This window comes from Amblyraja radiata, chromosome 12 (genome assembly GCF_010909765.2).
Source record: "Amblyraja radiata isolate CabotCenter1 chromosome 12, sAmbRad1.1.pri, whole genome shotgun sequence".
Taxonomy (NCBI): Eukaryota; Metazoa; Chordata; class Chondrichthyes; order Rajiformes; family Rajidae; genus Amblyraja; species Amblyraja radiata.
Window position 1 is genome coordinate 61265626 of NC_045967.1, and position 72089 is coordinate 61337714.

Below are 72089 nucleotides of genomic sequence, written 5' to 3' on the forward strand. Positions count from 1 at the left end.
GAAAGTGTCTTTAGTGCGTGTTGACACCTCTGCAGACAAGGGGTGATCCCAAAGTGGCCGCAGCTTCATGGGGAGACTTCGCTTTTTTTCAGAGCCGCTGTATGTAGATGAAAGTTTAATTAAGTGAACCAGCAAATGGATAAAGGGTAGTAGGTTAACTCCCTGGTCAACTCGTCCCTTCCCACCCAACCCGCCCCCTCCCCGGGTACTTTCCCCCGCAACAGCAGGAGATGCAACACCTGTCCCTTTACCTCCTGCAACGACTCCATCCAAGGACCCAAAGTCTTTCCAGGTGAGGCAGAGGTTCACTTGCACCACCTCCAACTTCATGTACAGTATCCGCTGTTCCAGGTGTCAACTTCTCTACATCAGCGAGACCAAGCGCAGGCTCGGCGATCGTTTCGCTGAACACCTCCACTCAGTCCGTCGTAACCTACTGATCTCCCGGTGGCTCAGCACTTCAACTCCCCCTCCCATTCCCAATCTGACCTTTCTGTCCTGGGCCTCCTCCATTGTCAGAGTGAGTCCCAGCGCAAATCGGAGGAACAGCACTTCACATTATTCTTGGGTAATTTACACCCCAGCGGTATGAACATTGACTTCTCTAACTTCAGATAGCCCTTGCTTTCCCCTTCTCTATTCCATTCCCCTTCCCAGTTCTCCCACCAGTCTTACTGTCTCCGCCAACATTCTATCTTTGCCTCCCCCCCCCCCCCACCCGCCCCTCCCCTGACATCAGTCTGAAGAAGGGTCTCGACCCATAACGTCGCCCATTCCTTTTCTCCAGAGACGCTGCCTCACCCGCTGAGTTACTCCAGCATTTTGTGTCTTCCCTCATTATGGACAATGACCCATGTGTCAGGAATTTAAACCTGCAAATATTATCATAATTTTATAATAACCAACTTGAGGCGGAGAGGAGAGCTCTTCAGCGCGTCGTCAACAGAGCGCAGCGGATCATCGGGACAGAGCTACCAGCCTTGGAGGGCATCTACCACACGCGGTGCCTCAGGAAGGCCCTCAGCATCCATAAGGACTCATCGCACCCCTGCCACGGTCTGTTTCAACTACTTCCGTCCGGCAGACGCTACAAGACCTTCTACGCCCGAACCTCCAGACTCAGGAACAGTTTTATCCCAAGAGCTATAGCGGCTCTCAACCGGCCCTAATGAGTGGCCCCCCACCCACCCCCTTTGGACAGTCTCCCTCAGATGGTCACGTCAATCAATTCAGCTTGCTTATTTATGTATTGTATTTATTTACCTTTCTTGTACATCAGTGGAGCTGCACACTAAATCTCGTTGCACTGACATGCAATGACAATAAAAGATATTATTATTATTATTATTATTATTATTATTGTGAATTTGCTTTGCTATAACACCGGTGTTAATTTCCTCTCCCGCTTCTGTGAATTACAAGGCAGAATGATTTTTGTGTGCCCGTATAACACGATATTAAATCCAAAGTGCGTTCTGAAAATAAAGTGCAAATGTGTTCTTAGTTAATCGCACTAAGTCATGTGAAACTTTCCAAGCGACCAACCAGCAAAACTGTGCAGCTCAAGTATTTTGTACATTAATCTAGAACATGCGCTCATATGTTTTTGGTAAGCGAGCATTCACATCATGAACTCTGCTCTTGAATGTAATTAGATTGTGATGGAATGGTGGGTGGAATCATTTCAAGCACAACTCAAGGTACTGGACAGGGAAGGGCACCAAGAAACACCGAGAGAAGCTAAATAAAAGGGGATTGAAGAGCGAAGCCGTGTCTATCATGTCTGAAGAAGGGCCACCCATTCCATCTCTCCGGAGATGCTGCCTGTCCCGCTGAGTTATTCCAACTTTTTGTGTCTATTTCCGTTCTTCGTGAAACTGGCTACCTGCCAGTCCCTATGTCGTAATTACTAGAAGACCAAGGAACCAAGAATATTGACATTTAATTGATTAAAAGACACAGCATGAAAACGGGTTCTTCGGCCTTCTAAGACCACCCCAACCATCGATAATCCGTTCACACGAGTTCTGTCATCCACTTTCGCGGACACTCCCCACACATTTTACAAGAGCCAAATTTCCTGCAACCCCTCAAGGCTTTGGGATGTCGGGGCATTCCACACAGACAGCATCCGTAGTCAGGATCGAACTCGGATCTCCGGCCCTGTGTGGCGGCGGCTCTACCAGCTGCGGCACTGTGTCGCCACAGTATAAATCTCCATTCGTGAAAAACAAAACAAATTACAGATGCTGACCAAGTTCGAATGAAGTGTCATCGAGCTGAACTCTTTATAATTTGTTTCTCCGCTAAACCATCCGTCTCTCTACTGACCACCCATCCACACTACTCCTGTGTAATCTCATCTTCACCAATGTTCTGTTGTGAAAATTACATTCTGCTGAACCGTTTAATTTGCAGGGACATTTGACAGACATTTGGGATCCTGCCGGCCTTTTTCATTATATTCAATATGTGAAAGTTTACCAGTCAAAACTAAATGAACCTTCACAATTACAAAAGTCTTGTGTTTCAGTGAAAATAACCTGCTTTAAAATTTGGTGACTTGGTAAATCCAAGTTTACTTTCGGGATCTTTGGCCACCAGAGTTAGTCCAACTATTTGCTAAATATTGATGTCAACAGCAATGAGAATTTTTAAAAAGAGGAATAGCTTCATATTTAGATAATATTAAATGCAATGCCTATACATATTACTCCCCGTTGGATTACAACCTTGTCGTGGTCGGGGAGCTTGTGTGACTCAGTGACCCCTAGAGCTAAGCCATCGGGAGATTCGTCTCCTGTTAGGGTCTCCCATGCTGGACAGGTCGAAGGGTCGAGGCGAGACGAAGAGAGATCCACTGGTCCTCCAGGTTGGAGGTTGAGCACAGGGCTAACAACCCTGTCTCGTAAAACAAATATGTTACAGAAACAGCAACTGAAGGAATCAACAAGGAGTTGCTTCGTTGCTGCCCTACATGCCATGAGGCATAATAGGCAGTAAGTAAGTAACTAAGTATATATATTGTATAGTGAATAGGAACTTTAACCCGATTTACTTCATGATAACATGTGCTGTGTAAACAGCGGTGTCAGCGATCAATATCAGAGACAGAAATATGTTCGCGCCTCAGCCGGCAGCAGATGCAACTTGAACTGAGGTTGCAGGTTCACACAGCCCATACCTTGCAGCCTCTGATACACTCGCTGCTACGCTCATTAAACACCCGACGTGTAAGGACCGAATTGAAAAGTCAACATTCCAGATTCTGGGGCAATTCCTTCCTTGCTGTTATCAGGCAACTGGGCCGTCGTCTCATGAGGGTGAATGCGGTCCTAACCTCCCATATATCTCGCTGGAGACGTTTGAACTATCTGTAAACGGACTGTATCGGACTTGCACGAAATGTTGTATCCTTTATCCTGTATCAGTATCAGTGGACGGCTTCATTGCAATCATGTATAGTCTTGTCTTTGTCTGGATAGCGCTCAACACAAGCTTTTCACTATAGCTCGGTACATATCTGTAACTCGGCACTAAACAGTTTGTTTTATTGTTTGCAGCTTCCACGGACAGAGAGGGTTCACCTATGATTACATGCTCGTCTTCGGATGGTTCTTTCCGAGTGAGAAGCTCAAGACAACGACAATGCTTCATCCTCCCGACTGCCCAATAATCTTCCGCACAGCGATAAAAAGCTGTTGATGTTGAGTTCGAGTAAAAATGGAGAAGGGATAAAGAGCGCCAACATTGAACAAAATCAATCATTTGAAGCCAGTGCAAGAATATTCTGGTGTCAAGATTTCATAAAAACTGGCAAAATTATGTGCGGGGAAGAGAAACGCCGTCTCGTCAAATGGAAAGGCGTCAGCAGCCGGCCCCTAATGCATGGAATGGGGCCGATTAACACATTTAAAACCATTATAACTGTAAAATATGTAATTTGTGAAATTGCTACAGGAAAATATAAATGACGATTCCTTTGAACGGGAGATTGGTCCGATATAGAAGAGAACTGAAGGGTATAAAGTAAGTCTAGTGATGGCCAGAACACATCTCATTCGGAAACGCCGCATTTGACAAGGAATCTAATGAACAATCTAATGTAATGAAAACTGCAAAGGCTCGGAAACTGGTCTATGTCATCCTTTAGGAAAAACACTGAAATGCGGATAAAGTAGACGATTGAGATGGGACTAATCTTACAAAAAGTATGCAAAATACATTAAACAGGATTGTATTTCTAATCTCAAAAAAATACTGTATTCTATATATTGCACGATTCATGGTAGAGAAAGTGTGGAAGGAATATTAAACATATCCCCGTGTCGATCATTAAATTCTATGTCTACATCCACAGATTGGGCTGCATCCCAGCATGGGGGAAGAGAGGAGGGGGTGGGGGGGGGGGGGGGTAATGTTTCATGAGGAGAAAAGATATTCAAGGAAATAATTGATGTAAAAGGTCATAAACTGATGGCAATTGTTACCAAAGCAAAATCCCTCTTCTGGCAAATTTAGTTATCATATGAATTGAGCGGCAGTACACAATATTATGTTCATTCTGCATAATTATTATATTTTTATACCATATTATTAAACAAAATACTGCAGCGAATAAGCCATTTAAACTGGGGCGGCACATCGGCGTAGCTTAGAGTTGCTGCCTCACAGCGCCATGACCCTGTTCCAATGCCGAAATAGTGTGGTGTTCGCACATTCTCCATTTGACAGTGTGGGTTTCCTCCGGTTATCTCCCACTTCCCAAAGACGTGCGGGTTGTAGGTTAATTGCCCCCCTAGAATCGCCCCTAGTGAATGGGGAGCAGGTGCGAGAGTGGAATAATAGAACTAGTGTGAACCAGCGATAGATGGGCCGAAGGACCTGATTCCATGCTGTATCTCTAAGAACTAAAAACTAATCCTAAAGTGAATCAGTTACTTGTGCCATGCAGTACACAAGCAGCGATGTTAGTGATATATGTCAGGCACCCACAGATCTGTGCCGCTCAGTAGGTGAACCTATGTCTGTGCGCCAGTCTGCCTGAGTCGCTTCGATTGAACGCATTCCAATAATGACGGTACTGTTCTCGAACAGGCTCGCTAATGATCCATTTGGAACTGCGGTGCAAGATCCTCAAGCGAAAACATCAATAATGCAGCTACTTCCACGTATTCGCTACTTCCAGGTATTCCAGCTATTTCCAATTGCAACTTAAATTCAAATAGACACAAAATGCTGGAGTAACTCAGCGGGGCAGGCAGCATCTCTGGAGAGAAGGAATGGGTGACGTTTCGGGTCGAGGCTCTTTTTCAGACCGTGCAGAAGACCGTCTGAAGAAGGGTCTCGACCGGAATCGTCACCCATTCCTTCTCTCCAGAGATGCTGCCTGTCCCGCTGAGTTACTCAAACATTTTGTGTCTATCTTCGGTTTAAACCAGCATCTGCAGTATTTTCCACTGCAAATTACATTTCGCTTCACCAAAATCTACAATGGGAATGTATCCGGTTCCAAACAATCGCAATCGGTTTTGCTGATAGTGAATATGAATATTAATAAACAAACAGCCAACATACTGAAACAATGCATGCGCGGAATAAAACTCTGATGTCCGTGTGTGCATTTTGAGATAGCTACCAACGTGAATATAATAAGCCCGTTCCTCCGCTTCATGTATCCACCACTGTCCTACGTCGCATTTCTAAAATGCAGGTTAGATTTTTCAATTAGTCTCACACCTCATTCTACTAATTCAGAGTGTGGGCCCAGCGATGACAGACAATATTTCATCGCCTCAATATGTCAATAAATTCTACAACACAACATTGACACTGATCAAAGGTACACAAAATTGCTGGGGAAATTCAGCGGGTGCAGCAGCATCTATGGAGCGAAGGAAATAGGCGACGTTTCGGGCCGAAACCCTTGACACTGGAGCGAAGGAAATAGGCGACGTTTCGGGCCGAAACCCTTGACACTGATCAACTTGGCGATCGATAACCGAGTAGGTTTAACGAGTAATAACTCACAGTTCCAATACAGTAGAAGCAACGCCAGCACCGGCAGCGGCATCTCCGGGCAAACAGTTGGGGCAATGACACCAGAACAGTCAAGGGACGCTGTTTGCAGGTTATTTCACACCTATCTCTCTGACATCTCCTCACGCACCAGTGATCTGTTTTGGCAGCTTTGACAACTTTCTTTTCCACTGGAATTATCCCTTCCGCCCAAACAACCAATAGATTGTCTCAAAGGTCAGATGTGAATTACAGACTTATTAAGTCAACCAATGGGCATGAACCTGCCCAAACATGGACATCTTGGGCCCATTTCCTTTCCTGCCAGTCTGGAAAGGTCATTCTGTGCCAATTCATCATCTCCCACTGCCCCCAATTATCACCTGATCACCAAATGTTTCCCTAAATTCTTCAAACTACGAATTCTCGAGTCAGCCCACCACACTATGTTTATAAAATGTAATAGCATAACAATGAATATTTGAAGATGTTTGATTAAATTGGGTCCTGACAGGTGAGGCGGATGAACTCAGGGCCCTGGTAGGTACCTGCGACTTCAACGTCCAGCTGTTGCAGCAACTTGGTTAAGGGAGGGACAGGTGTGGCAATGCAATGTTCCAAGCTACATGTGTTACAGGTCAGACTGAGGTGGGGACAAATGAGGAGCAGTGGTTGCTTAATTGAATAAGTAAAACATCACACCCATAGGCTGAGATGTTATTACTGGAGATTCATGTAGTGAGGCTATGTAGGTGGAGCTAGTAAATGGATCAGCTTGTGAAGGCAGTGGTGGCCTAGTCACTGGATGTTTTCAAGAGAGAGTTAGATATAGCTCTTGGGGCTAACGGAATCAAGGGGTATGGGGAGAAAGCAGGAACGGGGTACTGATTTTGGATGTTCAGCCGTGATGATATTGAATGGCAGTGCAGACTCGAAGGGCTGAATGGCCTACTTCTGCAACTATTTTCTCTGTTTCTATGTTAAGATTTTACTCTAGGCCTCCAAATAATAATAAACAAAAATAAGAATATCGGTCATGTCTGGAGGTTGCAGACAGATGTATGTGTAATAGAGTTGTCCTGGTTGGGGATTTTAACTCTCCTAATATTTACTGTGACTACCGTTGTACCCAGGGATAGATGGGTTGAAATTGTCTATGGAAGAGGAGGTAAATTGTGATTCTGGTCATGAACAAGCAGGAGACGTGGGTCAAGTAGAGGCTCTTGGGTTTAATTTAATCCCCAGAGGAGTATTGGGAATTGGGGAGCATAGTTCAGAATGAAACCAGAAGGGTGAAAAGGGGACATGAGACAGCTCTGGTAGAAAATATCAAGGATAATCTAGAGAGATTCCATGCATATCAAGGGGAAAATTAGCCTTTTCCAAACACAAACTAATCATCTATGTGTCGAGCCACAGGTCGTGGGCCAGGTTAATCATCAATGCTTATCCTCTGGTTTATTCTCAGATTGAGGTGGGACGACAAGAGGAGAAGTTGCTTTATTAACTAAGGAGACAGTAGTAACTCTCCCCTGTTTTCAGACAGGTAGCTGGAAAGATAATAGGCTGTTACTGTGGGGGAGTTTAACTCTCCCAATTTAGACTGGGACTACGATAGTGCCTAAGGCCGGGACGGGTGGGATTTGTCATATGTGTGTTAAGGGAAGCTACCTTTGGCAATATGTAGGGGGCCTACAGGATAGGGTCACAGTCATAGAGTCATAGAATGATACAGTCTGGAAACAAACCCTTCAGGCCAACATCCACACTGGCCAGCATGTCCCATCTACACTAGTTCCACCTGCCTGTACTTTGTCCATATCCATCCAAACCTATCCTATCTATGCACCTGTCTAACTGTTTCTTAAACTTTGGGATAGTCCCAGCCTCAACTACCTCATCTGGCAGCTTGTTCCATACACACACCACCCTTTGTGTAAAAAAGTTACTCCTCAGATTCGTATTAATTTTTTTCCCCTTCACCTTGAACCTATGTCATCTGGTCCTCAATTCCCCTACTCTGGGCAAGACTCTGTGCATCTACCCGATCTATACCTGTCATGCTTTTGTGCACCTCATTGAGATCACCCCTCATCCTCCCGCGTTCGAAGGAATAGAGACCCAGCCTACTGAACCTCTACCTATAGCTCACAACCTCTCATCCTGGCAACTCTTCTCTAAACCCTTTCAAGCTTAACAGCATCCTCCCTGTAACATGTTGCCCAGAACTGAACACAATATTCTAAATGAGGTCTCACCAACGTCTCATACAACTGCAACAAGTCCTCCCAACTTCTATTCTCTCTCTGACCGTTCCTCCACCCACCTGGCCAATCGATCTTGATCCTTCTGTAATATTTTACAACCATCTTCACTATCTGCAAAACCACCCATTTTTGTGTCATTAGCAAATATGCTAATCTTGCCCTGTATATTTTCATCCATATCATTGATGTAGATGACAAACAGTAACGGACCCAGCACCGAACCCTGAGGCACACCACTAGTCACAGGCCTCCAGTCTGAGAAGCACCGTCACCCTCTGCTTCCTTCCGTGGAGCTAATTTGCTATCCATTCAGCTATCTCTCCTTGGATCCCATACTATCGAACCCTTCAGAGCAGCCTAGCATGCGGAACCTTGTCAGATGCCGTACTGAAATCCATGTTCACAACATCTACAGCTCTGCCCTCGTCGACCTTTTTGGTCACGTCTTCAAAAAACACAATCAGATTTGTGAGACACGACCTTCAATGTACAAAACCATGCTGACTATCCCTAATCAGCGCTTGCCCGTCCAAATGCCTGTATAACCTATCCCTCAGAATAATCTCAAGTAACTTTGCAAGTACAGATGTTAAATTCGGGGCAAAGCCTCCCCCAGCGGGGAATAGCAAGTGACTGAAGAATCGGTGAGCGAGACGTTGTCAACCAGCCACCATGGTGATATTAGCTTTAAAATAGTTATGGATAAGGACATGGCGGGTCCAAGTCCAAGTTCGGTATCGGGCCGAGGCCAGCATTGGTGGTATTAGACAGGAACATGTTAGGACATGTGCAAATTCCTCAATGACAATTTATCCCGTCTTACCCCGGAGATAAAATGAAGGCTCGAGATCGGAGCAGTTAATGAAGAAATCTTGAGGATAGTTCATGTTACTGACCCAGCAACGCACGTGACAATAGTTATTTAGTTTAATTTACTTTAGTTTAGTCTAGTTTAGTTTAGTCTAGTCTAGTCTAGTTTAGTTTAGTTTAGTTTAGTTTAGTTTAGTTTAGTTTAGTTTAGTTTAGTCTAGTCTAGTCTAGTTTAGTTTAGTAATGCAGCATGGAGACATGTCCTTTGACCCACCGAATCCAGGCTGACCACTGATCAGATTAGTTTTATAGAATGACACGTTTGAATTGCATCTTGTGAGTAGGGGAAGGATGAGACAGTGAGATTATATAGACCAATGTGACCGGGTGATCAGTGGACTCGGTGGGACGAGGAGCCTGATTCTTTGTTTCATTGTTAACCTAAACTAAACTATTGTCAGTAGAAGGACCTCGATCGGAAACGTCACCTATCTGTGTTCTCCAGAGAAGTTGCCTGAGCCGCTGAGTACCTCGAGTGTACTGTGTCCATTAAACTTTGTCATGTAAGGTGCTGGGTCTGTCAAGTTCCTGTCAGTTATTAGACACAAAAATGCCGGAGTAACTCAGCTGGACAGGCAGCATCTCTGGAGTTTCGGGTCGAGACCCTTCTTCAGGCCCCACCCATGACACATAAACGTCACCCACTCCTTCTCTCCGGAGATGCTGCCTGTCCCACTGAGTTACTCCAGCTTTTTGTTTCTATCTTTGGTTTAAACCGGCATCTGCAGTTCCTTCTTACACATCCTGTGTGTTACTGACTGAAGTATTCAGTTTATATTTCCCTGCAGCGATGCTGCTTGTGTGGGCAATGCCGTGCAGAAATGATTCTCAGCAGCAGCAGCTCTGATATAATCTTTGCAACTCTGCCGTGGCAGCTAGCCAGGGGTTTCATGAAACATCCTGCGACCAGTGAAACGCTTGAAGAAATGGTAAATATTCAACTTTAATGACCCGCACCGGGTAAAACCGATCGATCCAGATACACGACCATGAAGATACTTTATAGATGTCGACATGGTGTATAATAATCTGTAATATCAGCGTGGAGTGTGCCTCTCACTGACTGAGGGGGGACAGGAATTGTGTTGCCAGTTTCATGTTGTTTTCTACTGACAGGAAGCACCTGTAATTGTGGTCTTTCCCCGGCGCATGTTACACTTGCCTGCACTCCTGAAACATTCTGACGTTGAGTAAACTCCACCCCGTGTTTTGTTTATTTCCGAGGCATTGACCTTAAACTTAAAGCCCATCCAGTAATAATGAGCAGAAGGATAAAACATACCCCCCACTGGAGAGCTGGGGTCACTTGCTACACAGTACCATCCCTTTACATCCAAAATCATTGCCAGTTATTATGGAGCATTTTGGTTCATATGGATCTGTAGCATGACCGGTTCTATCTTCCCATGCCTAGTTTTATCCAAATAACTTCCTATTTGTAAAAACAAAGAAGGATACACAGTGCTGGAGTAACTCAGCGGGTCAGGCAGCATCTGTGGAGAACATGGATAGGCGACGTTTCAGAGTGCTGGAGTAACTCAGCGGGTCAGGCAGCATCTGTGGAGAACATGGATAGGCGACGTTTCACAGAGTGCTGGAGTAACTCAGCGGGTCAGGCAGCATCTGTGGAGAACATGGATAGGTGACGTTTCGGGTCAAGGAATTAGAAGACTTCTACAGAAGAAGAGTCTCGACCCGAATCGTCACCCTTTCCTTCTCTCCAGAGATGCTGCCTGACCCGCTGACGAGTTACTCTAGCATTGTGTGTCTATCTTCTTCTGCTGTTTGCCCGGCTGTGTTGCTCCAGCACTTTCTGTCCATTTTTATTTGCTCGTATCGGTTTACGATGCCATTTAATTCGGATGTTTTAATACCTTCTGCTGAATCCCTTCCACTGCCTTGGTCCCAGGACAACTTCCTTCACAACTCACCAAATAGAAACGGCTTCTCCCGCCTTCTGCAGTCAGTTCCACAATGTGCATCGTCATTTTACTCGCTGGGCACAATTGTAAACATACTTGCGACATGTAAATAATAATAATAAATTTTATTTTTGGGCGCCTTTAAGAAATCTCAAGGACACCTTACAGAGATTAACAGGAATAAAAAACATATAATCAGAATAAAATAAATGATAAAGACATCACAGAAACACATATTAAGAACAGAATTTAGTCCAAAAATAAAAAATCAAATACACAGTGTGAAGAGAGAGCAGCAGCAGCTAAACCGATCCAGCGTCCACTCTCCCTTCACGACAGCCATCTTGGACAAAGACTAACAGGATTACTTACAGACAAAAAAAATCATCCCCCCACAATGGATACCACTGTGGGGGAAGGCACAATGTCCAGTCCCCACCCCAAGTTCACCCCAAAGTCAGACCTATTGAGGCCACCGCTATTGCCTCTACGGAGGCCCGATGTTCCTGGCCGTTCTCACCGGGTGGTCTTGCCCTGGTGTCGGGAGAGTCCACTCAGCGGCTGGGCCACCTGGAACGGCTGCTTCCTAGCTGGAGACCGCGGCTTCTGAAGCCGACAAGGCCGCGCCGGTTTGGAGCTCCCAGGCTCCCGATGTTGAAATTGGCGCCGCCCGCTCCGCTCTGCAGACCCGCAGCCCGGAGGTGTTGAACTCGGCGGTCACAGCTCACTGGAGCTCCAGCGCGTCGATCCAGCGCGGCGACCCAGGCAAGGCATTGCCCGCACCGCTCCACGATAGCGCTCCAGCGCTGTGCCGCCACAGAGGCCGAGGTGCTGGGCGGTCCCCGCCAGGAAACGGCGCTCCAAGCCCGCTGGTAGGCCACGAGGACGGGTCGACGGGCAGCCCAGAGAAAAAGCTGCCTCACCGACCAGGTAGGGGCCTAGAAGTAAAATTGCCCCCTACCCCCCACATTAAAAAGTCCATTTCTCCAACGGACGAAACACAGGACTTACTAAAAACTTTTTAAAAAGCTAATTAAACGGATGGCTGCTGGTTAGCAGCCGTTCCCCAAGATGGCTCCTCCTCCTGTAACACAACAGTGTCATCTGTCCCCACATCAACACATCGCAGTGATACGCAGAATGGAAAGAGACCTTGGTCCAGGATAACCACCGACCATCAGCCACCTGTTTTCATTCATCGTACACAGTTCCGTTTTTAAACATCCCGTATTTCTTCCCGCATATACAATTCCCCGTTTTCTCTCTCGCTCCTTTCTTGAAAAGTGGGATAACATTAGCTATCCTCCAATCCACAGGAACTGATCCTGAATCTATTGAACATTGGAAAATGATCACCAATGCGTTCACTATTTCTAGAGCCACCTCCCTGAGGACCCTGGGATGCAGACCATCAGTCCCAGGGGAATTATCATCCTTCAGTCCCATTAGCCTACCCAATACTATTTCTCACCTAATGAAAATTTCTTTCAGTTCCTCTATCCCCTTAGATCCTCTGTCCTCCAGTACATCTGGGAGATTGTTTGTGTCTTACTTCGTGAAGACAGATCTGAAGTGCCTATTCAACTCTTCTGCCATTTCCTTGTTGCCCATAATAATTTCACCCGTGTCTGCCTTCAAGGGACCCACATTTGACTTTGCTACTCTTTTCCCTTAACATCTCAGAGCAAACCCATGTGGCCTCATATCTAGTTCAATGCCCGAAAAACCCAGTTTCTTAAATAAAAATGCGGCACATGGTTTTTAACAGCTGACATCAGAAGTGGATGAAGATGCATCACACAAGTATTTCCCACAAAGACTTGGCTGTGTTGTGCTCTGGTTACATTCCTCCTTGTCCTTCCGTTCTCAAACATACACAAGGCGGAAGTTCAGTTAGTTTAGTTAACCATATAACAATTACAGCATGGAAACAGGCCATCTCGACACTTCTAGTCCATGCCGAACACGTATTCTCCCCTAGTCCCATATACCTGCGCTCGGACCATAACCCTCCATTCCTTTCCCGTCCATATAACTATCCAATTTATTTTTAAATGATAAAAACGAACCTGCCTCCACCACCTTCACTGGAAGCTCATTCCACACAGCCACCACTCTCTCAGTAAAGAGGTTCCCCCTCATGTTACCCCTAAACGTCTGTCCCTTAATTCTCAAGTCATGTCCCCTTGTTTGAATCTTCTCTACTCTCAGTGGGAAAAGCTTATCCACGTCAACTCTGTCTATCCCTCCCATCATTTTAAAGACCTCTATCAAGTCCCCCCTTAACCTTCTGCGCTCCAAAGAATAAAGCCCTAACTTGTTCAACCTTTCTCTGTAACTTAGTTGCTGAAACCCAGGCAACATTCTAGTAAATCTCCTCTGTACTCTCTCTATTTTGTTGACATCCTTCCTATAATTAGGCGACCAAAATTGTACACCATACTCCAGAATTGGCCTCACCAATGCCTTGTACAATTTTAACATTACATCCCAACTTCTATACTCAATGCTCTGATTTATAAAGTCCAGCACACCAAAAGCTTTCTTTACCACCCTATCTACATGAGATTCCACTTTCAGGGAACTGTGCACAGTTATTCCCAGATCCCTCTGTTCACCTGCATTCTTCAATTCCCTACCATTTACCATGTACGTCCTATTTTGATTTGTCCTGCCAAAATGTAGTACCTCACACTTATCAGCATTAAACTCCATCTGCCATCTTTCAGCCCAATCTTCCAACTGGCCTAAATCTCTCTCTAGACTTTGAAAATCTACTTCATTATCCACTACATCCACCATCAAGAATGCCTATCGTTCTATCCCTCGCCCTCACTTCGGTAAGTCTGACCATACCGCGTTGCTGCTTCTTCCTGCCTACAAGCAGCAATTAAAGAGCGCACCCCCAGAAGTGAGGACAGCACAGAGCTGGTCGGGGGGGGGGGGGGGGGGGGGGGGGGGGGGGGGGCAGAAGAACAACTCCAGGACTGTTTGGAGTCTGTAGACTGGGCAATGTTCAAGGACTCGGCAACGGACTTGAACGAATACGCCACAGTCGTTACAGACTTCATAAAGAAATGTGTGGAGGACTGCATCCCTACAAAAACCTTCCGAGTGTTTCCCAATCAGAAACCTTGGATGAACTTTGAGATCCGCACTCTCCTGAAGTCCAGACACAGGGCATTCACCTCCAATGATACAGTGGCCTGACAATCTGTAACAGCTGCGGTTCGCCTGCAGTCTGTCTGTTTTTACTTTTTATGTTGTTTTTTTTTTGTCTAGTTTAGTAAATTTTTTGGTTATTAGGTGGTGTTATGTGTGTGGGGGGAGGGTGAAACAGAGTTTTCTGTCTCTCCCTTCGGGGGAATGCGACTTTTTGTCGTATTCCCCTTCTCTTCCCCCGTCTGCGCTGAGGCCTAATGGCGGAGCTGGCGGCCTCCAACCTGCGACCGACCTCGAGGGTCCGGAGGTAGAGCCAGCCAGGACTCACCAACGCGAGGCTGGCCGTCTTCGAGCTGTGGCGACGTCCGGGTAGCGGCACGACTCGGCGCTCCGGTGGGGGCGGACGGTGCGGAGCTGAGACACTCCTGTGCGGCCGGCACGGCTACTGGCTGGAAGGCGCTCCCGTGTGAGCAGCCTGGTGCGGGGCTGAGACGCTGCCGTGTGGGCGGACCGGCTCCCGGCTGGAAGGTGCTTCCGTGTGAGCAGCCCGGTGCGGGGCTGAGACGCTGCCTTGTGGGCGGCCCGGTGCGGAGCGGAGACGGTGCTACGGCGGCTGAGGCGGCGGCGACCTGGATCCGGGGCTCGGCCGCGGGCAAATGGAGGACAATGTCGGTAGCTCGCAGGTCACAGGCTGGTGCCTGTTTTCCGGAGCACCCGTTGCAACAGCTGCGGGCAGCTTTGACCACCCCCGGGCCGCGGAGCTTGAACCGCGGACTGACTTACCATCGCCCGGTGGGGTATCGCCTCGGCGCAGAGGAAGAAGAGGAGGGAAGAGACAGTAACTCTAAGACTTTTGCCTCCATCACAGTGAGGAGGTGTTTGGTGAACTCACTGTGGTGGATGTTAATTTGTGTTTATTGTGTTTTGTTATTATTACATGTATGGCTGCAGGCAACAGCATTTCGTTCAGACCGAAAGGTCTTGTGTCTACTGTTTGTGGGTAAGTGTGTCTGTTTAGTGTTCAGCCATGAGCGAATGGCGGTGCGGGCTCGACGGACCTGGTGGTCTACTCTCGCACCTACTTTCTATGATTCTATGATTATATGGCCTACATGAAGACCAGATACGACCTTGGTAAGGCCATCAAAAAGGCCAAAAGGGACTACTGCTCCAAACTGGAGGACGAGACAGATGTTCGGCAGCTGTGGCAGGGTCTGAATGCAATTACCTCCTACAAGGCAAAACCAGGAGGCAGCTCGAATGCCGGTGTAACATCACTCCCTGACGAGCTCAATACGTTTTACGCACGCTTTGACAGGGAGAACACTGATGTGCCTTCCCGATCCCCCATTCGCTGTGATGGCATTTCAGTCTCAGTCACAGAGGCCGACGTCAGGAAATCCTTCAGAGGGGTGAACCCCCGAAAAGCACCTGGACCTGATGGTATACCCGGCCGTGTTCTAAAAACCTGTGCGGACCAACTGGCGGGAGTTTTTACGGACATTTTCAACCTCTCACTTCTGAGGTCTGAGGTCCCCACCTGCTTTAAAAGGGCATCAATTATACCGGTGCCCAAGAAGAGTAAGGTGACATGCCTCAATGACTATCGACCAGTGGCACTAACGCCGGTGGTGATGAAGTGCTTTGAGAGGTTGATCATGGAGCAAATCAACTCCTACATCGACAAAAACCTGGACCCACTGCAGTTCGCGTACCGCCACAACAGATCAACGGTGGATGCGATCTCGCTGGCCCTCCACTCTGCACTGGACCACTTGGACAACAAAAACTCATATGTCAGGCTGTTATTCATTGATTACAGCTCGGCATTTAACACAATCATCCCCTCCAAACTGGTTACCAAACTCGCAGAACTGGGTCTCTGCGCATCCCTCTGCAACTGGATCCTCGACTTCCTCGTCCACAGACCACAGTCTGTTCGTATTGGTGGAAATGTGTCAGCCTCAATAACAATCAGCACGGGAGCACCTCAAGGCTGCGTGCTCAGCCCCCTGCTGTACTCACTCTATACCCATGACTGCGTAGCCAACCACAGTGCGAACTCCATCATCAAGTTCGCTGACGACACCACTATTGTGGGGCGTATCACTGATGGGGATGAGTCAGAGTACAGAAGAGAGATCGAGCAACTGTCCATATGGTGCCAGCGCAATAACCTGGCCCTCAACACCAGCAAAACCAAGGAACTGATTGTGGACTTTGGAAGGAGTAGGAGGGGGACCCACAGCCCCATTTATATCAACGGGTCGATTGTTGAAAGGGTCAAGAACTTCAAATTCCTGGGGGTGCACATCTCTGAAGATCTTTCCTGGTCCGAGAACACTAACGCAATTATCAAAAAAGCTCATCAGCGCCTCTACTTCCTGAGAAGATTACGGAGAGTCGGTTTGTCAAGGAAGACTCTCTAACTTCTACAGGTGCACAGTCGAGAGCATGCTGACCGGTTGCATCGTGGCTTGGTTCGGCAATTTGAGCGCCCTGGAGAGGAAAAGACTACAAAAAGTAGTAAACACTGCCCAGTCCATCATCGGCTCTGACCTTCCTTCCATCGAGGGGATTTATCGCCGTCGCTGCCTCAAAAAGGCTGGCAGTATCATCAAAGACCCACACCACCCTGGCCACACATTCATCTCCCTGCTACCTTCAGGTAGAAGGTACAGGAGCCTGAAGACTGCAACAACCAGGTTCAGGAATAGCTACTTCCCCTCAGCAATCAGGCTATTAAACCTGGCTCAGACAAAACTCTGATTATTAGCAACCACTTTCTGTTATTTGCACTACCAGTTTATTTATTCATGTGTGTATATATTTATATCATGGACACATTTATGGACACATTTATCTGTTTTGTAGTAAATGCCTACTATTTTCTGTGTGCTTAAGCAAAGCAAGAATTTCATTGTCCTATACAGGGACACATGACAATAAACTCACTTGAACTTGAATTTGAACTTGACCACCTATCTTAGCATCATCTGCATACTTACTAATCCAATTTACCACACCATCATCCAGATCATTGATGTACATGACAAACAACAGTGGACCCAACACAGATCCCTGTGGCACCCCACTAGTCACTGGCCTCCAACCTGACAAACAACCATCCACCATTACTCTCTGGCATCTCCCATTCAGCCACTGTTGAATCCATCTTGCTACTCCACCATTAATACCCAACAATTGAACCTTCTTAACCAACCTTCCGTGAGAAACCTTGTCAAAGGCCTTACTGGAGTCCATATATACAACATCCACTTCTTTACCCTCATCAATTTCCCGAGTAACCTCTTCAAAAGTTAAGCTTAGTTTATTGTCACGTGTAGCGAGGTACAAGGAAAAGCTTTTTGATGCATGCTATCTCGTCAGTGGAGAGACTATACATGATTACAATCAGGCCGTCCACAGTGTACAGATACAGGGTTAAGGGAATCTGGGCCTTTCAGTATTGAGATGGTCTGAGCAGCACAGTGGACAGACCAGAGCCACAGGAGGGCGAGAGGGAGCTGGAGTTGGTGTGATCTCCGTGAGTGACACAGAGGCTCCAGCAGGGGGAGAGAGAAGATTAGAAATTACTGCCTATCTAAAGTTTAGATACAATACAATACGATAGAACTTTATTCATCCCAGGAGGGAAATCGAGGGGGAGATTCTGTCGGGGAGCAGGGAAGAGGGTGAGCAGATAGACACATAATGCTGGAGCAACTCAGCGGTTCAGGCAGTATCTCTGGTGAAAAGGTATAGGTGACATTTTGGGTCGAGACCCTTCTTCAGATGACATTTTCTTTACCTTCCTTCCACCCTTAACCCCTTCTACCTGAGGTATCCTGAGCAGTTGGTCCACAGCCTGCTATGGCAATTCTAATGCAGCAGAATGCAAGAAGCTGCAGAGAGTGGTGAACTCAGCCCGGTCTATCAGGGGTCCAGCCCACCCCACCTTCAGAAACATCAACACCAGGCGCCACCTCAAGAAGTTTCTATCTGGACCTGGATCTGGATGTAGTGCATTGAGAAGCTCTAGGTAGAGCCTCACTCAGCACTATAATGGTGGTGTCTTCCTAACCCGATATCCCATCCCTCGCTCCTACCCAAAGTTCACCCATCTCACTCTTCCCCCTTTCTCCAAATGTCCTCACGCCAATCATCCCTCCCTCCATACCTTCCCTCTCACCTCCTCCTCAGGGACCAGCTTTCTCCCTCCTTCCATCTGACCATCCCCCATTCCCTTCTCTCCCACTCCCGTTCAACTCCCTCCCCCACTTCCCCCCATCGATCATCAAGGACCCCCAGCATCCAGGCCCTGCCCTCTTCTCACCGCTACCATCGGGCAGGAGGTACAGAAGCCTGAAGTCCCACACCACCAGGTTGAGGAACAGTTATTTTTCTACAACCATCGGGTAATCCTACCTTTCCAACAGGTATTGCCTGACTACCCTAGCCATGCCTCTCATAATCTGATAGACTTCTAACAGGTCTTCCCTCAACCCCCACCAGTCTAGAGAAAATAATCCAAGTTAATCTGAAGAAGGGTCCCGACCCAAAACTTCACTTCGATTTTCTCCGAGAGATGTTGCCGGACCCACTGATTTTAGAAACATAGATAGAAACATAGAAAATAGGTGCAGGAGTAGGCCATTCGGCCCTTCGAGCCTGCACCGCCATTCAATATGATCATGGCTGATCATCCAACTCAGTATCCTGTACCTGCCTTCTCTCCATACCCCCTGATCCCTTTAGCCACAAGGGCCACATCTAACTCCCTCTTAAATATAGTCAATGAACTGGCCTCAACTACCTACTGTGGCAGAGAATTCCAGAGATTCACCACTCTCTGTGTGAAAAATGTTTTCCTCATCTCGGTCCTAAAAGATTTCCCCCTTATCCTTAAACTGTGACCCCTTGTTCTGGACTTCCCCAACACCGGGAACAATCTTCCTGCATCTAGCCTGTCCAACATTTAGCCTGTGGATAAATGTGAGGTTATCCATTTTGGTGGCAAAAACGGGGAAGCAGACTATTATCTAAATGGTGCCCGATTGGGAAAGGGGGAGATGCAGCGAGACCTGGGTGTCATGGTACACCAGTCATTGAAGGTAGGCATGCAGGTGCAGCAGGCAGTAAAGAAAGCGAATGGTATGTTAGCTTTCATTGCAAAAGGATTTGAGTATAGGAGCAGGGAGGTTCTACTGCAGTTGTACAGGGTCTTGGTGAGACCACACCTGGAGTATTGCGTACAGTTTTGGTCTCCAAATCTGAGGAAGGACATTATTGCCATAGAGGGAGTGCAGAGACGGTTCACCAGACTGATTCCTGGGATGTCAGGACTGTCTTATGAAGAAAGACTGGATAGACTTGGTTTATACTCTCTAGAATTTAGGAGATTGAGAGGGGATCTTATAGAAACTTACAAAATTCTTAAGGGGTTGGACAGGCTAGATGCAGGAAGATTGTTCCCGATGTTAGGGAAGTCCAGGACAAGGGGTCACAGCTTAAGGATAAGGGGGAAACCCTTTAAAACAGAGATGAGAAGAACTTTTTTCACACAGAGAGTGGTGAATCTCTGGAACTCTCTGCCACAGAGGGTAGTTGAGGCCAGTTCATTGGCTATATTTAAGAGGGAGTTAGATGTGGCCCTTGTGGCTAAGGGGATCAGGGGGTATGGAGAGAAGGCAGGTACGGGATACTGAGTTGGATGATCAGCCATGATCATATTGAATGGCGGTGCAGGCTCGAAGGGCCGAATGGCCTACTCCTGCACCTAATTTCTATGTTTCTATGTTTCTATGTAACCCCTTAAGAATTTTGTATGTTTCTATAAGATCCCCCCTCAATCTTCTAAATTCTAACGAGTACAAACCGAGTCTATCCAGTCTTTCTTCATATGAAAGTCCTGACATCCCAGGAATCAGTCTGGTGAACCTTCTCTGTACTCGCTCTATGGCAAGAATGTCCTTCCTCAGATTAGGAGACCAAAACTGTACGCAATACTCCAGGTGTGGTCTCACCAAGACCCTGTACAACTGCAGTAGAACCTCCCTGCTCCTATACTCAAATCCTTTAGCTATGAATGCTAACATACCATTCGCCTTCTTCACTGCCTGCTGCACCTGCATGCCTACTTTTAATGACGGGTGTACCATGACACCCTGGTCTCGTTGCATCTCCCCTTTCCTAATCTGCCACCATTCAGATAATAGTCTATTTTCCTGTTTTTGCCGCCAAAGGGGATAACCTCACATTTATCCACATTATACTGCATCTGCCATGCATTTTCCCTCTCACCCAGCCTATCCAAGTCACCTTGCAGCCTCCTAGCATCCTCCACACAGCTAACACTGCCCTCCAGCTTTGTGTCATCCGCAAACTTGGAGATGTTGCATTCAATTCCCTCGTCCAAATCATTAATATATATCGTAAATAGCTGGGGTCCCAGCACTGAGCCTTGCGGTACCCCACTAGTCACTGCCTGCCTTTGTGAAAAGGACCCGTTTACTCCTACTCTTTGCTTCCTGTCTGCCAGCCAGTTCTCTATCCACATCAATACTGAACCCCCAATACCGTGTGCTTTAAGCTTGTATTCTAATCTCTTATGTGGGACCTTGTCGAAAGCCATCTGAAAGTCCAGATATAACACATCCACTGGTTCTCCCTTATCCACTCTACTAGTTACATCCTCGAAAAATTCTATAAGATTCGTCAGACATGATTTACCTTTCATAAATCCATGATAACTTTGTCTAATGATTTCACCACTTTCCAAATGTGCTGCTATCCCATCTTTAATAACTGATTCTAGCAGTTTCCCCACTACCGACGTTAGACTAACTGGTCTGTAATTCCCCGTTTTCTCTCTCCCTCCCTTTTTAAAAAGTGGGGTTACATTAGCTACCCTCCAATCCTCAGGAACTACTCCAGAATCTAAAGAGTTTTGAAAAATTTACACTAATGCATCCACTATATCTGGGGTACTTCCTTAAGTACTCTGGGATGCAGCCTATCTGGCCCTGGGTATTTATCGGCCTTTAATGCATTCAATTTACCTAACACCACTTCCCGGCTAACCTGGATTTCACTCAATTCCTCCATCTCATTTGACCCCCGGTCCCCTGCCATTTCCGGCAGATTATTTATGTCTTCCTTAGTGAAGACAGAACCAAAGTAGTTATTCAATTGGTCCGTCATGTCCTTGTTCCCCATGATCAATTCACCTGTTTCTGACTGCAAGGGACCTACATTTGTTTTAACTAATCGCTTTCTCTTCACATATCTATAAAAGCTTTTGCAGTCAGTTTTTATGTTCCCTGCCAGTTTTCTTTCATAATCTATTTTCCCTTTCCTAATTAAGCCCTTTGTCCTCCTCTGCTGGACTCTCAATTTCTCCCAGTCCTCTGGTAGGCTACTTTTTCTGGCTAATTTGTACGCTTCATCTTTTGTTTTGATACCATCCCTGATTTTGCTTGTTATCCACGGATGCACTACCTTCCCTGATTTATTTTTTTGCCAAACTGGGATGAACAATTGTTGTAGTTCATCCATGCAGTCTTTAAATGCCTTCCATTACATATCCACCGTCAACCCTTTAAGAATCAATTGCCAGTCTATCTTGGCCAATTCACGTCTCATACCCTCAAAGTTACCTTTCTTTAAGTTCAGGACCCTTGTTTCTGAATTTTGTGTCTATCCACATTTGCCCAACCTCTCTATTTAGATAATGCCTTCGAATCTAGGCTGCATTCAGAAATCTCCTGCACCCTCACCAGATCCTCCACGCCCGACCAGTCTACCATGTCTCTGTCTCATACTTTCATCTAATTGAGTGACATCACTGTGACTGGGCAAAATACATTTTTTGCATTTTAATGTTTCATAGATTCAGAGACAATAAGTGTAGGAGTAGGCCATGTTGCGGCAGATTTTCATATCTTTCTAGAAATTAACTCGCTAGCCGCTAAATGATGAGCATGGTTAAGGGGGTGTCTTCGAAACGCATGCGAGCCGGCTCACAGAGACCTTCAGAGCTTCTTCACAAACACGGCTTCAAAACACAGTCTTTTGATGAATAAATGCTTTATTGCTGATAGAAAACAGTAAGATACATCCAAATTTCTTACGACTCGTTACTACAATCTTCATCGAACTCCAGCTTATTACTTTAAACATTAGAAAACTCCTCATGTCTCCGTTACACTTCGCATGCTCCTTTATGGCTCGCATGGTCGAACAGTTACCCTTCTCCCTACTCGCTCCAAACTACACTAAAAACAAAACTTCTGCGCAAGCATCTTAGCTACAAACACACCCAAAAACACGTCATAAATCCCACCCACAATATAACGGGCAGTCTACAATTTAAACATAGAAACATAGAAATTAGGTGCAGGAGTAGGCCATTCGGCCCTTCGAGCCTGCACCGCCATTCAATATGATCATGGCTGATCATCCAACTCAGTATCCCGTACCTGCCTTCTCTCCATACCCCCTGATCCCCTTAGCCACAAGGGCCACATCTAACTCCCTCTTAAATATAGCCAATGAACTGGCCTCAACTACCTTCTGTGGCAGAGAGTTCCAGAGATTCACCACTCTCTGTGTGAAAAAAGTTCTTCTCATCTCGGTTTTAAAGGATTTCCCCCTTATCCTTAAGCTGTGACCCCTTGTCCTGGACTTCCCTAACATCGGGAACAATCTTCCTGCATCTAGCCTGGCCAACCCCTTAAGAATTTTGTAAGTTTCTATAAGATCCCCTCTCAATCTCCTAAATTCTAGAGAGTATAAACCAAGTCTATCCAGTCTTTCTTCATAAGACAGTCCTGACATCCCAGGAATCAGTCTGGTGAACCGTCTCTGCACTCCCTCTATGGCAATAATGTCCTTCCTCAGATATGGAGACCAAAACTGTACGCAATACTCCAGGTGTGATCTCACCAAGACCCTGTACAACTGCACACGCCATCATCAATGACATGCAAAACTGGCCAAATAGCCACTACAGGCCATTCGGCCCTTCGAGCCAGCACCACCATTCAATGCAATCATGGCTCACCATCCACAATCTGTACCCCATTCTTGCCTTCTCTCCAGATCCCTTAACTCCGCTATCCATAAGAAATCTAACTCTCTCTTGAAAGCATCCTGAGAACTGGCCTCCACCACCCTCTGAAGCAGAGAATTCTACACACTCACAACTCTCTGTGTGAAAAAGTTTGTCCTCATCTCTGTTCTAAATGGCTTACCCTTTATTCTTAAGCTATGCCCCCCTGGTTCTGGACTCCCCCAACATTGGGAACATGTTTCCTGCCTCTAGCATGCCCAAACCATTAAAAATCTTGTATGTTTCAATAAGAATCCCTCCCATCCTTCTAAATTCCAGAGTGTACAAGCTCAGCCACTACAATCTATCAACTTATGACAGTCCTGCCATTCCAGGAATTAACTTTGGGAACCTACACTGCAGTCCCTCAATAGCAAGAATGACCTTCCTCAAGTTTGGAGACCAAATCTGCACACAATACCCCAGGTGTGGTCTGACCAGTGCCCTGTACTCTTTGCTCCTATACTCAACTCCTCTCATTATGAAGGCCAACATGACATTCGCTTTCTTCACTGCCTGTTGTACCTGCATGCTTACTTTCATTGACTGATGAACAAGGACCCCAAGATCCCGTTGTACTTCCCCCTTTCCCAACCACACCATTTAGATAATAATCTGCCTTCCTGTTTTTTCCCCCAAAGTGGATAACGTCACATTTATCCACATTAAACTGCATCTGCCATGCATCTGCCCACTCACCCAACCTGTCCAAGTCACTCTGCATTCTCATAGCATCCTTCTCACAGTTCGCACAGCCACCCAGCTTTGTGTCATCTGCAAATTTTCTAATGTTATTTTTAATCCCTTCATCAAAAACATTTATATATATTGTAAATAACTGCGGTCACAGCACAGAGCTTTGCGGTAACCCACAAATATTTAAATAAATAAATATTTATTTTCCTATAACATACATGTTCTTAAGGAATAGATAGATAGATAGATAGATAGATAGATAGATAGATAGATAGATAGATAGATAGATAGATAGATAGATAGATAGATAGATAAATACTTTATTAATCCCCTTATTCAGGGGAAATTCTGATGTCCATGCAGCACACTAATAAAAATACAACACAGTATTCATAAAGAAATTCAACACCAAAACATCCCCCCACAGTGATTCCCACTGTGGGGGAAGGCACAACGTCCAGTCCCCATCCTCTTGTCCACCCATAGTCGGGCCTATTGAGGCCTCCACAGTCGCCGCCACGGAATATGCTAATGTAAGGGACGATCACATTGGTTGGCATGGACTTGGTGGGACTATGGGCATGTTTCCATGCTGTATCTCTAAAGTCTAAAGGATGAAATGGGAAAAAACATGGTTGAATGGTAAAATAATATTATAATTAGACTAAAAGATTACTTATAAATGTTGTCAACAGTGATTGTAAGGTTTACGATCTGACGCATTTTAAATATCAGTTAAATATCAGAAAACCAGTCATTTAGAAATCGAATTGTCTTATGAAGAAAGACTGGATAGACTTGGTTTATACTCTCTAGAATTTAGGAGATTGAGAGGGGATCTTATAGAAACTTACAAAATTCTTAAGGGGTTGGACAGGCTAGATGCAGGAAGATTGTTCCCGATGTTAGGGAAGTCCAGGACAAGGGGTCACAGCTTAAGGATAAGGGGGAAATCCTTTAAAACCGAGATGAGTAGAACTTTTTTCACACAGAGAGTGGTGAATCTCTGGAACTCTCTGCCACAGAGGGTAGTTGAGGCCAGTTCATTGGCTATATTTAAGAGGGACTTAGATGTGGCCCTTGTGGCTAAGGGGATCAGGGGGTATGGAGAGAAGGCAGGTACGGGATACTGAGTTGGATGATCAGCCATGATCATATTGAATGGCGGTGCAGGCTCGAAGGGCCGAATGGCCTACTCCTGCACCTAATTTCTATGTTTCTATGTTTCTATGAATGGGAAAGTTCCACAGTAAGAAAGATAAATTGGAATATAATAGGTTTTTACAAGAATGTTAAAAGGAAGTAAGAAGAGAAAGTAAACTGTAAGTCGCTCAATGAGACAAGTGGAAGCAGTAGAGATGTGGAACTGATATTTATTGGAGAAACAGCACCTCAAATGTTGCTTGGGTAGCTTACAATTCAGCAGTATGAATGTTGAATTCTATAAATTGAAGTTACTTCTACCTGCATTCCCCTCCACCAGTCATTTAACCATCTCCACCGTCCCACACCATTCTATGCCTCTTGAGATCACACTTTCCCTACCCAACAATGGGCCAACCTGGTCACCTCCCTGCCTGAGGTCATTTGTGGCCGGCACTGGTTGGCTCTGGACGTTTCTCACCCCCAGCTCCTCACCTTCCCCCTCCTCCCCCTACTTTCAGTCTGAAGAAGGGTCCTGACCCGAAACGTCGCCCATCCTTTTCCTCCAGAGATGCTGCCTGACCCGTTGAGTTACTATCCAGCACTTTGGGTCTTTGGGACTGAGTTAGATGTCCTGTTGAATGCTGTGTTGTCAATGCCTCCAATCCAATGCAGATAGATAACACTCTACCTGCACGTTGACTGTAAGGATCTTGGCTTCAATGCCGGGCTGACCAGGACATTGGAGTGCACAGCATCTGGGGCTTGACATCTTGACTGAGTGTGGTCATTGGGAAGTGTCCTATACTGTGCTGTGTCAGAGGGGTGAAGTCACAAAACATTGGAGAAGGTTGTGTGCAGTTCTGGGCATCATGTTATTGGAAAACTATTGTCAAAGCTTGAAAGGGTTCAGAAAAGATTTCCTCGGATGTTGCCAGGACTAGCGGGTGTGAGATATAGGGATAGGTTGAGTAGGCTGGGTCTCTATTCCATGGAGCACAGGAGGATGAGGGGATATCTTATAGAGGTGTACAAAAGCATTCAAGGCATAGATCGGATAGATGCGCAGAGTCTCTTGCCCAGAGTAGGGGAATCGAGAACCAGAGGACATAGGTTTACGGTGAAGTGGAAATTTTTTTATAGGAATCTGAAGGGTAACTTTTTCACACAAAGGATGGTGGGAGTATGGAACAAGCTGCCAGAGGAGGTAGTTGAGGCTGGAACTGTCCCATCATTTAAGAAACAGTTAGCCAGGTACATGGATAGGACAGGTTTGGAGGGATATGGACCAAGCACAGGTAGATGGGCCTAGTGTAGCTGGGACATTGTTGGCTGGTGTGGGCAAGTTGGGCCGAAGGACCTGTATTAACACTGTATCACTCTATGACTTTAGTCAACATAGCAACAATGAACCTTGTAATGTAAAGAGTCAATACCAACATTTGTAAAATCAGAAGTTTGTAAATAGCTAGATATTAAATTGGGGCGGGTAAATTCCAAACATGATCAGTCCGGAGCTCGGGAGAGTAAATTGATGGTAGATGTTATTGGGCAGATGCCCCATAGAAGCTGAGAAAACAAATGCTGTCCGATAAAGGATAGGTGTTTCCCAGAGACTGTGTCTATCTCTTTACCATCTATCTCATTGGTGACCCTTGGACTATCATTGAGCGGACTTTGCTGGCTTAACCTTGCACTAAACGTTATTCCCTTATCATGTATCTATACACTGCAGTGGCTCGATTGTAATCTAATTGTCTTTTTTGCTGACTGGATAGCATGCAAGAGAAACACTTCACTGTAGCTCGGCCCACTACCATTTATTGTTTTTTACATCCCAGTCCCGCTCTCTTCCATCTTGCAGTCTCATCTCTTCCGGGAATAAATCTCTCCCTGAGACAAGCCTTCCCGTTTTTGTGATGAAGGGATGCCAACTTGAATCATTTACAGTTTCTCTCACCACAGATGCCAGCTGATCTGCCGGAAGTTTCGCCATTTCTTTCCTCATTTCATATTACCAGCTGTCACGGCATTTTGTAACTATAACATTCCCCTCCAAACCCACTTCCCCATTCTCTCACAAATTCTTCTCATTCACCATCTGTAAATAATCTGTTAAAGAAGGAACTGCAGATGCTGGAAAAATCGAAGGTAGACAGAAATGCAGGAGAAACTCAGCGGGTGAGGCAGCATCTGTGGAGCGAAGGAAATAGGTGACGTTTCGGGTCGAGACCCTTCTTTCTCCACACGAATCGTCACCTATTCCCTCGCTCCATAGATGCTGCCTCACCCGCTGAGTTTCTCCAGCATTTCTGTCTACCGTCTGTAAATAATCATCTCGTTTTAGTCCCTCCACTTTCAGGGAGCCAAGTGGCGACCAGAGCACACAACATTCACACCGTCGGGGTAAGCTGCAGAAACGAAATAAAAGGTGCTGTTCCTCCAATTTGCGTGGGCCTCACTCTGACAGTGGAGGATGCCCAGGGCAGAAAGGTCAGTGTGGATGGGAGGTATATACACATATATCACCGGGGGACAGGATCCAACACAGATCTCTGGTGCTGTGAGATAGAAGCTCATACAAACATAGAGAATACGTGCAGGAGTAGGTCATTTAGCACTTCGAGCCAGCACCATCATTCAATATGATCATGACTGATCATGCTAAATCAGTACCCTGCTTTCTCCCCACATCCCTTTGTTCCGTTAGCCCTAAGAGCTCTATCTAACTCTCTCTTGAGTACATCACCCTGCCACCTATGCTCATTTCACTCCTACCATTGGGACGAAGGATAGGAGAGCCTTAAAACCGCGACCCCCGGGTTCAAGACATAAATGCACTTGACTTGACTCTTGTTTCTTCAACATGGTGATAGTAACTGCCTCAACTACCTCCTCTGGCAGACTGTACCACATACCCACCATCCTTTGAATGAAAAGATTCCTCCTCAGTTTCCTATTAAATCTCTCCCTCCCCCTCCCCCCCTCCCCCTCCTCCTCTCCTTAAACCAAGGTCCCCTTGTTCTGGATGAAATACTCTGGGCATAGATACTCTTATCTATTTCCATCATGACCTTGTACACTTCTGTAAGATCACCCCTCAGCCTGCGACGCTCCAACCTTCTGAACCTTCTTCTTCTTCTTCTTCTTCTATGTGGTGTTTTTTGGTGGCTGGCAAACAACTTTTTTGGTGCATTACCGCCACCAACTGGCATGGAGTGTGGATCAAACAACACCATTACATATACTAATAACCTATATCCTTCCGAACAAATTGGTTACCCTAAGAAAATGCAACAGGATTTGATAGCACTTATATGAACTTCCTTGCAAAATATCTACCAAATCAAATTGTATTCTTTCTTTTCTGAACTGCTCACTCATCCGTTCTCTCTCCTCCTCATACCTCTCACAATGTACAATGACATGCTCTATTGTCTCTTCTTGCCCACAGTATTCACATCTACCTGTATTATGCTTGCCTATTATAAAAAGTGTACTGTTCAGACCAGTGTGTCCAAATCTAATTCTTGAGATTACTGTCTCCTCTTTTCTGTTTTTTCCTGCACATCTCATTTCTCCCACTTTCCTCTGGACTCTGTAGAACCACCGTCCTAACCTTCTGAACCTTCTGAATTTGTAGTCGGCAGTGCAGTACTCTGCATATCGCCAATTTGGATGTGTTGTGCTCACTAACGTGCTGTTAGTGCCCCCTTATAACTATCTAGTGAAGGTGATTTGACTATATTGTTGTCTAGTTTATTCCATTCCCTTAAGGTTTTTTTTTACAAAGAATGAGTTCTTACAAATCCCGTGACGTAGGGGGAGTCCCCCGCAGTGACATCACTGGGCAGGATGTTTCCGCCCTCATTGGTTGGCGGGGTCGCCCATCATGCGAATCCGGCCTGTGATTGGCGGGTGCAGGATGGGGGCGGGAGTGTGAGGGGGATAAAGCAACGCAGGGCTGAGCGGCGGACAGACGCAGCCATGAGCTCAACACAGGCGGGCACGGCAGGTGAGGCAATCGGCTTGCAGGGCGGTGCGGGTGCTGGCGAGGGGGGCACTGGATCTGCCGAGGGGGGCTCTGGATCTGGCGAGGGGGGCTCTGGATCTGGCGAGGGGGGCTCTGGATCTGGTGAGGGGGACACTGGATCTGGTGAGGGGGACACTGGATCTGGCGAGGGGGGCTCTGGATCTGGCGAGGGCGGTGCGGGTGCTGGCGAGGGGGGCTCTGGATCTGGCGAGGGGGGCTCTGGATCTGGCGAGGGGGACACTGGATCTGGCGAGGGGGACACTGGATCTAATAATAATAATAATAAATTTTATATTTAATGGGCGCCTTTCATACAAAATCTCAAGGACACCTTACATAGTAAAACATATAATCAGAATAAAATAAGTAATAAAGACATCACAGAGACACAAATTAAAAACAGAATTCATTCCAAAAACAGAAAATCAAAAACACAGTGTGAAGAGAGAGCAGCGGCAACCAATTCGTGCCACTGGATCTGGCGAGGGGGACACTGGATCTGGCGAGGGGGGCTCTGGGTCTGGCGAGGGTGACACTGGATCTGGCGAGGGGGGGCTCTGGATCTGGCGAGGGGGGCACTGGATCTGGCGAGGGGGACACTGGATCTGGCGAGGGGGGCTCTGGACCAGGCCCAGGGAACGGCACTGCATGGTCGCGGGAGTGAGAGTGACACTGTCGGCACAGGCTGGGAGAAGGAGCACGGGCACCTGGCGCTACGGCTGAAGGTCCAGGCTGTGACTGGCGCTCGGAGATTAGCGCTGGGGCCGGGTGGAATTAGCGCTGGATGGTGTTCGCGCTGGGACCCCGGGTGGGGGGGGGCTGAATGGGCTCTGGGAGCGGCACGGAGACTGCCTGACACCGGGTCTGCTCGCTATGACACGCTGGGTTACCAGAGTGGCCGGTACCCGGGTCCAGCGGTGCCTCAGCGTGGAGCCGCTCGGTGATGCCTCGTCCGAAGAGACGCGCTCAGCCCCGGGACCCGCGGCAGGTTATTAGGGGGTGTAAACTGTATTATTGATAGAGTGCAGCGTAGGTTCACAAGGCTAATATGGAACGTTGAAGGATGAGAGGGTATCTTATAGAAACATATAGAATTCTTAGAATAGCCGATTCTTAGGACCGAGAAGAGGAAAAGCCTTCTTCACCCAGAGAGTTGTGAATCTGTGGAATTCTCTGCCATAATTCATTTAACGTTTTCAAGAGTTTGTTTCAGCTTTTTGAGCTAAATGTATCATGAGATATGGGGAGAAAGCAGGAACGGAGAACTGATTTTGGATGATCAGGCATGATCATATTGAATGCCTCGAAGGGCCGAATGGCCTACTTCTGCACCTATTTTTCTATGTTTCTATGAGAAGGCGTCGGGCGGGACCCTTCTCCAGACTGGTGAGAATATATATGATTCACTGATGTACAGAACTCCATCCTGGCTCCGGATGTCAGCGATATATATGCTGGTTATTAATATTTTAAAGCAAGGTTCCAAATAGCTGGAACTTTAGACTGATGTTGGGAGATAAACACAAAATGCTGGAGTAACAGAGCGGGACAGGCAGCATCTCTGGAGTGAAGAGATGATGGTTGATGTTTCTGGTCGAGACCGCGCGCCCCCGAGAGTGTTCAGCCGTAGGACGGGGATGGGGTGGAGGCCTTGGGGCGTGTGGTGCCTGTTTCAAAGAGGAGTGTTGGTCCAGGTTAACTCTCAAATTACTCCCCCGTTCCTGCCTTTTCCCCATATCCCTTGATTCTACTAGCCCTAAGAGCTCTATCTTATTCTCTTTCGAGTGCATCCAGTGAAATCTGCCCCCACTGACTTCTGAGGCAGAGAATTCCACAAATTCACAACTCTGGGTGATAACGTTTTTTCCTCATCTCTGTTCTAAATGGCTTACCCATTATTCTTAAACGGTGGCCCCTGGTTCTGGACTCCCCCAACATCGGGAACCTTTTTCCTGCATCTACCGTGTCCAATCCCTTACTAATTATAAATGTTCCTATAAGATACCCTCTCATCCTTCTAAATACCAGTGAATACAAGCCCAGTCGTTCCATTCTTTCATCAAATGACAGTCCCGCCATCCCGGGATTTAACCTTGTGAACCTGCACTGCACTCCCTCAATAGCAAGAATGTCCTTCCTCAAATTAGGAGACCAAACCTACATACAATACTCCAGGTGTGGTCTCACAAAGGCCCTGTACAGCTGCAGAAGAACCTATTTCTCCTATACTCGAATCCTCTCGTTATGAAGGCCAACATGCCATTAGCTTTCTTCACTGCATGCTATACCTGCATGCTTACTTTCAGCGACTGATGTACAAGGACACCAGGTCTCGTTACACTTTCCCTTTTTCTAATCTGACACCATTCGGATAATAATCGGTCTCTTGTTCTTGCCACCAAATTGGATAACCTCACATTTGTCCATAGTGTACTGCATCTGCCATGCAGCTGTGCACTCACCCAACCTATCCAAGTCACCCTGCATCCTCATCGCAGCTCACACTGCCACCCAGCTTGGTGTCATCTGCATATTTGCTGATGTTACTTTTAATTCCTTCATCTAAATCATTAATATATATTGTAAATAGCAGCGATCCCAGCACTGATACTTGTGGCACCCCACTAGTCACTACCTGCCATTCTGAAAGGGACCCATTAATTCCAACTCTGTTTCGATATGTTCACAACACTCCCTCAGCCCAGGATGATGTGCTCAAGTTGATGTCCGTGGAATAGGATTCTCTGTGTCTGCGAGCTGACAGTGCTAATTCTGAACCAGGGTCAGGAATTGGTCATTGTTCAGGCAATATAAGGACACAGAAGAAATCCATTCAGCCTCTGTGTCCCAGGTCAGCAACCTCGTTCATCTTATTCTCCCCTCTTTCTGCTGTTGGTACTTATCTCTGCCACACGTGCCTATCAGCCCCCCCCCCCCCCCCCCACCACCCACCCACGTTGACATTATCTTGCCTGATGGGGGACAGGAGAGGGAGTGACTGTGGTGAGACTCGTCCTTGATTATACTGCTGCTGGTTGAGTCAATGGAAGGGAGGTTGGTTTGTGTGATGGTCCGGGCTGTGTCCGCAACTCTGCAAGTTCTTGTTGTCTTGGAAGGCGCTGTTCACAAATCATGCTGTGATGCATCACGATTAAATTTTTATGAAGTTCTGAGTGTTGGAGCAGAGGCTTGCTCCTAATGGAGTACTCTGGGTCAGGCAATAACTACATCCACACACAGACTGCCATATATCGGTGAGACCAAGCGCTGGCCTGGCAATCGTTTCGATGAACACCTCCGCTCAGTCCGCCTAAACTTACCTGATCTCCCAGTTGCTAAACACTCTAACTCCCCCTCCCATTCCCACACTGACCTTTCTGTCCTGGGCCTCCTCCACTGTCAGAGTGAGGCCCAGCGCACATTGGAGGAACAACACTTCATATTTAGCTTTGGCAGCTTACACCCCAAACATTGACTTCTCTAACTTCAAGTAACTCTTGTTTTCCCTCTCTCCATCCCTCCCTTTCCCCAGCTCTCCAACCAGTCTTACTGTCCCCATGATGACATTCTATCCCTGTTTGCTTTGTTCCATTTTCCAAGCTAATAATGGTCTATTCTACATTTTCCTTGATCTCCATTTCTATTGATCTCTTACACTTCCTTATCTCTGTAACTCCCTCTCCCCTGACGCTCATTCTAAAGAAGGGTCTCGCCCATTCCTTCTATCCGGAGATGCTGCCTGTCCCATTGAGTTACTCCAGCATGTTGTGTCTGTCTCCGTCCAGAGATGCCGCCTGGTCTGCTGAGTTCCTCCAACACTTGATGTTCTAGATCAGGGGCGGAAAACCCGGGGGGGGAAGAGGGGACACGTCCCCCCCCCCCCCCCCCCCCCACCATGTTTTGAGAGGTGGGGGACATCCCCCCCAAGATTTTGTCATCCGGATTTTTAAATCTCCGCTTTCCGACAGACAGTGGAGGTAGGACTGCTGATCGAGGGAGCCGATTGGATGAGAGAGACATCGGTCAGCAGGCAATGGGAGCAGGACATGATGAGTCAGCGCAATGATTGGAGGAGTGGGGGGGTGGGACTGAGGATAGAGTGCGGTATTGTATATCTTTATTGTTATTTTCCTGAGTACTCACATACCCAGAGGAAACAAAAAAACGTTACTCAAACCAGTGTCCATTCAGTGTGCAGTAAAAAATAAATAGAAATAAAAATACATATATCATGAACAAGTTTAACACTACTCTCAACTAAACATCAACAGGCGTTCCGATCGGCAGCGGCACGACAGTGGCTCTGTCCAGGTTGGTGGTTGGTGCGCGATACTTTGGCAGGGGGCAAAGTCCGTTTAACAGTCTTATAGCCTGCAGGAAGAAGCTGAGGAGCATCCTGCTGGTTTTGCCGGGGGGGCAGAGGGGTGATTGGAGGAGGTAGACTTGGCACAAACCTGTGCTTCATCCGCAGCCAGGATTGATCAAGGCCGGGTCTCCGGCACTGTCCTGTCCCCACCCGAGTGCCCCCCCCCCCCCCCCCCCCCCCCCGCCCCCCCCTCCACACGGGTGGCCAGAGAGGTCGGGAGTCAGACGCGAGCTGTACCCCCAGGCCCACAGCTCAACTCTGCCTGTCCCGCCAGGTTAACCTGCCTGGGCTTGCGGGAAATATGGCTAGTGCGGAGAAGCAGCGCCCGTCAGCCCAGGCAGGGCTGTAAGTTTACCCGCCGAGACAGGCAGAGTTGAGCTGCATTTAGCGCTGGGCTGATCCTCTGCAGCCTCGTGCGCGTGTGTGTGAATGATGTCCCCCCTATACTCCGGTCACCTCCATGATTTGATAGCGAGTTCCGTGCCTCTTCTAGATTATATTTCAGCATCTGTAGTTGCTGGTGTCAGCTCCTTCTGTGTATTGTGGTCTCGTGTGGTGTTCTTGCAACACGACTGCTGCACTTCACCAAGTAACTTGTGGGAACATGATTTCTTTCTGCTTGCTTTCAGTGTGGAACGAGGATGAATTTGATGCTGTTCTCAATGAATTCAACGTGGTCATCGATGATCTGTCCTGCTCCGCAAAGGCTGGCACTGAATATGTGGAACATTTGAATCAGAAGAAGAGGCTGGGTGCGATGACTGCCCGGGACAGTGGGATCGATGACCCAGAGAGTAAGTGATGCACTTCGTGTGGTGACTAACGCCTCCATTGCCTCATGTGATGGGTGTGGGGACTGGGGCTGAGTCATACTCTGCTGGTGCCTCTCAGTTGGGTTTGTTCTGATTTCAGAACGGGCCAAACGGCAGATTCGTTTAGTTTAGAGTTCCAAGATAGAATGAAAAGTGTTTTGTTGCAGCTATCCAGTCAAAGGATAGCTTTTCGTAGCAAAAGGATTTGAGTATAGGAGCAGGGAGGTTCTACTGCAGTTGTACAGGGTCTTGGTGAGACCACACCTGGAGTATTGCGTACAATTTTGGCTTCCTAATCTGAGGAAGGACATTCTTGCCATAGAGGGAATACAGAGAAGGTTCACCAGACTGATTCCTGGGATGTCAGGACTTTCATATGAAGAAAGACTGGATAGACTCGGTTTGTACTCGTTAGAATTTAGAAGTTTGAGGGGGGATCTTATAAAAACTTACAAAATTCTTACGGAGTTGGACAGGCTAGATGCAGGAAGATTGTTCCCGATGTTGGGGAAGTCCAGAACAAGGGGTCACAGTTTAAGGAAAATGGGGAAATCTTTTAGGACTGAGATGAGGAAAAAAAATTTCACACAGAGAGTGGTGAATCTCTGGAATTCTCTGCCACAGAAGGTAGTTGAGGCCAGTTCATTGGCTATATTTAAGAGGGAGTTAGGTGTTGCCCTTGTGGCTAAGGGGATCAGGGGATATGGAGAGAAGGTAGGTACAGGATACTGAGTTGGATGATCAGCCATGACATATTGAATGGCGGTGCAGGCTCGAAGGGCCGAATGGCCTACTCCTGCACCTATTTTCTATGTTTCTAAGAAGAGCCTATACATAATTACCATCAAGCTGTCCACAGTGTGCGGATAAACGGTACAATATTTAGTCGTCAAGAGTTTTATTACCATGTGTCCCAGATAGGACAATGAAATTCTTGCTTGCTGCAGCACAACAGAATATGTAAACATAATATAGAACAGGAGATAAAAGCTCAGTGTGTTTATAGACCATATATATACACAATAAATAAACAGATAAAGTGCAATAGGCTGTTATTGTTCAGAGTTTGTTTGATGTCGAGTTTAATAGTCTGGTGGCTGTGGGGAATGTACCAGATTTCAGGCTCCTGTACCTTCTACCTGATGGCAGCGGAGAAATGAGTGTGTGGCGAGGATGGTGTGGGTCCTTGATGATGCTGGCAGCCTTTTTGTGGCAGCAACTGTGATAGATCCCATCAATGGCGGGGAGGTCCGAGCCGATGATGGACTGGGCAGTGGTCACAACTTTCTGCATTCTTTTCCGCTCCTGGACGTTCAAGTTACCGAAACAAGCCACGATGCAACCGGTCAGCATGCTCTCTACAGTGCACCTGTAGAAGTTCGAGACAGTCCTCCTTGACATTCCGACTATCCGTAATCTTCTCAGGAAGTAGAGGCGCTGATGTGCCTTCTTTATAATTGCATCAGTGTGCTGGGACCAGGAAAGATCTTCGGAAATATGCACGCCCAGGAATTTGTAGTTCTTGATCCTTTCCACCATCGTTGATATAAACGGGATTGTGGCTCCCTATCCTACCCCTTCCCAAGTCCACAATCAGTTCCTTGGTTTTGCTGGTGTTGAGAGCCAGGTTATTGTGCTGGCACTATTTGGTCAATCGGTCAATCTCACTTCTATACTCTGACTCATCACCATCAGTGATTCATTCCACAAAAGTGCAAGATAAAGTCCAAACAAGTTTGGTTCAAGATAGTTCGTAGTTTGTTATTCCAGTCCGCGCGACCATTGAACAAGACTAGACAGAGTGAACATGGAGAGGATGTTTCCACCAGCGGGAGAGTCTAAGACCAGAGGGCACAGGCTCAGAATGAAAGGACGCACCTTTGGAAATGGAGATGAAGAGGAATTTTTGTAGCCAGAGGTTGGTGATTCTGTGGAATTATTTGCCACAGACAGTGGTGGAGGTATCATTGGGCATGTTCAAAGTGGAGATATAGACAGGAGGTTTAGGTTGAGAGTGAGAGATAGATCAGCCATGATTGAATAGCAGAGCAGACTTGAGGGGCCGAATGGCCTGATTCTGCTCCAATGTCTTATGGTTTGCGTTGTGCTGTGGGATCACTGCTATGTTGATACCAACACACATGCAGTCATTGCAAAGACAATATAGAGAAATTTACAGTCAGTATGAAATTGTTAATTCACACATGAACCATCAAGATGAGACTAATGTGGTTACCGAATTGTTACCAGGTTGGCGTGCAATATTTGCATTGTTAATATCTGTAAAACTACAAATGAATCTTGTGTGGGGTGAGGCAGAAGGTGACAGGAACTCTGTCATGAATGGTGGGAAGTGTAGTGGGAAGGGATGAGGTGTGAGATTTGCTGGGCAGTGAGTTGTACATTGGTTCACATTGAGATGCAGACATAGTTGAGAAACATAGACTCCCGGGGAATGTGTGTTCTTGAACAGTTTAGCCTTTGTGGCCCATCACTGGTTTACCTGGACAGGCAGTAGGAGATTGTCTGAGTTGTAGTGTAACGGATTCATACAGGACCTTCATCCCAACTTGTCCATACTGAGCAAGATGCCCCATCTAAGCTAGTCACAGTTGCCTATGTTTGATATGTATCTCCCTAAATCTTCCCTATCCAAGTGCCTTTTAAATGCTGTTCTAGTACCTCCCCTGGCCGCTTAGTTTCCACATACCCACCTATCCGCTGAGAGGAAAGGCTGTCCCTCAGGTTCAGGCTTTCTTCCTCAAGTACCTTTGACTATGAAGGACTGAGTGCCTTCTGTTAAACTGGGCTTCATCACATTAAACACTGCCATCAATTGCAACTTGGATACTTTTTTTCTGTTTGGCCTCCAGTCAAACTCGCTGGATGAGGCAAGGATTCAGTGTTAATGCAGTTACATTGGCGATGAGAGTGGATGGGTGCAGGGATTTCACTCCAACCTGCCCATTGGGAACTGACATGATCAGATACATGTGCAGGAAGGAACTGCAGATGCTGATTTAAACCGAAGATGGACACAAAAAGCTGGAGTAATTCAACGATTCAGACAGCATCTCTGAAGAAAAGGAATAGTCTGAAGAATGGTCTCGATCCAAAAAAACACCTATTTCTTTTCTCTAGAGATAGACAGTAGATAATAGGTGCAGGAGTGGGCCATTCGGCCCTTCAAGCCAGCACCACCATTTAATGTGATCATGGCTGATCATCCCAATCAGTACCCCGTTCCTGCCTTCTCCCCATATCCCCTGACTCCGCTATCTCAGTTGCTGTCTGACCCGCTGTTACTCCAGCGTTTTGTGTCTATGATCTGATACATCACCATTTTGTGGTTAACTCAGTTTTACCACCAACTGACATCACCGAGTAAAGTTTAAAATCGTGACACACCCAATTTCTTAGATTTCCTCCTTAGCAAATGATGTTAAAATTACCCAAACTTGGTTTAGATTCTGCATATAAATCGCACCAATTGGATCCTATACACTGTGCTGCTCATGTGACCTTTATTTTGACACTGTTGATGATGGTGTAATGTTTTATTGAATCCACTTTAAGTTACAATGAGAACTGGGCGGCTTACATTGAAATTGGGTTTAAAAACTTGTGGCAGGAATCAGTTTTATCCGGTGTTAACTAAACATCATTGTCATCAACATGGTTCCTCAGCAGGTTAATTTCATTACCTTTCACGTGAAGGGAAAAACCATGTCTGACTTTCTCATGCCTTGAATGTATTCACCATCAGTATCACTTCGTGATGTGGTTAGTCTGTATGAATCATCCTCACTTTCAATATGCAGTGTGGGGAAAAAACTTTCCACAGTTCTGAGACATTGTAAAATGATCTGCAGTCATTGTAGAGTCTTCTCTCTGCCTCTGCCTCGCTCTCCCTGTGACCCTTCCCTGAGATGATGTGAGCTGCTTCCACTCCAGTTATGTGGAGTCTAAAGTAGGATCTGAACCATCTGTCACAGATGAAGCTTTTAATGATCTGGGCTGTTTGGTGGGTCTTACAGTCATAGTCCTACAGGCCCTTTGGCCCATCACATCTGTGTCAAGCAAGATGCCACACCTAGGCTACTCCCAATTGCCTGCATTTGCTCCATATCACTCAAACTTTCCCTTGCATGTGCCTGCACAAGTGACTTTTAAATGCTATTATTATATCTGCCTCAACTTCCTCCTCTGGCAGCTCGTTCCATCTAACCACCACCAGTGAAAATGTTGCCCTTCCAGTTTCTATTAAATCTTTCTCCTTTCAGCCTAAACCTCTGTCCTCTGATTCTTGATTTCCCCCCACCCTGGGTAACAGACATTGTCCTATCTACTTGCTTGGCCATTTTAGCTAGCTCCCATATGTTCCTACGTTCGAGTGGTGCTGGCTCGAAGGGCTGAATGGCCTACTCCTGCACCTATTGTCTATTGTTCAATATGTATGTCATATTGAATGGCGGCGCTGACTCGAAGGGCTGAATGGCCTACTCGTGCAACACTTTGGATGTTGCTTCTCTAGTTTGACTGTTCATTGGTCAGGAAGGGTGTGCTTTGGAAGGCTTTAAGAACATCCTCGCTCCGATTCTTCTGTCTTCCTCATAGTAGTCTCTATCCATGTCAGAACTGAATGGGCAGCCTATATTGTGGGTGTGGTATTGGACACTGTGACCTCTGTGACCGTTATTGTGATACTCAAGGTCGGGTAAAGTGACTGGGGCATTTTGTCACGAACATTATTGAGGAGGGCTAATTCATATTCATAGGTTCAAGGTGCACAATTAGGCCATTCGGCCCATCAAGTCTACTCTGCCATTAATCGTGGCCGATCTATCTTTCCCTCTCAACCCCATTCTCCTGCCTTCTCGCAGTAACCCCTTGTTGCCCAATTAAACTGAGAGGAAGAACCAGATTGTGGTGTACGTTGGAGAATGAACCAATAATTGTCCTCGCTCTAGACCTCCATCCTTGCTGTTGCTCACCCTGTGGATTGAGGTGACTGTTGATGTGTATATGGAACCTGAGATGAAGTTGCCCAAAGTAACAGCCTACCCTTTCTGTTGACAGGCACGGCATCATCTGCTGGTAGCAGCTTGAGCTGCAGCGTTGAGAAGCTGAACTCCGTGGACACAGCAACAACCAAAGGTAGTGTCCACATCCGTACATCATTAATCCTACTATTGCTCTTGATCACCTTCAGTGGGGACATGAAGTATTGTTACCTGGTAGTAAAGTGGTCAATGGGAGGCCTTAGATTAACTGAAGGCATCATGATTCAATAATCACAGCCGTTCAAAAAAAGACACAACCGATGAAGAAGGGTTCTGACCTGGAACATCACCTATCCTTGTCCTCCAGTGATGCTGCCTGACCTGCTGAGTTACTCCAGCACTTTGTGTTTTGTTTTGTAAACCAGCATCAGCTATTCCTTTTTTTTTCAATCACAATTGTCCACACGGCCATCTTTGGGGAATTGACAGGTTTGAAGAAATATGGGTCAAACGCAGGCGGGTGGTACTAGTGTAGATGGGACATGTTGGCCGGTGTGGGCAAGTTGGGCCAAAGGGCCTGTTTCTATGACTGTATGATTCCATGACTATATCAGCCACAAGATTCATTCTTACAGCTAATATTCTCCATTCCAGACAACATCCTGGTGAACTTCTGCACCCTCTCCAAAGCTTCCACATGCTTCCTGTAATGGACCAGACCTGTACACAATACTCTAAATGTGGCTTAACTAATGTTTTGTACAGCTGCGTTCCAAAGTATTGTTTTTGGTTGGGACAGATTGCGGCATAAATGTTTCAATATTCCAGAGAGAAATCGGGCAATGTAGATGTAAATAAATGATCCAGCACCAATTGAAGGATCCGAGTCTATAGAACACAGAGATAAAACAACACAGGAACTGGCCCTTTGGCCCTCAGTGTTTGTACTGAACATGTTGCCATGATGATGTAACATCCACCTGCATAATGTGCATATCCCTCCTTGTACATGCATGTGTGAGACTGTCATATGTTGATAGAATGGAGCGGCCAAGCTTGTATACTCTAGTTTAGAAGGATGAGAGGGCATCTTATTGAAACATATACGATTATTAAGGGTTTGGACATGCAAGAGGCAGGAAACATGTTCACAATGTTGGGGGAGTCCAGAACCAGGGGCGACAGTTTAAGAAAAAGGGGTAAGCCATTTAGAACGGAGACAATACTTTTTCGCACAGAGAGTTGTGAGTCTGTGGAATTCTCTGCCTCAGAGGAGGCTGGTTCCCTGGATACTTTCAAGAGAGAGCTAGATAGGGCTCTTAAAGATAGCGGAGTCAGGGGATATGGAGAGAAGGCAGGAACGGGGTACTGATTAGGGATGATCAGCCATGATCACATTGAATGGCGGTGCTGGCTCGAAGGGCCGAATGGCCTACTCCTGCACCTATTGTCTATATCTAAAAGGCTCTTAAACACGAGCATCTACAACCTCCACCATCATCTCTGGCTGTGTGTTCCTGGCACCCAGTTTACATGTTACAGTTTAGTTTATTGTCACGTGTATCAAGGTCAGTGAAAACCTATCACTGTCTCCGCGTGAAAAAAATAATCTTACCCGCACATCTCCAATACAATTTACCCCTCTCACCTTTAAACCTATTCCCTCTAGTCGTAAGATATTTGGGAAAGTGCGGATTCTTGCAGAGAACAGGAGAATATTGGCCAATGTCAATGTTGCCAAAATTGCATGAGGAACGTTGAACTGAAAGTGTTGTACTTGTTGTATTTGTGTGGGCAACTGGTTTAACTGTTTTGTTCACCCACAAGTAGCAACATATGGCACTGGAACTTTGGTCACAGCCCACAGAAATGTTCCCCGCTGATGAATTAGTCTATTGCAGACTGGTTATTTACAGCTTACAAATTTGCTGTTTGCGTGGAATATACTTCTCCCATTTTGCCGTTGTGAGTTTGCAGGAGGGATGGTGGAAACACAGGGCAACGAGTTGCATGTCTGTGGCCCTCATGAACAATGGGCTCCTTGTAACATCTGCTGCATCTAGAATATAGAACAGCACAGGACCAGGCCCTTCAACCCACAATGTCTCTGCTGACCCTGATGCCAAGATACACTAATCTCCTCTGCCTGCCCGTGATCCATATCCCTCCATGCCCTGCATATCAATGTGTCTATCTAGAAGCCTCTGTACGATAATGCCACTATCGTATCTGTGTCCCCATCAAACCCAGCAGCACATCGCTGGAGTGCCAACATTTGGCTGATCTTTCATTCAAAGTTGATCTTTTTTTTAACCACTGTGATCTGTGCGATGTTTACCAAGGACATCAGGCTTTTCCCAATAATATTGGGGGTTTTGATTGTTATTTCATGTTATCTATGAGTACTGTGTTTACATGCCTGTTAAGCTGCTGCAAGTAAGATTGACATCATTCAGCTTTTGTTACATATGACTATTAAACACCCTTGACTCTTGTTGCTCCAACTGATTAGTCAGAAAGCTAATTCTGAGTAAGTGTTTAAGTAAGTACGTAAAAAAACGAAGCAGTAAAATATAAAATTATTAAGGAATTGGAAACGCTAGATGCCGGAAACATGTTCCCGATGTTGGGGGAGTCCAGAACCAGGGGCCAGAATAAGAATTACCCATTATTAAGAATAAGGGGCAGGCCATTTAGAACTGAGATAAGGAAAAACTTTTTCACACGGAGTTATGAATTTATGGAATTCTCTGCCCCAGAAGGCAGTGGAGGCCGATTCACGAGATGCATTCAAAACGGAGTTAGATAGAGCTCTTAGGGCTAGTAGAATCAAGGGATATGGAGAGAAGGCAGGAACAGGGTACTGATTGTGGATGATCAGCCATGATCACATTGAATGGCGGTACTGGCTCGAAGGGCTGATTGGTCTACTCCTGTACCTATTGTCTATGTATCTATGTCATTCCATGATGTTGAAGATGTATCTGTAAGTCAGGACAATGCTTGAATTGGAGGGAACACCAGTTGTGTTCTGATGGGCAGAATCTCGGGCTACGTGTGGGAAAGGGCTGACGTTTCTGTAACCGTGCTTAGGAAGTCTTTGTGCATTCTTATTGTACACCTAGTTCTTGTTTACCCCCCCAGCAAAGTATTTATCTGAAAGACGCCGTGCAAATATAGGAAGGTGTAATTGATGTTGTAGCAACGTGAATTAATTCCTTTTTTTTTAAATCTGAAGCCAAACTTGGAGACACAAAAGATCTGGAGGATTTTATTGCAGACCTGGATCAGACATTAGCAGGTACCTAATTGTTTAAAATATTTAATGATACGCCAACAGTAAAGTATTGACTGTTACCAATTGGTTATCCCTCTATCTGCAAAAAGTGTTCTCTAACTGAGCTGTGGTATAATGACTGAAGTGAGATGCTGCCTCTTCTCTTTGAGTTTGTTGTTCCAGAAATCCTTTAACCAGTGATCAGTCCTTGATTAGCTTGGATGAATTGGTTGTTGGTTGGTTAGTTCCCAGAGCCCAGCCAAGCTACATGTTTAAAGGCAATTCCTCTTGTCCAAGAAATATTGCAGAATCATTTCCCATACTCCAATCTGCAGAGTAGATTTGAAGCCATGACCATATTGAATGGCGGTGCTGGCTCAAAGGGCCGACTCCTGCACCTATTTTCTACATTACTAAGTTGATCCCTGAAGCTCCTTATGCAGAGATTATTTAAAGTAATGTTCTTTATTCCCATTATAAAAACTGAAAATACTGGGAACACTCAGCAGGTCAGGCACCAACCGTGCAGCGAGAAATTCTTGGTATTTCAGATTGAAGACTCTTTATCAGTTCTTGCTTTAAGATTGTAAAAGATGAAGTATATAAATTAGCCAGAAAAAGCAGCCTACCAGAGGACTGGGAGAAATTCAGAGTCCAGCAGAGGAAGACAAAGGGCTTAATTAGGAAAGGGAAAATAGATTATGAAAGAATACTGGCAGGGAACATAAACTGACTGCAAAAGTTTTTATAGATATGTGAAGAGAAAGAGATTAGTTAAAACAAATGTAGGTGCCTTGCAGTCAGAAACAGGCGAATTGATCATGGGGAACAAAGACGTGGCAGACCAATTGAATAAATACTTTGGTTCTGTCTTCACTAAGGAAGACTTAATTAATCTGCCGGAAATAGCAGGGGACCGGGGGTCAAATGAGATGGAGGAACTGAGTGAAATCCAGGTTAGCCGGAAAGTGGTGTTAGGTAAATTGAATGGATTAAAGGCCAATAAATCCCCAGGGCCAGATAGGCTGCATCCCAGAATCCTTAAGGAAGTAGCTCTTTAGATTCTGGAGTAGTTCCTGAGGATTGGAGGGTAGCTAATGTAACCCCACTTTTTTAAAAAGGGAGGGAGAGAAAAAACGGGGAATTACAGACCAGTTAGTCTAACATCGGTAGTGGGGAAACTGCTAGAGTCAGTTATTAAAGATGGGATAGCAGCACATTTGGAAAGTGGTTAAATCATTGGACAAAGTCAGCATGAATTTATGAAAGGTAAATCATGTCTGACGAATCTTATAGAATTTTTCTAGGATGTAACTAGTAGCGTGGATAAGGGAGAACCAGTGGATGTGGTGTATCTGGACTTTCAGAAGCTTTCGACAAGGTCCCACATAAGAGATTAGTATACAAACTTAAAGCACATGGTATTGGGGGTTCAGTATTGATGTGGATAGAGAACTGGCTGGCAGACAGGAAGCAAAGAGTAGGAGTTAACGGGTCCTTTTCAGAATGGCAGCCAGTGACTAGTGGGGTACCGCAAGGCTCAGTGCTGGGACCCCAGCTATTTACAATATATATCAATGATTTGGACGAGGGAATTGAATGCAACATCTCCAAGTTTGCGGATGACACGAAGCTGGGGGGCAGTGTTAGCTGTGAGGAGGATGCTAGGAAGCTGCAAGATGACTTGGATAGGCTGGGTGAGTGGGCAAATGCATGGCAGATGCAGTATAATGTGGATAAATATGAGGTTAGTCCACTTTGGTGGCAAAAACAGGAAAGTAGACTATTACCTGAATGGTGGACGATTAGGGAAAGGGGAGATGCAACGAGACCTGGGTGTCATGGTACACCAGTCATTGAAAGTAGGCATGCAGGTGCAGCAGGCAGTGAAGAAAGCGAATGGTATGTTAGCATTCATAGTAAAAGGATTTGAGTATAGGAGCAGGGAGGTTCTAATGCAGCTGTACAGGGCCTTGGTGAGACCACACCTGGAGTATTGCGTACAGTTTTGGTCTCCTAATCTGAGGAAGGACATTCTTGCCATAGAGGGAGTCAGAGAATGTTAACCTGACTGATTCCTGGGATGTCAGGACTTTCATATGAAGAAAGACTGGATAGACTCGGCTTGTACTCGCTAGAATTTAGAAGATTGAGGTTGGATCTTATAGAAACTTACTAAATTCTTAAGGGGTTGGACAGGCTAGATGCAGGAAGATTGTTCCCAATGTTGGGGAAGTCCAGAACAAGGGGTCACAGTTTTAGGATAAAGGTGAAATATTTTAGGACCGAGATGAGAAAAACATTTTTTACAGAGTGGTGAATCTCTGGAATTCTCTGCCACAGAATGTAGTTGAGGCCAGTTCATTGGCTATATTTAAGAGGGAGTTAGATGTGGCCCTTGTGGCTAAAGGGATCAAGGGGTGTGGAGAGAAGGCAGGTACAGGATACTGAGTTGGATGATCATATTGAATGGCGGTGCAGCCTCGAAGGGCCAAATGGCCTACTCCTGCACCTATTGTCTATGCTTCTATGCTTCTATGATTGGGATATTAGTGGCTGTGGTGATAATCCAGACCAGAGACTTAACTTCAAATCCTGCTTTGCCACTTGTGGAGAATGAATTCAATGAAGAATCTGATTATTATATAAGCTAGTACAGTAAACGCTGATAATCCTCTACCTGATCAGTCAATAATCCTAAAGATCTAACTAATCATGGTCCTTGTTCCCTTGTATCCTCTAACTTCCAGGTCCCTTGTTCCCTACATCCTCAACCACATCAGGGTCTTTGTTCCACTGCTCCCTCTGCCCTCCAGGGAACTTGTCCCTTGTACTCTCTACCACACCAACCCCCATATCTCACTCTCTCTTGAACCAGCCAGTTCGGTTTCCTGTGTTCCCTTGAAACTTGCTGGTCATGTTGGAAATTTTATCACCTGACTGTAACAACATCAAAAAGTGAATTAAATGTGTGTTGGAATATTAATGGGGATAGCTTCTGCACTGAGGATGGCTTGATGGTATTTGTGTAGAGTTTTCCTTGACTGTATGGTCAAACAAAAGATGTTCACTGTATCTCGGTACACATGACAAATCTAAACTAATAGTCTATAAACTAAACTGTGGTCTGTAAAATCAGCCAGTCATACACCACTACCAGTCACTCACCCTGGCCACTCCCTCTTCTCCCCTACACCATCAGGTGAGAGGTATAGAAATGTGAAAACGCACACCTCCAGATTCAGGGACAGTTTCTTCCCAGCTGTTATCAGGCATCTGCACCATCCTATCACTAACGAGAGAGTGGTCCTGACCTCCCATCTACCTCACTGGAGACCTTTGGACTATCTGTAATCAGACTGTACTGAACTCTATCTTGCACTAAATGTTATTCCCTTTATCCTATATCTCTACACTGTGGACAGCTTGATTCTAATCAGGTGCAGTCTTGTTGATGACTGGATAGCATGCAACAAAAAGCGTTTCACTGTACTAAGGTACATCTCACAATAAAGAATAAAGTCCTAAACGTGCCAGATTAATGGAATTGTAATGTATTCATAATGACAACATAAAACTGGAGTCTAACAGCGTGGAAACGGGCCATTTGGCCCTACTGGCCCACATTGAAAAACATGGCCCATCTACACTAGTCCCACCTGCCTACGTTTGGTTCATAACCTTCTTGACCTGACCTATCCATGTACCTGTCTAAATGTTTCTCAAACTTTGGGATCTCATCGTTGGAACTGTCATCGTTGGAGAACCGGTGTTCTAGGGCGGGGAGATCACCTGTCCATTCTACCTCTGGCTGAGACATGAATAGTGAAGGACTTGGATAGTGGATGTTTACACAAGTGAGAGTGTCTCGGAGGCTAGAGATCGTAGCCTCACAATTAAAGGATGTTCCTATAAGAAGGAGACGAGGAGAAACTTCTTTAGTCAGAGGGTGGTGAATTTGTGGAATTCTTTGCTGCAGATGGCTGTGGATGCTGTCAGTGGATATTTTAAGGCAGAGATAGACAGATACTTGATTAGTGTGTGTGCCAGGGGTTATGGGGAGAAGGCAGGAGAATGGGGTTAGGAGAGAGAGATAGATCAGCCATGATTGAATGGCAGAGTAGACATGTTGGGCCGAATGGCCTAATTCTGCTCCTATCACTTATGAATACAGTTGTTGCATGTGCTAGCAACCACATTGTTCACGAGGAAATGGGGGTGGGCAGTAAATGTCGTCCTTGTTTGTGGTTTCCACATATCCCATTATTAAAAAAAGAATGTTTAAAAAAAGCCATCTTTGGGTGACCAGAATGTGTTGTAGCCACGACCATGTGTTCTGGAGCAGTGCTTGCTGTAACAGTGCAGGAAGCACAGTTGTGAATGTGCTCACTAAACTGTGAAGTTGTCATCCCCACAACATCCGTTTCACTCGTGTCCGTTCACAGAGACACATTGGCCAGGAAGCTTGCTTGTGTCTGGTTGATGCTGCAGGGTAGTTTAGGGCCAACAACATCAGTGCCAAACCCCGTCAGGCAGAATCTGCAGCGACCACCTGCGATTATATTTAAAGAAAGGTCGACTTTGGTTTCGATGCTTGTCACGTGTACCGAGGTCCGGTGAAAAGCTTTTTTTGTTGCATGCTATCCAGTCAGCGGAAAGACTACATATAACCATATAACAATTACAGCACGGAAACAGGCCATCTCGGCCCTTCACGTCCGTGCCGAACACTTATTCTCCCCTAGTCCCATCTACCTGCACTCAAACCATAACCCTCCATTCCTTTCCCGTCCATATACCTATCCAATTTATTTCTAAATGATAAAATTGAACCTGCCTCTTCCACTGGAAGCTCATTCCACACCGCTACCACTCTCTGAGTAAAGAAGTTCCCCCTCATGTTACCCCTAAACTTCTGTCCCTTAATTCTCAAATCAACATGATTACCATTGAACCATCCACAGTGTACAGATACAGGATAAAGGCTACAACGATTCCCTTTAATAACCTGTTCCAGGCAATGTTAGTGTTCCAAGCCGGCTGAAGTGTCCTGACCTGAAACTTGATGTTGTCCTGTCCATTTCCTTAGTTTAGCTTCCACAGATGCTGCCTTCCCCACTGAGTTCATCCAGCGCTTCGCGTTTTGCTCCAGGTTCCAGTTTTCTTGTGTCACTAAGCAGGTTGTGTGGGTGTACAATATCACTGTTTAGAGGGAGCAGACTGTGTATAAATAGGTTTCAGTGTTCCCTACGTTATAACAGTAACTACATATTGACACTATCGTCTTGGCAATAAAGTATTTTGTTTGCTTGAGCAAGGGGAAGTGCTGTTCAGTTTCGTGCTGTTGAGTTTAGAGATACAGCACGGAAACGGGCCTTTCGGTTCGCCAAGTCCACACCGACCATCGAACAGCCGTTCACACTAGACAATAGACAAAATGTGCAGGAGTAGGCCATTCGGCCCTTCGAGCCAGCACCGCCATTCAATGTGATCATGGTTGATGATTCCCAATCAGAACCCTGTTCCTGCCTTCTCCCCATATCCCTTGACTCCACTATCTTTAAGAGCTCTATTTTAAAGGGGTTGTCCCACGGCGACCTAATTGGTGAGTTTAGAAGTGTTTTCCCTCGATTCATGAACACAGCATGGTCGACACGATGTCCTAAGAGCTCTTTGTAACTCTCCTTCATGCTTGAGAGTAGTCCCCGCATACTCGAGGCCTCAACTAGGTCGCGGCATATTTTTCAAGATGCTGACAAATGGCCGTGAGTAAAAAAAGGTCGTCATGGAAAAAAACAATATTTTTTTACTCACGGGTTTAGTCGTAGTAGGTCGGCATGTTATTCGAAGGTAGTCGTAGATAGTCTTCAACATAGAACATAGTCGAAGGGAGATCGAAGGAGGTCGACTTCACTCTCCACTATTCGGTGTCCAATTTTCACGAAGCTAGTCTTCTACATAGTCGAAGGAGGTCTTCAACATGACAATTTTAATCTCCTAAATTCTTCTAAACTCGCCAATTGGGTGGCCACTAGTTCTATGTTATCCCACGTTCACATCCAGTTCCTACAAGTCAAGAGCAATTTACAGGCTAATTAACCTACAAACCCACATGTCTTGTAGATGTGGGAGAAACTGGAGGAACTTGTAGGGAAATCACGCTGTGACGGAGAACGTGCAAACGCCGCACAGTCAGCACCCGAGGCTGGGATCAAATGCGCGTCTCTGATGCTGCGAGGCAGCTGCTCCACCCGCTGCGCCACTGTGAATCGAAGTCATCTGACTTCACACTGTAATCTAGTTCACATGTTTAATACAGAAAGCGTTGCAACTCTGAGCCAATGTAGCGGTTTCCATGCCTACCCTCGTATCATCACTGAACAGGTATAGAAACATAGAAAATAGGTGCAGGAGTAGGCCATTCGGCCCTTCGAGCCTGCACCGCCATTCAATATGATCATGGCTGATCATCCAACTCAGTATCCTGTACCTGCCTTCTCTCCATACCCCCTGATCCCTTTAGCCATAAGGGCCACATCTAACTCCCTCTTAAATATAGCCAATGAACTGGCCTCAACTACCTCTGCGGCAGAGAATTCCAGAGATTCACCACTCTCTGTGTGAAAAAAGTTTTCCTCATCTCGGTCCTAAAAGATTTCCCCCTTATCCTTAAACTGTAACCCCTTGTTCTGGACTTCCCCAACATCGGGAACAATCTTCCTGCATCTAGCCTGTCCAACCCCTTAAGTGGGGAATGTAACGCATTGGGGTTGGAGGTGTGTAATCTGTTATTAGCCTGGGTACAAAATCTCAACAAATCTCTCTGTGTGTACACTGAAGTACCTTCACTGATTCACTATTTAAAAATGGTGATCTTTAATCCAGAAATCCTGATCCATAATCTCTAAACTCAAGATTATAATGATCTTAAGGATTGGGTGGAACAATTTGATTTCTAGTACACTGAAACTGCCCGATGAGGTTTCATTGTTTTTGGGCAAGACCAGCCAAGCATTTTTGGAAAGGACGGATGATGTAACTTTGCAAACCACATTTTCAAACAAAATAGTAATGATTACACTGCAGTTAACAAACAGCGGTGCAGCGGTAGAGTTGCTACCTTACACGAGACCTGGGTTCGATACTGACAACAAGCGCTGTCTGTACGGAGTTTGTACGTTCTTCTTGTGCCCACACGCATTTTCTCCAGTTGCGCCGGTTTCCCCCCAGACTCCAAAGACGAGCAGGAACTGAACTGAACTGAGGTTTGTGGGTGAATTGGTTTCTGTAAATTATCCCTAGTGTGTAGGATGGAACTAGTGAATGGTGATCATTGGTTGGTGCAGACTTGGTGGGCATGAGGGCCCATTTAGTTTACTTTCTTGTCACTTGTACCAAGGTACAGTGAAATACAGTGAAACACAATATTGTTGAGAGCTAGTGTTCAAAAGGGAACTGCAGATGCTGGAAGATCGAAGGTACACAAAATTGCTGGAGAAACTCAGCGGGTGCAGCAGCATCAGACTGATCAGTCTGAAGAAGGGTTTCGGCCCGAAACGTCGCCTATTTCCTTCGCTCCATAGATGCTGCTGCACCCGCTGAGTTTCTCCAGCAATTTTGTGTACCATTGTTGAGAGCTATGCAGTCAGCATAATCAAGCCGTCCACAGTGTACAGACACAGGATGAATAGAATAACGATTAGTACAAGATACAGTCCGATTAAAGATAGTTTGAGGGTACCATTGAGGTAGTTGGTAGGTCAGGACCGCTCTCTGGTCTCCACGCTGCATCTCTAGACTAAAGGGAAGTGAACTCTTGCCCTTCCGCACTGCTGATTGGCTTGGCTTGTAAGGAGCGTGCTACTAGTAAACTGTGTTGCCTCTCTTCCAGACATGATGTAGGCCGTCGCTGAGATGTGCCATCGGCTGTGTCGCGAGGAAACGGTGTGTGTGTGCAGACGTTGAGGGCCTGATGCAGCCCTGGTGATGCTTGGAACAATGTAGTCCAATATGAGCTGTGTAAGACTGAGACATTGTTTGCTGCTGGAGTGGTTCATGGGAAGTTGCAGCATTGTGCAGAGCTGAAACCAGCGCAGGAAGGAAGCTTTCAAAGCTGCAACGTTGCATTGGATTCATTTCTCTCGTTGCAAGCATCCTTTGTGTCGAGTTGAAAGTAATGTCAAAGTTTGCGCCACCTGAAGCTTAACATCAATCGATCCTTATCTCCAAACTTCTGATCTGCAAACTCCAGTGTACATTTGTAAAATATGTATTTATCAATTTAAAACCAATAAAGTAGCGGAACTCTTGACCGTTAATCAATAATGTTTTATTATTAATGTTTTATGTGTCATTCCTAACTGTCACGATGTCATGTTGTCACTTGCGGGCGGAGCACCAAGGCAAATTCCTTGTATGTGAATACTTGGCCTCCAGCGGAGGACGATGGCTGACTTTATAGAGCGTCACAACGGCTGGGAAGGCGGATGAAGGCTGCAGCAGAAAAGGGTCTCTGGTCGTCTTGGACTCCATGCCACTGGATCCTGACCCAGATCTGTCATGGACCATGGGTGGCTGACTGTGCACCAGTCTCCCCTCGTTAAACAAAGTCACGCACAGGCGTCCTCCATATAGGGAATAGCACTCTGGAGACACCCATGGTCAGCTACGGCCGAAGGGGCCCTAAGAAGGAATACTTGGCGGGTGAACTTATTCATTCATTTTTTTTTTCCTCTTCTGCGGTGTAGGAATGATGTAAAGATCTGTGTGGTGTTGTATATCTGGTTGAATGGGACATTCCTGGTGGGTCAGTCTGTACAAATGAATGCAAATGAGTCGCCTGACAAATATGTTAGCAGGAACTGCAGATGCTGGTTTACAAAGATGCCCAGTCCTGATAAAAACAGAACGAAAGTTACCTAAAGTTGGAGAATTCCACTCTGAGCCCAGAAGGCTGCAAGGTGCCCAACCAAAGGTGAGACATTGTTCCCTGAGTTTATGCTGGGATCACCTTAACAGTGCAGGAGACACGGGTGGGACGGCTAGGATGGGAGCGGGATTGTGAATTAAATCGGCAGGGAACAGGGAACTTGGTAACACTCCTGTGGATGGAACATAGTTCATCAAGTGCTAACTCGCTGGGAAAAAATGAGGTGACTGGATGGTGGGAAGGGAAGAGATGAAAGGGGCAGGTGTTGCATCACCTGTGGGTGCAAGGTGAAGCGCCGTGGGATGGGGAGTAGTAAACAGTGACTGAAGAATAGACCCCGGGACACACGGGTGAGGGGAGGAGATCATGGGTTTGATGGTGAAACCTGGTTGGGGTGGATGGAACTTGTGAAGGAGGATCTGCTGAATGCAGAGGCTGGTGGGCTGGAAGGTGAGAGGAAAATGGTTGAGTATTTAATGACTGCAGATTAAAAGTGAACCTTGGTGCTGAATTATGTTCCACGATGATATCATTCATTTGCATCTCTAAGTAGGTCAGATGGCTAAACCGTGCAGTTTCAGAGAGATCACACCTAATCTGATTTACCCGGCTTTCAGCAAAACAACCAATGTTTACAATGAAAAGTAATGCTCAGCGTATTCAGTGCATGGGGTGTTGCTATTGTGATGCAGAGGTGATACGTAGTCACACACCATGCTTTCTCAACCACCCTACTTCTGTCATGGAGCATACATCATGGCGAGAAACCCCTTGGCCCAACTCGTCCATACCAATTGTTCTCTGGATGCTTTCAGGAGAGAGCTAGATAGGGCTCTTAAAAATAGAGGAGTCGGGGGATATGGGGAGAAGGCAGGAACGGGGTACTGATTGGGGATGATCAGCCATGAATAGAATAGAATAGAATAGCCTTTTATTGTCATCCAGACCGAAGTCTGAACGAAATTTAAGCAGTCATACATATAATATAATACAATACAATAAAAAACAACAATAAACACATATTAACATCCACCACAGTGAGTCCACCCAACATCTCCTCACTGTGATGGAGGCAAAAGTCTTAGGGCTGCAGTCTCTTCCCTCCTCTTCTCCTTCTGCGCTGAGGCGATACCCCCCGGGCGATGTTAAAACCTGTCCTCGCGGCTCAAACACCGCGGCCCGGGGTAGTCGAAGCTGCCGCTCACCAGACCTGCTGACGCAGCCGCTTTCAATGATCACATTGAATGGCGGTGCTGGCTCGAAGGGCCGAATGTCCTCCTCCTGCACCTATTGTCAGCCAACATGCTAGCCCATCTAAGCTAGTCCCATTTGCTCATATCCTGCTAAACTTTTCCTCGGGGGCCACAGTCTTAGAATAAAGGGGAGGCCATTAAAGACAGAGGAGAGAAAAAAACTTTTTCACCCAGAGTTGTGAATTTGTAGAATTCCCTGCCACAGAGGGCAGTGGAGGCCAAATCACTGGATGGATTTAAGAGCGAGTTAGATAGAGCTCTAGGGTCTAGTGGAGTGAAGGGATATGGGGAGAAGGCAGGCACAGGTTATTGATTGGTAATGATCAGCCATGATCACAATGTATGGAGGTGCTGGCTCGAGGGGCCGAATGGCCGCCTCCTGCACCTATTATCTATATTTCTATAATCTACCTGTCCAAATATCTTTAAAACATACTTGACTCAACTATTTCCTCTGGTAGATGTACCCACCATTGTGTGGAAAAAGTTACCATCGTGTTCCTATCAAATCTTTTCCCTCTCACCTTAAACCCATGTCTATGTCTGGTTATAATTCTACACCTCACATTTTTGTCCGCTCAGCTCTGGTGGGGGTGGGAGTGGGGGGGGAATACTCTGTACATTCATCCTATCCCCCTTATGGTTTTACATATCTGTGTGAGATTACCCCTCAGCATCCTGTACTCATAGAGTCAAAGTGATACACAGGCCCTTCAGCCCAACTTGCCCACACCGGCTAACATGTCCCATTCGATACTAGTCCCACCTGCCTGCGCTTGGTTCATATCCCTCCAAACCTGTCCTATCCGTGTACCTGTCTAACTGTTTCTTAAACATTGGGATTGTCCCAGCCTCAGCTACCTCCTCTGGCAGCTCGTTCCATACACCCACCACGGTGTGAAAAAGTTACCCACCAGATTCTTATTAAATCTTTCCCCCTTCACCTTGAACCTATGTTCTCTTGTCCTCGATTCCCCTACTCTGGGTAAGAGACTCTGTGCATCCACCTGATCTATTCCTCAAAATAGCGATTTACCAAAAATCCTGAGCAGGAGGTAAAAGATGTTGAAGGATGTTGCAGTTTCTACAGGAAGTCTGTGAATGTTGAGTTGTTTATGTCAGCAGTGTTATTCCCACTGTCAAAGGATAGAACAGTTGATGCAGAAATACTTAAAGATAGAGACAAGAGACAAGACAACAGAGATATATTGTCAAAGGACCAAAAGTGAAATTTGTGGTCAACATATGAATAAAAACGAACACAGAACACGATGGTCTTTAACATGGACATCTCCACACAGCGGAATCAAAGTTTCCCACTGTGAGGGAAGGCCCAAAGTTCAGTCAACCACCTCTTTGATGTTCACCCGTGGTCGGGGCCTCCAGAGCCCTCCGCGGTCGCTGCTACGGGCGGCCCGGTGATCAGGCCCCCTCGCAGGGATGATGGAACTCCGACGTGGGAAGGGAAGAACACCCTCAGCGGCTTGGACTTCCAAATCAGCCACTACCTACCAGAGACCGGGGCTTCCGAAGTCCACAGGCCGAGCTGGGTGGAGATTCACGCTGGCGGCCCTCGGCAAAGGGTTCCCAGGACTCCGCGATGTTGAAGTCAGCGCCCCCTCCCGTGGCTGAGCTCCACAAACCACAGCTGTTGAAGCAGCAGGCCCAACACTCCGGAGCTTCAAACAGCGATCCAGGTGAGGCATCGCCCGCTCTGTGGTGAATCCAGTGCTGCGCAGCTGCTGATGCTCTGGTCCAGTCTTCGGCAGGAAAGGCCGCGCCAATCCAGTTGGTAGGCTGCAAGAGGGGGGGGGGGGGGCAGGCAATGATGCGACTCGGAGAATAGTCACATCCTCGCCAGTAAGTGACTGAGAAACGGTTTCCCCATGACCCTACCCCCCCCCCCCCCCCCCCCATATAAAAATACCAGGAAACTCCAACACATACTTTATAAACTGACTAAAAATAACTAAAAGATGGAAAAACAGACAGACTGTAGGCAGAGGCTGCCATCATATGGCGTCCCCAGTGGAGATAAGGCTGTGAATTGAAGGAGATGAATGTGGAGGTCAGACCCATCCCACCATGAGCGAGATAGATGGAACCGAGTACTGCTTCATTGTTGAGATGGTAGTAAAGTGGGATTTCCGGCTTACGGTAAAGGTGAAACAACCATTTAGACCCAGTACAACATAATTCAGTAAAGTACATGGCAAGTGTTGGAGTTGATGCAGAGATCAACAACAACGTCCATGTGTCTATACATGTGTGTGTGATTTACTGCAATCATCAAACATCACAGCATGGCAGAACCGCAGCTTGGTCAGGTGCATAATGAATAACTAATCATCGCTGTCATCTCGTATAGACTGGTGCACAGCTGACGCTTCTCCTGACTGGGTGTCTAGAATGAGGGGGCTCTCCAAGGGAAGGATCAGCTTTTCAGGGCAGAGACAAAATGACATTTCTCCACCCAAGGCTGTTCATCTAAATGGAGGGAAACTGCAAGTGAGTAAAGTTTGGAGGGATCCATGAGTCACAAAGCTCGTTTGCTGGTCCGAAGATCAGACACAAAATGCTGGAGTAACTCAGCGGAACTGGCATCATCTCTGGACAGAAGGAATGGGTGATGTTTCAGTTCGAGGCCCTTCCTCAGACTGAGAAAGTCAAGGGAAAGAAAGGCACAGAGATATGGAAGGGAAGGGTGTGAAACCGAGACATCATAGGGAACTGAGATCCAGTAAACTGGAACAGATTAATTCAGCTGAGGGGAAGGAGGGGAAGGAGAAAATGAAGCATACAAAGATAAAATGGAATCACATTTAATAACAGTCAAACTGGTCGGAGAATTAGGATGGGGAGGGATGGAGAGAGAGGGAAAGCAGAGGTTTAGAAGATAGAAAAGTCAATATGCTGAGTTACTCCAACATTTTGTGTCTATCTTTGGTGTAAATCAGCATCTGCAGTTCCTTCCTGCACAGTCAGTCAGCTGGTCCAACAAGTAGTTAAGAAGTCACGTGGACCTTTGTATGATTTCCTAAAGGTTTATCACCACACCGTTTACCTAATCACAACGAAGGCAGGCCAGTGTGTCTACTTTCCGAGAAGTTGAGATTTGATGTCAATGATGCTCTCAACGAGTTTTACACATTACTGGAGACAGTAACCTGACTGGTTGTATCATGGCCTGGTTCGGCAATTCCAATGCACTGAAACGCAAGAGGCTGGAGAGAGCGGTGGACCCAGCCCAGTCCATCATGGACACTGCTCCCCACCACCAAAAGCATCAACATGAGACACTCTCATCAGTAAGATGTAATAGGAACCTGAGGGGCAACTTTTTCAGTCAGAGTGTGGTTGATATATGGAACGAGTTGCCGGAGGAGGTAGTTGAGGCAGGTAATATTACAACATTTAAAAGACACTTACGTGGGACAGGTACATGGATAGGAAAAGTTCAAGGGATAAAGACGGGGAATGTGACTAACAGATATGAGTTTGGTGCAAATGATGGATGTCATTGCACCCTGGTGTATATGCCCATAAACGCATCTGAATCGATGAAGGATCATGATCTGAAGGTTCATCTGTCATTCCCACCACAGACATGACTGATCTGCAGACTTCCTCCAGCACTTCGTGTGTTGCTTAGGTTCCGCCATCTGCAATTTCTTGCGCCTCTCATCCCAGTCTGTTTCTGACCTTTGCTCCAAAAACCGAAGTCTCTACAGGTCAGCCGAGGAACTGCTGTATGTAAACATTTGGAGAGAGAATCCAAGTCTTAGTTGACTTTCTCATTGAAAGGTACGAAGCAATGGCATCACACTAAACGTGTGGAAGGCAATGGCCATTCCAACCGACCTTCCACTGTCAAACAGCACCCGCTCCTGGCAATCATGACCCATTGCAGGAAAACACAATGTTTTGGTGGTAGTCAGACAACCGATGGTACAGAATGGAACTGCAAGATGCTGGTTTAAACCGAAGATAGTCACTAAAAACTGGAGTAATTCAGCGGGACATGCAGCACCTCTGGAGAGAAGGAATGGGTGACGTTCAGGTCGAGACCCTTCGTTTCGACCAGATACGTCAGCTATTCTTTCCTCCAGAGATGCTGCCTGTCCCGCTGAGTTACTCTAGCATTTTGTGCCTATCTTCAGACAAACAATGGTGCCAGCCTGTTGGATCTTGTTGGATCTTGGTGGTTGTTGATGATATTCACTTCTTGTTTATTATTTGACTGCATTCCTGGTGGCTTTACAGCAAGTACTTCTTCAGTTACTGCCTTGGTCACACATACAGGAGTGCTGAGTGATGCTCTACCTAGATCCAGACCTACCTGATCTGCCAGGTTCGTCCTGTCCCCACCTCTCTTTTCCAGCATTCTGCCTGCTATCCATCAGTCTGAGGAAGAGAGACACACAAAAATCTGGAGTACTCAGGGGGGGCAGGCAGCATCTCCGGAGAGAAGGAATGGGTAACGTTTTGGGGTCAAGACCCTTCGTCGGAGTCCTGACTGAAAATATCACCTGTTCATTCGCTGCACAGATGCTGCCTGACTCACTGAGTTACTCCAACACTCTGTGTTTTGTGTAGTCTACCTCACTCAGTTATGCACTTGAGTATGTGTTGTATGTTTCAGTTTGCAATATTTGGTGGTTACTCCATAAGCTTCACAAATACCAGCAACATCATGATCCCATGTGTGTTTGACAATAACCTCATCTGAATCTGACTTTCACTCCTGGAGCAAGGTGTATACAATACAAGGGTGGAGGTGCAGTAGATACGCTTTCACTGAAAGATATGAAAGACCGGGCATCACACCCAAATATCTGGTTGGCCATGGACCATTGTACCAACCCACCACTGCCACACAGCACGACCTCCTGGCAACCAAGGTCTACTGCAGGAAAATGGCCTCATTGCCAGGAGTCACAGTCAGTGAAAACAGTTTATACAACATAGAACAGAAAACAGTACAGCACTAGCACAGGCCCTTTGGCAATTATGTTGCCAAGACCAACACTTATTTCCCTTATATCCCATCTCCCTTCACTCCCTGATATCCACGTGCCTATCTAAACGTCTCACTGCTGTTATCTACCCCAATCGCCACCCAGGCAGCATGTTCTACACATTCACCACGTTCTCTACACGTCTCCTTTAAACATTCACTTTCTCATTCACCTTTAAGCTATGAAATCTAGTATTTGACATTCCCATCCAGCTCAACATCCAAAATTCCGGAGTAAACAATCCATGTTGTGCAGCCTCACCCTGTAGTTAATTACCTCAAATCCACCAATATATACCATTGTAGAACTGTCCCCTAGCGCTCTATGTTTCCGCGCTGTCTCAGCCTCACAGCTCCCGGGTAAAGAGTAGAGGTCACTCGGCGCAGCACCAGAGACCTGGGTTCGATCCCGACTACGGGTGCTGTCCGCACGGAGTTCTCCGTGTGACCTGCGTGGGTTTTTCTCATTGTTATACCGTATAACTGTCCATCAGCGAACACGCCGGCGGGTAAGAGTAAAGTCACCTGGCAACAGATGAGCTCACACACATCTTGAACCTTATTGGATAACGTGCAGCAATCCATCCAAGTACTTGACACGGGGAGAGGGAAAGTCCAGACACACAGCGGACTGGAGTAGCGATCACAGCGGACGTTCACTGACGGAGTCTCCTCCTGAACCGAAGTAGGTAAGGAGCAGAATCGGAGCAGCGGCACTGGAAACTGTTCAAAACACTCAGTGAGACAGGCAGCAGCCGCGGAGAGAATCAGTTATCAGTTTCTGAGTTATCTCTCTCCAGAGATGCTGCCTGTCCCGCTGAGTTACTCCAGCTTTTTGTGTCTATCTCTAAGTTATCAAATGTGAGTGAAGTGTTTCAGCTCGAGGATCAATTGGCTTGCCTGGGCTGCTGAACGTTTCCAGCGTTTGATGTGATTTTTATTTCAGATCTCCAGTGCACTTGGTTTTCATTAACGGGATGAATTGAAGTGAGAGTTGGCAAAAGTGTTCACTGGGTTTGATCGACCAGGGCAGCAGGTGTGTGTGTGTGTGTGTGTGTGTGTGTGTGTGTGTGTGTGTGTGTGTGTGTGTGTGTGGTGTGTGTGTGTGCGTGTGTGTGTGTGTGTAGGTGTAGGGAGAACCAGTGGATGTTATATCTGGACTTACAGAAGGCTTTCGACAAGGTCCCACCTAAGAGATTAGTATACGGACTTCAAGCACACGTTATTGGGGTTCAGTATTGATGTGGATAGAGAACTTGCTGGCAGACAGGAAGCAAAGAGTAGGAGGTAAACGGGTCCTTTTCAGAATGGCAGGCAGTGACTAGTGGGGTACCACAAGTCTCAGTGCTGGGACCCCAGCTATTTACAATATATATTAATGATTTGGACAAGGGAATTGAAAGCAACATCTCCAAGTTTGCGGATGACACGAAGCTGGGGGGGCAGTGTTAGCTGTGAGGAGGATGCTACGAGGCTGCAAGGTGACTTGGATAGGCTGGGTGTGTGGGCAAATGCATGGCAGATGCAGTATAATGTGGATAAATGTGAGGTTATCCACTTTGGTGGCATGAAACAGGAAAGTAGACTATTATCTGAATGGTGGCCAATTAGGAAAAGGGGAGATGCAACGAGACCCGGTGTCATGATACACCAGTCATTGAAAGTAGGCATGCAGGTGCAGCAGGCAGTGAAGAAAGCGAATGGTATGTTAGCATTCATAGCAAAATGATTTGAGTATAGGAGCAGGGAGGTTCCACTGCAGTTGTACAGGATCTGGTGAGACCACACCTGGAGTATTGCGTACAGTTTTGGTCTCCAAATCTGAGGAAAGACATTCTTGCGATAGAGGGAGTACAGAGAAGGTTCACTAGGCTGTTTCCTGGGATGGCAGGTCATTCTTATGAAGATAAAATTGGGTAGACTCGGCTTGTACTCGCTAGAATTTAGAACATTGATGGGGGATCTTATAGAAACTTACAAAATTCTTAAGGGGTTGGACAGGCTAGATGCAGGAAGATTGTTCCGATGGTTGGGGAAGTCCAGAACAAGGGGTCACAGTTTAAGGATAATGAGGAAGTATTTAGGACCGAGAGGAGTAGAACATTTTTCACACAGAGAGTGGTGAATTTGTGGAATTCTCTGCCACGGAAGGTAGTTGAGGCCAGTTCAAGTCAAGTCAAGTTTATTTGTCACATACACTACGAGATGTGCAGTGAAATGAAAGTGGCAATGCTCGCGGACTTTTGTGCAAAAAGACAAACAGCCAAACAACCAACAAACTATAAACACAATCATAACACACATATTCTTATACATAATAAATAATGGAAGGAAAAACGTTCAGTAGAGTTAGTCCCTGGTGAGAAAGGCGTTTACAGTCCGAATGGCCTCTGGGAAGAAACTCCTTCTCAACCTCTCCGGTCTCACAGCATGGCAACGGAGGCGTTTGCCTGACTGTAGCAGCTGGAACAGTCCATTGCAGGGGTGGAAGGGGTCTCTCAAGATATTGTTGGCTCTGGAGTTGCACCTCCTGATGTATAGTTCCTGCCGGGGGGTGAGTGAAGTTCCCATAGTGCGTTCGGCCGAACGCACTACTCTCTGCAGAGCCTTCTTGTCCTTGGCAGAGCAATTCCCAAACAGATGGTTGTCAGAACTGAACGAGGAGGAGGACACAAATGCAGGCTCAGACACAGGGCAGATCAGTCTTCGGCGTTTAATCGGTCCAAGTCAGTACACAGGTAGGCAAAACAGAGGCAACAGTACCATATAGGGCAGGCAAGAACCAGTGGTCGAAAATACAGGCAAAGGTCGAGATCACAAGGTCACAAGATTTCGAGAGCAGGAACGAGGTGATACCAAGTAGCATACACAACGAACTGGCAATGGGAACTTCTTCCGCTTCTGCTTCTTGTAGGATTCCGGCAGTGTAGATGCTGCTAAGCGTATTACTGCCCCTCCACAGGTCAAAGTTTGAACTAAATCCTTACATACAGTCCTGCAACTTGCAGGAATTGAAGAACTGCCCTGGATATCAGTTGATGATTCTCACTGCGTCCAATCAGAGATGAAACAGAAAAAGCCTCAACTCCAAGTCCTGTCAGTCTAACAAACAATACTTTTCTTTCTACCCTGTACTTTTACATTCTAGGAAAACATGCTTAACTGTCTCATTACTCCCACATTCACACAAGCCAGAAACATGTTTCCCTACAATGCACAAATAGTAATTTAACCCACAGTGTCCCAACCTCAATTCTACACAGTTTAACTGAGTCCCTACGGGACAAAGATGTACAGAAACATATTTTCCTAACTTCAGATTGTATAGAAAAGTAGTGTCTACCCCTGACTTCCATTTCCCATCCTCTCTGCCATTCTTTGTTAAGCCCTCTTTAATTATTTCTCTCAGTTCCACTCTCCCCAATAATACATGGATATCTATTTCTCTTCTTAAACTCTCCTTTGCTATGAGGTCACCTGCTCATTCCCCCTCACCCCAGCATGTCCCGGGAACCCAGCAAAAAGTGATGTTACACGCAAACCCAATTCTAGAAAAACACACTCATGATTTCATTTAGAATGTCAGGACGAGCTTTAGATTTCCCTACTCTTAAAGTTTCAAGAGCAGCTGCAGAATCAGAACAGATAATGACTTCACTAAAACTGGCTTCCTCAATCCACCATAGAGCCCATTGAATTGCCATTAATTCAGTCGTGAGAACAGAGCTTCCATCAGAAATGCGCCGGCCAATCTTCAACCCAAGCTGCTCCACATACACTCCAAACCCAGCTCTCCCACTAACTGGATCTTTAGATCCATCTGTAAAAACAATCAAAGTGCTCTCACTGATTGAATTAAGATATTCCACTATTCTTGGAGTCACCTCGCGCTTATCTTTTTCCTGAAGAAAAGCAAGCTCAATAAACAGTTCAGGAAGAACCCAATAGGGCACAGGTAGCCATATTGTATGCTCTATAATACCCCCTTGTTCCAAACCCAGCTTCTTAGCCTACTGATTTATGACAAAAATGTGTTATATTTGTTACCATCATCAACCTCTTGCAACAAACACCTTGCTGGGAAGGTATCATCACACCCACAAAGTTTAGCCCAGTAATGTAACCCTAGCTTAATGCGCCTTAACCATAAGGGCATTTCTCCCATTTCAACAATCAGGGCAGGGACTGGGGAAGTCCTGAAGGCTCCACAGCAAAGCCTCAAAGCCTTTACCTGCAACACATCTAGCCTAGCCAGAACAGTTTTAGACGCAGACCCATACACAAAACACCCATAGTCAAGAGAAGATCTGATCATGGCCTGATAAATTAGCAGCATTGTCTCCCTGTTGGCCCCCCACTCACACCCAACCAGACTTCTCATAACATTCAGAACTTTTTCACACTTCAACACAATTTTACCTACATGCACAGCCCAAGTCATACGCTCTTCAAACCAAACACCCAAAAACTTAAAACCTTTACCTTCTCCAATAGAGACCCATACATATACAGCCCTAACTTAGGTAACTTTCTTTTAAAACCAAATACCATATATTTAGTCTTAGAGGCAGAGATTTTAAAGCCCCATGTGTTCCCCCATTCCTCTACAGACACTAACACTCTTTGAATCTGTTTTAAAACAAACTCTACATTACGACCTCTTTTCCAGATGGCCCCGTCATCTGCAAACAAAGACAGACCAAATCCTCTCTCTAATTTACAAAATATGTCGTTTATCATGATATTAAATAAAACTGGACTGATAACACTTCCCTGCGGGGTTCCATTCTCTATTTCTACAGTCTCTGAGCTGACACTACCAACCATTACTTGTATTGTTCTATTCAATAAAAAATCCTTAATCCAGTTGAACATTCGTCCCCTGACTCCCAAGTCAAAAATTTTAATCATTAATCCCTCCTTCCACAAAGAATCATATGCCTTCTCAATATCAAGGAATACACTCACTACTGTTTCCTTGCTTCTAAATGCCCTTTTAATATCCTGATCCAAAACTGATACAGACTCCATTGTAGACCTTCCATTCCTAAAGCCATTCTGTACATCAACAAGTAGTCCTCTGGTTTCTAAAAAATAAACTAGTCTGTTGGTTACCATCCTCTCCATAATTTTACAGAGCACTGCTGTGAGCGCTATAGGGCGATATGAACTAGGGTCAGATGCCTCTTTGCCTGGTTTTAAAATAGGGACCACGACTGCATGTTTCCATTCCTTTGGTAAATAACCCTCTGCCCACACAGTATTAAACAAAGCTAAGATTTCATCAAGTACAATATCATCCAGATGTTTAAATAACTCATACGACAACCTATCTCTCCCCGGGGTGGTATTTGCCCCAGACATAATTGCATCCTTCAACTCTTTTATGGTAAAAAACAGATTAAAGGTATTATCATTTACTAAACTCCTCTCCAGCTTCCACTGATTAACTGCCATCAGCTCAGTTCTCTTTCTACACCTCTCCACTCCCATGCTCTCTGATCTATGCACTGCTTGAAAACTGTCAACACACATGTCTGCTTTTTCCTTATTGGAGACTGCTACCACCTCACCCTTCTGCAACACTGGTAACAAACTTCTTTTGTATACTCCTGACATTCTACGCACAGCTGACCACAAATGCCTTACTGGAGTTTCCGGGCCTAGCGTACCACAAAACTTCCTCCAACTATTCCTCTTTGCATCCTTTACAACTCGTCTTGCTACTGCCCTTAGCCGCTTGTACTCCATTGCATTGACCAAAATTGGATACTTTCTTAATTTTCGATAGGCTATATTCCTATTCCTTACAGCTTCATCACATTCTTTATTCCACCAAGGAACAGACATACGGGACCTAGGTTCCTGCTTCACAGGAATAGTACAACAAGCTGCCTCATGAATCATGAGACTAATGGAAGTATTCCAACTATCTACAGAACCCTCACTATTAACCTCTCCAACTAAACTTTGAGCCTTCTCTTGGAATTTATCCCATTTGGCCTGAAAAAAGTTATATCTAGGGACTTTCTTTTCCACTTCTCTCCTCAAATCCCTACCAAACCTACATAAAATTGGATAATGATCACTACCCAGTGTATATCTATCCATTACATCCCATTCACCAATTCTTGCTAAATTTGATGAAGCAATTGATAAATCTATGTGGCTGCAGGTGTTTCTCACAATATTATACCTAGACGGCCCTTCCATCATTTAACAATACCAACTCATACTTGTCTAGAAATTCTTCAACAATAACACCATTTTTATCCCTGTGATCACTACCCCATAAAGGATTATGCGCATTAAAGTCTCCAATCCATATAACAGGACACCTTACCTTCTCCATTATCTCATCAAAATCTGACAATATCAAGGGTTGACAGGGGTTATAATAATTTATCACAGTGATAGAATTCTGGCCGCTCCTAACTTCCACAGCCAAAACCTCAAGATTAGAATTAATGTCAACTTTCCTATACTGCAACCCAGTCTTAACAAAAGTTGCACAACCCCCACCTGATCTATCAGACCTATCTAATCGCACACATTCATAACCTGGGATTACAAAATCTAGACAGGGCTTTAACCATGTCTCTTGGATACATATTAGTTCTGGTGCTTCTTTAAATTCATCAACAAATCTCTTTAACTCTTGACCGTTTCCAATCAGACTCCGGGCGTTCCATTGAAGTATATAAAACATTATGGTGTTAATGAGGATCCCCATCATCCACCTCACTGACATACTCCATACTGCTAGCTCTCGACAACTGTGACCTCTCCATACACTGACTCTCCGTCATGTATTGATGCAACTTTTCTGGCAACTGCTTTACACTGAGGAACCTTTCAGCTGCCCCCACCACTAACCTGATGATATCTGACCGGTTAGCTGCTTTCTTAGCTCCTACCAGCACATCAGAAACAAAAGACAGAAATGACTCCTTATTAAAAATCAACATGTCAGATGGAAAAGCCGACGGCAAGTTTGGCACAGCGATCTGGCTTCCTAGCACCACTCTAGTCCCAGCGCTCACATCTCCGCGTTCTCTAGCCACCCTTTGAGCTGCCTCTGCATATGACACGTTGTTCTGATCCTTCACTTCCTGCACTCACTTCGCCTGAACAAAGCGCTCACAACCACGAAACCCTGCTGCATGATCCCCATCACAGTTAGGGCACTTAGGAGCCTCTGCCTTGCAATTTTGTATTACATGATCTCCACCGCACTTTGCGCACTTTCTTTTACCCCGACAAGACCCAGCAACATGTCCAAACCTCTGACAGTTATAACAGCGCAACGGTGGTTTAATGTACTCCCTCACTTGATACGCCATACTCCCAAGAAACACTCTCTGTGGCAGTACTCCATCTTTGAACGTAAGCAGGACCGGCGGGTCCCTAACTCCATTCCTACTCTTAAATCTCACAACATCAGTTACCTGGGCCCCCTTAACATTTTCTAAGATCTCCTTCTCAGACAAGCCATCATACATCCCATAGACCACTCCCTTTATTCCCGGCTGTCTTCCTCTAGGGACCAAACTCTCCACCTTGACCACCAATTTCCCCACACCCCTAGCATCATTAAACTGTTTTCTGTCTTTGCAACAAACTCTTAACATCCCATTATACAGAATCTTAGCCTGAAAATCCCTGCCTATCTGGCTCTCCAAAGCGGTGGTAATTTTTAATGGATTCACTGCTCTAAATCCTGCATCTCCTTGATTTACTCCTTTAACTTTAAACAGCACGACGAATTCTTCAATAATTCTAGTTCTCCTAACTTTACTTCCTTCGTCTCCTGACATTTCGGGTCTTTCGCTCGATGCCTCTCTCTTAGAGCCCCCCCTTTCCTTACCTACAGTCTGCCACCCACCACCCTCAGCCCCACCGCTCTCTGAAGCCATGGGCCTCTAGAATCTCCGAAGTGACTCGAACGACCTCCCGCAGCTAAATCCCCTCAACTAGTCCTAAATCCTGCAAGTTTTCCAGGTTGAGCAACTTTAGCCTCTCTCTGGTGTCGGCCGCCGAGAGCTCGAGCTGGTCGCGTCTCAGCCAGCCACCTCCCTCCTCCAGTCTCTCCGGGAATCTGCTTTGACCCTCACCTGAGCTTCACCGTTGCATTCCCGCACCGTTGAGTGACGAACGTCTCGTCCACAAAGGCACTTCCGGCGGGAAGGGGGACGCATCGGCGCTGGCAAAGCGGGACGGCGGGTCCAATGTGTCCGGGTGGAGGGCGAAATGCCGAATGTTGGTTCCGGGTTACTTTTTTGTTGTTTGGTGCATTGACAGTGGGATGGAGAGGGAAAGGGAGGGAGAGAGGGAGAGGATGGAATGAGTGTGAGAGACAGTTTAGGAGAGTTTTGAAAAGTTTTCAGAAACTTTTGAGAAGTTTAGGAGAGTTTTGAAAAGTTTTCAGAAACTTTTGAGAACGTTTTAAGGAGAAGGACTGCAAAGTTGACAATCTCAGTATTACTGCCTGTGACACGCGACAATGAGAGTAGGAATGGAGCGAGGTGGAGGATAATTGCGTGGATGAGGGACTGGTGCAGTGGATATGGATTCAAGTTTCTGGATCATTGGGACCTCTTTTGGGGAAGGTGCGACCTGTACAGAAAGGACGGGTTGTACTTGAACTTGAGGGGGACCAATATCCTGGCGGGGAGATTTGCAAAGGCTACTGGGGAGAATCTAAGATCTTTGCTTCAAACTAGAACGGTTGGGGAGAGGGATTCAAATTGGGAAAGCTAGCAGTCAGTGTGTGAGGCAGGAGGCAGAGAATGGTAGCACTCTGACCCAAAATGTAGGGGAGAAAGAAGAAAAAGACAATAAACAGAGAATAAGAGAGGGGGGTTTCTTAAATGTGCATATTTTAATGCTAGGAGCATTGTAAGAAAGGTGGATGAGCTTAGAGCCTGGATTGACACCTGGAAGTATGATGTGGCGATCAGTGAAACATGGTTGCAGGAGGGCTGTGCTTGGAAACTAAATATTCCAGGATTTCGTTGCTTCAGGTGTGATAGAATTGGAAGGGCAAGAGGTGGAGGTGTTGCATTGCTTATCAGGGAAAATATTACAGCAGTGCTTTGGCAGGATAGATTAGAGGGCTCGTCTAGGGAGGCTATTTGGGTGGAACTGAGAAATGGGAAAGGGGTAGCAACACTTATAGGGGTGTATTATAGACCGCCAAATGGGGAGCAAGAATTGGAAGAGCAAATATGTAAGGAGATTGCAGATATTAGTAGTAAGCACAAGGTGGTGATTGTGGGAGATTTCAATTTTCCACACATAGACTGGGAAACACATTCTGGAAATGGGCTGGATGGTTTGGAGTTTGTAAAATGTGTGCAGGATAGTTTTTTGCAGCAATACATAGAGGTACCTACTAGAGAAGGGGCGGTGCTGGACCTCCTGTTAGTAAATGAGGCGGGTCAGGTGGCAGAGGTATGCGTTGGGGAACAGTTCGGGTCCAGTGATCACAATACCATTAGAGCACACAATACTCCAGGTGTGGCCTCACTAGAGCTCCGTACAACTGCAGAAGGACGTCTTTGCTTCTATATTGCTTCTATATATATAAGTCCCATCTCTTCACCTCTGCCTATCCTTAGCCTCACGTCCCCCTCCCTTTTCATCTGTGCTTGAATTACCTCATATTGTGTTTTGAATTGAATTCTGTCTTTAATTTGTGTACTAGTCATGTCTCTACTATTTATTTCATTCCGCTTACATGCTTTTCCTCTACTTGCTAAATTTTTGTAAGGTGTCCTTGAGACTCTTGAAAGGCGTCCATAAATAAAATTTATTATTATTATTATTATATTCGATTCCTCTTGTTATAAAGGCCAACATGCCATTCACTTTCTTCACTGCCTGCTGTACCTGCATGCTGACTTTCATAGACTGATGTAGAAACATAAAAACATAGAAAATAGGTGCAGGAGTAGGCCATTCGGTCCTTCGAGCCTGCACCGCCATTCAATATGATCATGGCTGATCATCCAACTCAGTATCATGTACCTGCCTTCTCTCCATACCCCCTGATCCCTTTCTCCACAATGGCCACATCTAACTCCCTGTTAAATATTGCCAATGAACTGGCCTCAACTACCTTCTGTGGCAGAGAGTTCAGAGATTCACCACTCTCTGTGTGAAAAGTATTTTTCTCATCTCGGTCCTAAAGGATTTCCCCATTATCCTTAAACTGTGACCCCTTGTCCTGGACTTCCCCAACATCGGGATCAATCTTCCTGCATCTAGCCAGTCCAAACCCTTAAGAATGTTATAAATTTTGATAAGATCCCCCCTCAATCTTTTACATTCTAGCGAGGACAAGCCGAGTCTATCCAGTATTTCTTCATATGAAAGTCCTGACATCCCAGGAATCAGTCTGGTGAACCTTCCCTATGGCAAGAATGTCTTTCCTCAGATTTGGAGACCAAAACTGTATGCAATACTCCAGGTGTGGTCTCACCAAGACCCTGTACATCTGCAGTTGAACCTCCCTGCTCCTATACTCAAATCATTTTGCTATGAATGTTAACACTCATGTACAAGGACCCCCAGATCCCATAGTACTTCCACTTTTCCCAAATTGACGCCATTTAGATATGAATCTGCCTTCCTGTTTCCGCTACCAAAGTGTATAACCTCTCATTTATCTGCATTAAACTGTATCTGCCATGCATCCGCCCACTCTCACCCAACTTGTCCAAGTCACCCTGCACTCCCATAGCTTCCTCCTCACAGTTCACACTGCCACCTAGCTTTGTGTCATCTGCAAATTTGCTAATGTTACGTTGAATCCCTTCATCCAAATCATTGATATAAACTGCAAATAGCTGCGGTCCTTGCACCAAGCCTTGCAGTACCCCACTAGTCACTGCCTGCCATTCTGAATGGGAACCGTTAATCCCTACTCTTTGTTTCCTGTCGGCCAACCACTTCTCTATTCATATCAGCACTCTACCCCCAATACAATGTGCCTTAATTTTGCCCACTAATCTCCTATGTGGGACCTCATCAAATGCTTTCAGAAAGTCCAGGTACACTCCACCCACTGGCTCTCCTTTGTCCATTTTCCTGGTTACATCTTCATAAAATTCCAGAAGATTAGTCAAGCATTATTTCCCCTTCGTAAATCCATGCTGACTCGGACCGATCCTGTTACTGCTATCTAAATGTGCGGCTATCTCATCGTTTATAATTGAAGATACCCTGGTGAGAGCCTCATCTATAGTAGTGGACGGGAACCTCCGTTCCCTGAAGAATGAGGACATCTCCGATGCCCAGGCGTGGAACACCTCATCCTGGGAGCAGATGCGACGTAGACGGAGGAATTGTGAGTAGGGGATGGAGTCCTTACAGGATGCAGGGTGGGAAGAAGTGTAGTCCTGATAGCCATGTAAATGAAAGTAGTCATGTCTAGTATTTTGTTGCAGGTCATTTGCATGCAATGACTACTTGAAGTCTGTGATTCATGGACATCACCAGTTGCTGGGTGTCTTCTCTGGTGATGCACTATCAGGCCCGCATTGCAGCCATCTTTAAGCTGATGCTTGTTCTGGGGGCTAGTCCCCTTCACTTTTCTCTTCAGCATATAAAAGGCGGGCTCACCAGATGGGTAAAACAGCTCAGATGTTAATTGCAACTTATGCATCGCATTGGAATAACTTTGCACGCTCCCGCAAAGTTAAATGAAGCAAATGCGTTGCATTCAAGTGATATTGCAAACCCCCACTTGGAAGCTCAATGCATTAAATTCATTGCACTAATCTTGCAAAACCCCTCAGATGTTAAATGCAACGAATACATCGGATTGGAATAACTTTGCACGGTCCCGCAAAGTTAAATGCAGCAAATGCGTTGCATTAAAGTGATATTGCAACCGCCCGGGGTGTGAAATGCATTACATTCATTGCAATAATCTTGCAAAACCCCTCAGATGTGAAATGCAAAGGTGACATCATAGAGGGAGTGGCGGGCGCGGGACATCCGGCCCTCTGACTGGTCGGACGTCCCCATTGGCGGAGGGAGACGTCACTCACCCGGGTGGTGGGGCGGGACATGCATATGGCCGGATGCGGCGGATGATTGGAGGAGAAGGGCGTCAGTCAGAGGGCGGTAGAAGGAATCCGCCCCCTTGTCTCTCTCTGGTCCGCGTTGCAGACATGGGTGAGAGAGAGGGAGAAGGAGAGAGAGAGAGAGGGAGAGATGGAGGAGTGTGGGCTGGGGGAGGGAGGGATGGAAGGAGGGAGAAATGAAGAATTAAAAACGAAGAATTGAGTGAAAATTGAGGATTTTAGTGAAAGAGAGGGGGAAGGTGTAAGGGGGAAGGAGAGATGGAGAGAGGGAGAGAGAGAGAGATGGAGGAGAGAGGGAGAGGAAAAATAGAGTAGAGGGAGAGAGAGAGAGTGAGGGAGAGAGGAAAGGATCGAGGGAGAGGGAAAGGTATAGGGGAGAGAGAGAGAGAGGGGGGTAGATAGTGGGCAGGGAGGAGAGGAGAGGGGATGCGAGAGAGATGGAGGGGAGGAGAGGAGAGACACCGAGAGAAAGAGGGGAGGGAGATAGTGGGAGTGGGAAAGAGAGAGATGGAGGGAGAGAGATGGAGGAGTGTGGGCTGCGGGAGGGAGGAGGGGAGGTGGGGGGAGGGAGGGAAAGATAGAGAGAAATAAATAATTAAGTGAAATTATGAATTGAGTGAAGGTGGGCGGGAGGGAAGGAGAGATGGAGGGAGAGAGGGAGAGGGAAAGTTAGAAAAGAGGAGGGTGAGAGAGACAGAGAAAGGCGAGGGAGAGGGAAAGATAGAGGAAAGGTGAGGGAGAGAGAGGGTGACAGAGAAAGAGGAGAGGGAGAGGGAAAGATAGCGGAGAAGAGAGGGCAGAGAGAGAGACACAGAGAGGAGAGGGAGAGGGAAAGAGAGAGGAGAGGGGAGAGAGGGCTTGTTGGTCGCGGTGGGACTAGTGTAGATGGGGCATGTTGGGCGGGGTGGGACTAGTGTAGATGGGGCATGTTGCTTGGTGTGGTACTAGTGTAGATGGGGCATGTTGGTCGGGGTGGGCCTAGTGTAGATGGGGCATGTGGTCGGGGTGGGTCTAGTGTAGATGGGGCATGTTGGTCGGGGTGGGACTAGTGTAGATGGGACATGTTGGTCGGGGTGGGACTAATGTAGATGGGGCATCTTGGTCGGGGTGGGACGTGTAGTTGGGCATGTTGGTCGGGGTGGGACTAGTGTAGATGGGGCATGTTGGTCGGGGTGGGACTAGTGTAGATGGGGCATGTTGGTCAGGGTGGGACTAGTGTAGATGGGGCATGTTGGTCGGGGTGGGACTAGTGTAGATGTGGCATGTTGGTCGGGGTGGGACTAGTGTAGATGGGCATGTTGGTCGGGGTGGGACGAGTGTAGATGGGGCATGTTGGTCGGGGTGGGACTAGTGTAGATGGGGCATGTTGGTCGGGGTGGGACTAGTGTAGATGGGGCATGTTATCGGGGTGGGACTAGTGTAATGGGGCATGTTGGTCGGGGTGGGACTAGTGTAGATGGGGCATGTTGGTCGGGGTGGGACTAGTGTAGATGGGGCATGTTGGTCGGGGTGGGACTAGTGTAGATGGGGCATGTTGGTCGGGGTGGGACTAGTGTAGATGGGTCATGTTGGTCGGGGTGGGACTAGTGTAGATGGGGCATGTTGGTCGGGGTGGGACTTGTGTAGATGGGGCATGTTGGTCGGGGTGGGACTAGTGTAGATGGGGCATGTTGGTCGGGGTGGGACTAGTGTAGACTGGGCATGTTGGTCGGGGTGGGACTAGTGTAGATGGGGCATGTTGGTCGGGGTGGGACTAGTGTAGAAGGGGCATGTTGGTCGGGGTGGGACTAGTGTAGATGGGCATGTTGGTCGGGGTGGGACTAGTGTAGATGGGGCATGTTGGTCGGGGTGGGACTGGTGTAGATTAGGGCATGTTGGTCGGGGTGGGACTAGTGTAGATGGGGCATGTTGGTCGGGGTGGACTAGTGTAGATGGGGCATGTTGGTCGGGGTGGGACTAGTGTAGATGGGGCATGTTGGTCGGGGTGGGACTAGTGTAGATGGGGCATGTTGGTCGGGGTGGGACTAGTGTAGATGGGGCATGTTGGTCGGGGTGGGACTAGTGTAGATGGGGCATGTTGGTCGGGGTGGGACTAGTGTAGATGGGGCATGTTGGTC

At 46.3% G+C, this 72089-nt stretch overlaps 2 protein-coding genes across 2 annotated transcripts in view; one reads left to right on the forward strand and one right to left on the reverse strand.

The window, feature by feature from the left end:
* Nucleotides 1-6073, reverse strand: part of LOC116979338 (scavenger receptor cysteine-rich type 1 protein M130-like) — a 26657-nt gene extending 20584 nt beyond the window's left edge. The window contains exon 1 of the mRNA XM_033030943.1: nucleotides 6031-6073. Within this exon, the coding sequence (XP_032886834.1) occupies nucleotides 6031-6073 (43 nt within the window). The remainder of the gene's footprint in view (nucleotides 1-6030) is intronic.
* A 23077-nt stretch (nucleotides 6074-29150) lies between these two features.
* On the forward strand, nucleotides 29151-50979 carry LOC116979278 (regulator of cell cycle RGCC-like). Its single transcript, XM_033030893.1, has 5 exons — nucleotides 29151-29205; nucleotides 34219-34383; nucleotides 39481-39558; nucleotides 42643-42705; nucleotides 50573-50979. The coding sequence occupies exons 1-5, from the start codon at nucleotides 29178-29180 to the stop codon at nucleotides 50581-50583; spliced, it is 345 nt and encodes a 114-aa protein (XP_032886784.1). The 5' UTR covers nucleotides 29151-29177; the 3' UTR covers nucleotides 50584-50979.
* Nucleotides 50980-72089: the final 21110 nt, after the last annotated feature.

Bases quoted from the DNA above. Each gene is read 5' to 3' on its own strand.
- LOC116979278 (XM_033030893.1), top strand. From the start codon at position 29,178: ATGAGCTCAACACAGGCGGGCACGGCAG. The intron at 29,206-34,218 runs GTGAGGCAATCG...GCTTGCTTTCAG, and splicing joins AACACAGGCGGGCACGGCAG to TGTGGAACGAGGATGAATTT. The intron at 39,559-42,642 runs GTAGTGTCCACA...TTAAATCTGAAG, and splicing joins GGACACAGCAACAACCAAAG to CCAAACTTGGAGACACAAAA.